Consider the following 72,089-nt stretch of genomic DNA (forward strand, 5'->3'; position numbering starts at 1 on the left):
CCGGCCCCTCCCCTCTCTTAAAAAGGAAATAAATTTCATTCATTCATTCAACTGCTTCACCATGCACGTAAATTCCTGTTTGCTATAACGACGTTTTAACAAGCAAAGTTCCTGTGTGCAGTTTACGGAAAGATATCCTAACGTTAGCCGTCATTTATTACATCTTTTTAACCCTTTTGAGCACGTCTTGCCCACGCCCTTCTTGAAACATTAAGCGATATAATGTTACAGGGAGCGCACTTTCAATAAGATCCTTTGTAAGAGGCTTTCTTATTGCGCGGGAAAGGTTCTCAAGGGAAAAGCTTTCCCCGAAGAACCGATAGGGTGTCGCAACGTCGCGCAAGAACGGTGGCACGGTGTGACGGGCGCCAGTAGCTAATCAACACAATATTGTGCTGCTCCCACGCACTGTAGGAATCGATGTAAACGAAGTTTTCTGTCTTGTTTGCTTTGATTGACGATAATTAGCGGTGATGTTGACTGCGATTGTTTGATTTCTTCAACCTTTAGGCCAAGTTGAGAGTGGTGAGTTGATGGTACACGTTGCCGTGCGTGCAACATCGATATTTGTGTTTGTAGTACATAGAACACACAGGGAGGCGTGTGTGCCTGAGGCGTTGTTGTGCGCCATTGTTAATAACCTATGAGAGGGTCGAGCACTATCATTGCCTCACATGGCACACTACATCATGGCAGAAGTGTTGGCAGAAATATTGGGCTGTGCATGCCGAAACCACAACCGGATTATGAGGCACGCTATAGTTGTGGACTTCGCAATAATTTTGACGCCCTGATGTTCATTAACGTGCACCTAAATCTAAGTGCCCCAGCGTTTTTGTATTTCTCTCCCGTCGAAATGCGGCTGCCGCGGTTTGTATCGAACCCGCGACGCCGAGCAATACTATTGCCGCAAAGCTAGCGCGGTGGACACAGAATTGTTGATTTGACGTGCGATCGCTTCCGTATAGTATCACCTAGACGCTACGAGATTTAATGCGGCATTGAGTCTGCAGGCCCTGGGTCACTTGTCCGCTTAACACATTCAGGTGATGTTTATTTTTCAGAAAGAGCAGAAACGTACACTACCTACCTTTGTTTTGCCCGCAACCGCGTTCATGTCTATAGTAGAAGCGTTTGCTTGCTTTCTCACGACACCATTTCACTGCGCCGCCCTTCCCCACTGTATGGGAACTGCGAGCGAAGAGTGGAAAGGTTGTTATTCAGTTATTTGACGACAGCTCTTGTTCTACCCATTCTCGGCCTCTTCTCCATGCCCAATATCTTCCATTATATCTGTCCCTCCAGAAGACTTGCACACTGGCATAAGGGTAAGCGCTGCAGTTTCTGCAGTGCTTTTGCGGGAAGTCACGGATAAGTACAGCTGTCAACAGGCTAATCTGACGATGCCTGTGGAGCTCCAGTGGGCATTGTGCACATGCGACGCGACGCAAATGTCCAAACGAGTCACCTTTCTCGCGTCGCCTTTCCTTTCTGCCACCCTGCTTCTATGTATGTACACGCTCTGAACCACCCCCCGACGCGGCGTGCAAGACAACAGCAGCAGCAGTAAAAACGTCGCAGGAGCAGGCAAAGAAAGCTTCGCTTTAAAAAACCAGGCATGACATCTGTAAGCATAGTTTGAAAACAAAATATCAGAGCCATTCTACTCTGTGAAGGTGGATGACCAGCGAAGCTGTGTATGGGCCCCGTAATGCTGAACGGGGCCCGACACCTGTTGCTAACGAATACCGACACGTAGAAAAGACACGGACCTCACTGCACTTCGAGGGCACGCACTGCTTCACCGTAGCCAAGGCGATCACGCGTTGATCGACGTCCGGCCGTGCAGTAATGCTTTTGAAGTCGCTCGAAAACTACAAGCGGTCACACGCAACACAGGCCACCCAAACTTGGTTCCCTACAAACTCCCTCTTAAGTCTGCCCATTGCTCCGGTGAAACGTTCCAAGTTTGCGGGATCGGCGCCACATGGACTGTTCGCAGTTCTTTCCCCTTCGCCGTCCCGGCGGGCAGCACGCTTTCGGAACCGCCACCACGGGAGAGCAGAAGAAAGCAAAGGAGATACGCAAGCGCTTGGAACGCCGACAATTAGAGGGTGGTGCGAACGCAAACATGCCGGACGCAGATCAAAGCGTGGTATCTGTTCTTATCAGCTCAATATCTCATAAAGGTTGTATTTGGACCTAAGGGAATAAACTAATTTTTGCAAGTTGGCGGAGTGCTTAAAGCCTGCTTCACCTCCGCCGCTGGTCTGCCCGTTATTGCACTATCTTCGGGATCCGCGCACGTTTGGGTAGAAATGCTGAATCTACATGGGTCGATAGACGCAGGCAGTTTTTCCCAAACCTAGTCATATACAGCGTCGCTGTTAATGCACGAAACAATGTATCTTTCATCTTTTATCAATGTGAATCTTGAAACAACTTGCTGAGGAAGCAATTGACACAAAGACGGACCAGCTTTCTCTACTCGACGAAACAAATTGATCCTTGATGTTCGCTCCCACGAAGAGCATCAGATAAACGTGGCAAAGATGCGGTGAAACTTTTGAATGTGCTTACATCTGCCATACAGTGCCTGCAGAATGTACATAATTTTAGCCACGGGAAAAAAGTGACAAATACTGTCGCGTTTGAAAATCGACAATTCTAGGTCACCCCAGGCTTCGGCCATTGTGTGGTTCATGCATTTATTTTTTTTCCAGCCAGAGTAACTCGTTCTCCCGATACGCATCTGAATGTACCCGCAGATAAGTGCTGGGTGTCTAGGCCACGGTAAGACGCATGCTTATCTGATTCCGAATGCAGCTAGCTTTTTTGACACACTCGGTGCGTACGGCCCTTGCTATTTTCTCGTCTTCTTTCTTTGTGGCAGCTCGCGTTTCGAGGCGCTGTATTAGACTGAACAATCGGCAGCATCGGCGCACTTTCCGCAACAATTTCCTTGTAGCGGTTCACGCTACGTATAAACTGCACTACGTTGTATCCGCCCTCGCGATTGCCCAAATTACGTTTTACCATTTCCTCGACGGAGTACCAATGCCATCGTCATTCTAACACGCACCACATGACATACCCATAGGTACTTGGGCTTCCATCAGACGTAGTCGCTGATCACGTCACAGTCCTGGCTATTCTCACACACGCTAGGCCACTACCTACGCAGTACCCAACAATCGCCAAGGCGCCAGCTCGCGTCAAGCGGCCGGCGTAGAATTCATGTCACTGCCGCCAAATACGATCGTCTTCAACATGATCGTCGTCGTGCCGCTACTGTGACACACACGTGAGCTCCCGACCCACACATAGCGCTACTGAGGAGGATGGAAAATCGCGTGAGTTGGTGCAGCTTCTCGGCAGCAACAGTGCGAGTGGAGGCGGACAAAGTAAAAAAAAATTATGGAACTCCACACGAAGCTGACTGTCAAATAAAGTTTACTTAAAGAAAGCATGTAATATATAAAGCATAGCAATCACACGATCATTCACCGAGCCCCACGGCAAAATCAAAGAGAATTATCCAAAACACAATATTCATGCTAAACATCCGTAACTTACCAAGGTACCAGCGTGTGAAAAAGGGAAACGTGAGAGGAACAATGGGAAAACCAAAACTACAAGGCGGTACCGTTAGGCACCAGGCGGAGCGGCTGCCTCATTCGATATCTAATACGGTAACTTTGCTTTCTTGCAGCGATATGGTGAAATAATGGAGGTTTACCTTATAAAAAAGAAGGGATCATACTCTCTTGGTAACCCATTCAAATCGCTACGAAACTTTACAAAATGTTTCACGTGCTCGAGTGCAGTTTCCTCCCTGATACAGCTTACCCGATTTCTTTTCTTTTCCCTTGTTCTGAAAAATTTACGGGAATATGATGGCTTGTCTGCTTCTTGCTTTCGTCCTTGTTGGGTCTTGCTCTGACAACCATTAAGGCTACTCAATTTCCACAAACACTTTCGTCCCCCTGGTGTCGCTTTGTGGAATTACAAGCAATGATGGATTGTCAGCTATATCGAAAATGATTCGTATATAATTGACATCAATAGTGCGTGCGATCGGCACAGTTTTTTTTTTTGTCTCTTAAGATATGCCATATGATACCCTTAGAAGGTTTACTCGCTGCTTTGGGGAACTGAACGCGCTAGCTATTTTATACTTGCAAAGAATGGAAGCGATTTTAAAAAAATGAAGTTTATCGAAATATTGAATTGTGTGGGCTGGTTACATCCTTTGTAGAATATTACTCTACAAGCGTTGAAGATCTCTACAAGCATATCTTACGGATTGCACAAGTATTAGCAATTTTCGTAATGAATTCAACTTGCTTCAAAGTATAAATTATGGTGGAGTGAGGACCACTGACCCACTCAAAAGGTCTGGCCATGTTGAGGATAAGCACAGAGCATACAATGCGCGCCAACGATCGCGTTTGCAAAGAATTACATCGCTACGCACCACAGAAAGATCTGAAATTACAATCCGCACGCCGTGTTTCCTTCTCCTCGTGGCCGCTGCGCTCGAAGCCGGACGGTAACGTACTCGCGTTCTTGCGCCTCCGTACTCGACTCCGCAGTGCGACGTCGCTCGTGGTTACACGTGACTTCGATACTTATTCAAGGCACCATATGTTATTTGTGTGATCTATTGCTTGAATTAACGAGTTAAAGTTTAGAGAAATAATAAAACGCACAAACAGAATGTCTGCGTGCTTTTTGTTTTACTTCGTACCGAAGCAAGATAGATGTACTTCCGCTTCACCTGCTTGTTCCCACGGTCATGCGGTCACGTGCGCAGGTACCGATAGAGAGAGAGAGAGATAGAGAAATAAACTTTCTGGTTAGACCAGGCTTCTTACCGAAACTATGCCATTTTCTACCATGTTGCAGCACGTGATCATGCTCTGCGGTTCGCTTCCTTTGTGCCTCAGTATTCGTGTAGCACTTAATTATACCACTACTCATGTGTCCTTGTGTGCAGCGTGCAAAATTATTTGCTGCGCGAACCAGACAACAGCTCGCGCGCGATGCTGTCAACGGAAGTGCTTATATAGCACCAAAAAAAAAAAAATAATAAAAGCGAGGAGAAAAAAAATGAAGGCGGGGCCTGTGACCTATGCGTCACGCAATCCTCGAGCGCCGGTATTGGAGAACGCAGGCAAGAAATTTCGCTTGCGCAGGCTAGATGGGGCGAGTAGAGAGAGCGTCTTGCTTGGCAGTGGAGCCCGTCTGCTGAAATCATTGGTTCGCGGCACTGAAATATTTTTATCTCGGCTATTAATGCGCTGATCTGAAAAAAAATTTTGCCACTCACTAGAGGACATGTAACAACTTGCAGCGTATGACGAAAATTTGCTATGGGGCCTGGTGAGGGGCCCTTTAACGTGATACGTGGGCAAAGTTTCAAGACTGTCACTTCATTACAACTTTTGTAACATATTTCTTAAGCAAGTACTAAAAAGTGTCAAACGGCCGTTATTAGATTGTTTCCCAGGTTTCTTCAGTAACCATGTGGGACACAATGCTCTTATCCACATTTAGTGGAAATAGGTGCCATTTCTGGCGTTACTGAACTAGTTTAATTCCTCAAAGTAAAATGCGCCAGAAAAATCATAAACTGTGACACACACAATCTACAGCCGTGATAGCGTCGCATTCCAATTTGAATATATTAGAAAGCACAACTCTGTTACGGGTAAATTCAAACACAAAGCCCTTTTTCAGTGTTTCTACCATTCATACAGTGGCGCACACCACTCCGCATCTTGCAACATCATCATCCAGATGGCGCTCGCCTCTGCGGGCCAAGCAATAAGCCGCATTTCTACTACCAGAAATATCGCTCTCGGGCATAGCGTTCGCCGCCAGCGTTTCGCGGTGAACATTGCGGTTACATAAGCGGCAGTTGCCGGGAAGCGTGAGAAGCAGTCAGGGATATTTGAGTGCTATTGCTTTGCACTCTTAAAGGCAAAGCTTAGGCGTCCTCCAAATTTGTTTTTTTTTTTCCGACGTGCAACGACGTTCGGTTCTGCCAGCATAAAACCTTGCTAAAATCGCTCGTAACAAAACATGTTATACTATTATTGCTCATATCTTTCCCACCGGACCACCTGTGCGCCTTAATTTGTATTGTTATATGGAACAAAAGCGGCATTCCTCGATCATGCATTTGTAGCGTGCACAGATGGTGTTGTACCACGCATGATTCAATAGGAGCTAAATTTACTGTCGCTCGGCGTTCACTGAGAGTGATTGTGGAGAGGAAGAGGTGCTAGTTTCCCCAACCCTTCTGGGAGCAGGCGTTCAGAGAGGCCTTGCTCGGCAGTACGTTTGTCCATCCGAGTGGCTATGGCCTCTTTTGAGGGAGCTCACTCAGCCAGAGTAGGTAAAATCCATCTAACTCATGCCTGTGCTCATCAGGAGCTATAAGGCCTAGAAGCGCGCAATGTTTGGCCAAAATTTCATGCTTGCCGAGCTATGGTACTGCCGCATTCGGCACATAGGATCGATAAATGACGTGAGGAAACTCGGGCAGGAAGATAGAGAGATGCCGATAGAGAGATGCCCTAGTGCCCACACAACCTCTGCAAAACGAACAGGCCCACTGCAGTAGGGAATGACCACTATGGTAAAATAAGACCTTAAGGCCCCCACTACGACTGCAACGTAAGTTAAGCATGCGAGCTTTCTGAAGCATGAATAAATTTAACTTGAGCGTTTGGTTATATAATTGGTGTAATATAGTGCCTTTACACCCTCTCAGCACGCCCAAAGCGTTTCACGCACCCCACTAAGGATTAGTCCCTGATACAGTATAGCAGTTTTTTTTTTTTCCTTTCGCCTTGTTCTGAAACATTTGCAGGAACATGACGGCTTGTCTGCTACTGCACCTTCTTCAGAACATCTCCTGCGTCCATCTATGCCTGCTGCGTGCTCTGCAACTGACGGGTGCTTCCGTGACTGATGTGTCCCCGCAGGCTTTCGCCATGATACTACTTACCCTGCACATTGGTTTAGCCACCTTAGCAACGTTTATCACGAAGACGGTCAGTCGACGGGGGCTCCTTGCTCTGTCGTCCGTGCTGGTCGCCGGCGGTTTGTCTATATTGCGACCGCTTGATCACGTCGGGTTCAGGTGAGCTCCTGCCAACAATGCGGCTTTCGCCGCGCTTAACTCCTTGTATTATAGCATGTTGCAACAATTTTGCGACGTACGTATGCTCAGATCGCCTGAAACGAGACGCTTTCCCCTTAATTGACGAATGTTGCCCACGGGCAACATACCAGACAATAAAAGTTTCTTGCTGAGTTGTGGCATTGATTTTGTGAGCTTCTGGATAAATACCTTTGGCCGATACTTACTGACAGGCAGCAAGCACGTTTCCTTGGTTTATAGCAGGAACACAGGAAGAAGCAGAGGAAGTTTGGCACACCGGTCGCTTTTCGTTTGGAAGCACGGTCATAGGAGACAGACCGACCCAAGATCACAGTCTACAGTGGTGTTACACACGTGCCGTAAAGCAAATGAAAATGGCAACTGCGGTTCATATATGGCGAGAGCTGTCAGTCGAGGATTCCAAAAGGAGACATAGGCAGCTAAGACTGAAGCGCACTTCCAGTTTTTTTACCTGGAATTTCCCCGCTGCTGCTGAAAAAGCTTCCGCAAAATATGTTATTTTCTTTTCGTTCATTATGCTCATTCTCGATGTACTTTGCACATTTAGATAGAAAACAAGCATTTTTTTTTCGTGCATCCGTGTGTTCCGTCATTACAAGCCTAACGGGACAAAGAACCAAGTTTTGTGATATCCATTTCTTTCTTTGTCTGTGTGCTACGCAAAGCTCACCGGTCAGAGTGTCCAATGCGGTAGTGGTAACGCGCAAAGCATCAAGGAACATTTTTAGGACTTTTTTTTTAATCTGTAGACGCTATTGTGTCTATGAAGTCACATGCGGGAAACATTGATGGGTGAGCGCGGTAGCGACTGTGCGCTCCAACTGGTGGGAAGCAGACCGCAAGTTCGGCCCGTGGCGTGAATATTCACTCGTTTGTTTACGAAGTCGATGCCCGTTCGCTATGCGCTTCGCGAACATTTGAATTATTTTTGCAATCAAAGTGCTTTCGTACTTTCGAGTCCAACCACTTTGATTGTATACAAATCGAGCTAAGTTGTTTCTCGCCCAAATGTTCGTAAGCAAAACGACGCTTCTACGCGTGGTGCGCAATTCAACGTGTTCCTGCGGTAGTGCATAGGAGTACTATTATTCTAGAACACAAAAGCCGTGGGGACGGTCGCACTTTTGATCTCGGAAGTATGCCATCTCGTGAATAGCTAAGTGAGCTGCAGGGACAAATTTTTGCTCCCAGACGTCATCAGAAACGTAATTTTTTTAAAGATAGCGTGCGAAATAATGTAATGCACACCGCTGTGCATTGAGACGCCATGGTTCTGCCGTTCCAGTCAATGATGATGATCATGGTGATGATTTTTAATGAAATCCCCTCCGACACGGGGTGGCGGCAAATTATCACCTGGACTGCTTGACCTAATCAGTAATATGTATATGTGTGTCAGTCTAGCATTTTCCATATCTCTCTTTGATATTTACTTTCTTTTCAACAATAAAATCTCTATCTCTACATTGTACAGTTACCTGTGCTTGTATCGACTCCGGTTCTATTAATATGTCCCGCGCTATTTTTCCACCAATATTCTGAGCGGCTCGGCCTTATCTCCACTGCTGAGCAGTTAATGAATGCTTCCATCCGTGTGGAATCCCAGCGCTTTTGAAGAGTGGGCGTTCCCTACGGGTCCTGCTGGGTGAATACAGTAGTAAACAAAAATCGCCTGAACGGCATTGATGACTAAACGGAACAACTGCCCCTATACTGGTTGGTATTGTATTTAGGTAATGCAAAGAAACTCTGGTTAATCAGAACCAAAATATTCGCTACTCTAATTAAGCAGAATAATAGAAGCAAGCACTGAAGTATTTTTTTCAGCAGAAGCCAAATTATGATTTTCTTTCTTAGACTCCTGTCAGGTTACGCAGAAAGTAATACACAAGAAGCAGTGGCAAAGACTCAAGCTAGCCAAAATGTGATATATATTTAATCCAAAGCATGCGTTGTTCGGACAGCTTAGCCGCAGCACCACTCGTCCCATAGACGGCTTAAATGAGCACGAATGAAATTTCAGGCACTTCTCACTTCGAATAATTTGGATGGCCACGAACCTCATGCTCATGCGGCCACCGACTTGAGCGGTAGGATCGAGGTGTTTTCCTTTCATACGTCAACAGTGCCTCCTCTCAATGACGACTGGCGAAGTCTAGCCAATCCTGCAGTCGTCCACCGTATTCAAACCACAAGAAAAATCAGCTGCTGCATTCGCTTTACTATTAGCCTGTCTAACAGTATTAAGAGGGTGCCTGACATATAATGCTGCTTCTCTCCACGGCTCTCTTAGTAAGCGGAGCTCCTCTTAATATGTTCCTATGGGTGGGCGGCGCAACCCGCACGAAGGACGAGAGGAAGTACACAATACGAGCGCAGACTGCGCAGATCAGTTTCTTTATCCTGCAGAGTGATAGAAGTCTGGCTGACACATGCGCCTGAGCTCACATGCATGAAGTAAGCCTCTACGATCTCGCGGTTAACTTGATTCATATTTTTATACAGTATTTCCGTTTGTTCAAACATAGGATAAATAAACTGCAGGATAAAGAAACTGATTTTTTGAATGGCAAGATCGGATAAGACCCTTGTAAACGTCAGTTTACATGTGTTTACACTTTCTGTATATTATAGTCCATTGCTTGAAATAATAAACCAGTTGTTAGTCTGAGCTCGTATTGTGTACTTCTTCTCGTCCTTCGTACGGGTTGCGCCGCCCACTCATAGGAACATGTTCAATCACCAACTCGCCCAGCTTGCCGTGTTAATCCTCTTAATAGGAACGCATTTCTCCGGTCGCCCCCCCCCCCCCCCCCCCTCCCTCTTGACGTTCTATTTCGCGTGACGTTCTATTGTATCCTGGCATTTCATTACTAGAAGCAGATGTGTTACCGGACTCTCGCTGCAGCATACACATGCCTCATCCTGTTACGAATATTTACAAGGCTAAGTTTGAAAGACCAAGTTTTTCTTCGCGAGTTACCACCACTGTTCCGTATCGGGTGTGTCTCTAGCCTCTTATCGAGCGCGGATGCCGAAGGTAGCGCATTCCATAAAATGTGGCCCGATACGTGCCAGTGACTATGTCCTTGGTACCACTGGTGATTGTAATCTTCCAAATTTATGCTCTTATATAATATATAAACATAAAATAACTGTAAGACGGCAGGGTTACAACAAAGGACCCCTAGCCTGATGCTCTAATGATTAGACCATGGCCGCTTGCCTCAGCAGGCAGAATGGAAAATACTTAAACGTCCCCGCGCTCCCATTTAAGCCAGCGTGTTGAGGCCCTTGGCACGTTTTATAGCAATATCAATTATTTGAACATTCCATGCGATCTTTCTCCATCGTCGGTAATTTCACACAAAAAATACTGATTTCTTATGTTTTAATACATTTCCTGATGAGCATTGCCCCCATTAACTGCACGCCTTTTCTTTGCGTGAGTATATGAACACCAGGAGACGAAATAGCGTGTTCGTCTTCCAACCACACAGACTTGCACAGAAGCACCTGTTTTCTAAGATATCAGGATAGACAGCTTTGCTTGCTGGAATTATTTATAACAAAGTTATGCAGACAGACGCTGCCAGCTTGTGCCATTTTCATCCCACACGTAGTACACATGGTGGTGCCTGTCGGCGCGGGGTTTCCGCAGCGAAGCATCACATCCCTATCATCGCGCAAACATGTCCCGCGTGTTAATTGTTAGAACGCCAGCTGAAGAGATCTTGTGAATGGCTAATCGCGCAAAGCAAGGAGGACCCGCGTTTTTCCTGCGTCGTCCAGACGCAGGAACAACGTGCTACAGCTTGTCCGGCGCACGCTGCTGCTCAACGCCGGGGGCACCCAGACGTGGTGCGGTGGGCACACGAGTCCGACCCTAAGCGACAGTGCCGAAAACCATGCGGTTCGAAGGCGCCTTGCGGACGAACATAGTACCCGCCGTGAGCCTGCCGCTGTGCAGGAACGCGAGGAGGACGGAAGGCGACAACAGCGACAAGACCTTTTAGTTCTAGCCGATGTTGCTCGTAGTCATCGAGTTCTTTCTGCCCATGTCTACCTGCACACGTCCCGCAACGTTTGTTTACTCAGCCAGCTTATGTTTACTGCAATTCATATTGCAACTAAAGCTACGAACCTTATCTCGTGTAATATTCTGACATGTTGCTGTCCCATTCATTGTTTCACTCTTATGGCGAAATTGTTATTTTTTAAGAGGAATAAATCGATAAATTTGTTCTATGGCCGGATTCGAACAGAGGACCTCTAGCACAGACTACTGTGACATTGTAGCGCAGAAATGTATTGTAACCGATACACCGCCGAAGCTCTTCCCTCATAAGGTCGTGTCTCATGCTCGGTGATCCACGCCACGGCCACCTCACTCGACGAGCCCTGTGAAAACTCGCTCTCAAAACACCGGCGTGAACAAATAGCGGAGGAAGCAGTTAGCGAACTGACCTTATTGCAGCCTCCCGCTTCAAGGCAAACTAAGCGGCGAAACAGCCTTCACGAAGTCATCAGTACTTGGCGCGCGTAGATTCTGTACACATCGCAGATCGTGTGCAAGATAAGCCCCGAAGCCCCGCACGCTCGCACTCAGCCGTGAGGTACGCAGCCAAAATAAAACACCAATGTGTGCTATAGGTAGCATAATATGTATATCTGTAGCGTCCTTAAACTCGCCTTAGAACATGAGCTTAAAGCATCATTCAGCGTATGGCGAGTGTGTCCTTGAGAATGATCTCGGTAAACGAAGATTGTCATAAGCGCGGACTTTGCAGAGTTTTTATCTCCCTGTCTGACTACAGCACAAAGACTAACACTTAGTAATAGCTCGCAGCAAGCTATAAGCAACATCACTGCGTCGTATAGGGAGATAATAGGTGCAGCATAGACAGGTAACGCGTACGTAAGTAATAGCTGGGCAAGAAAACCGAAATAAATGTAGTGAAGTTCTTACGGACAAGGAAATTAGCGCGGTGCGCTGTTGGTTTCGCAAACGACCACGATTGCGGTATACTCTGCACCGGGCTACCAACTCGCACTGCACCAAGTGTTTCTCGAAGTTGTCCCTACTGAAAGTCGTGGCACGTTGTTCAACCGCATTCTTATTAAAGTCTTATTAAGGTTATACGTAACGTACGCAACGCACATATGCAACATGTGTTTGTTTCTCTGGCGCAGAATTTTGTTGCGGCTTTCGCTCGGCCCTTTTTCACAGATCCATGCACGCTTCCCATGATATCGTGCATAAACAGTGTAAATGCCCTGTTGATTACAAATGTTTATATGCTTTCTGGAAAGACGGTGCCATGAACGGTTTGTATACATATTACCAGGGTATAGTCGGCAGCTTGAGCATTCGATGGCGCTCTGCATTTCACTTAAGTGATTCTTGCCGTTTTATTTCGGCTGTCTGAAGAGTGAAAGAAAAGAGAGAATGTATTTGTAGTAATAACGCATTGGAGCAATGCTACTTGGACCATTTTCCACATAAGCACAAACGACGTAACTAACAGGGATATATAAACTGGTGCATGTATTTCTTTTTATATTAGTTGAGTGTGTATGTGTTGGTGTCCTTATTTCAGTCGTGCTTTATTATTTTATAATGTAGAAATGACTTGGCTCAGTATTCTCAAACAATCCTTCGTTCGAAGCTTTTCTTCCATCCCATCGAGTTGAGTGCAGTGCCGCTCTTCTACAGAAATGTACACCACGCATCTGAACAACTTCTGTGCGGTGTCAGCGAAGTGCAGTGACTATTTAGGTGGAATCGCGGCGCTGCAATCGCATTCTAGCACCGAGGAGGAGTTTTTAATGGACGACCGTTCTAGAATACGGGGTTGGGATCGGCTTAGGCAGCTTCAATATGCCTGCAATTTATCTACGCCCTCACGGTGGCACTTTCTACACCACTGCCCACTTTACCCGCGCAGCGACTGGGCTTTGGACAAGGAGGACATCATAGCCAGCTGGAACGGCCTGCTTTCGGTGGGCCTGTTAGTGACGGCCTACTCACTCGGCATGTGTCACGTGCCCGTGCTCCTCACTGGCGAGCTCATCCCTTTGCGGCTGCGCTACCTCACCTCGTCGATTGTGTGGGCGTCGCGTTGGTCGCTTACTTTCGTGCTGCTTCACTTCGACGAAGACGTGATCAGCGCTTTTCACAACACCGGAGCGCTACTGATGCTAAGCGTGACGGTAGCAGTGGTGGCCGCCACAGCCATCGCTCTCGTCCCCGAAACCGAAGGCCGAACGCTATCGGAAATTGAACGCAGCTGACTGATGCCAGCTGTCTCATCGTTTTGCCGTTATCCTGTTAGATCAAAAACAAAATCACATTTCTGTTTGTCGTTGCAGCGTTCGTAGGTAATGCTTGAGCGATGAGTATTGTTCCTTATGGTAAGATCAATAAGCCTTCGCTGTAAAGTTATTGTATACACATTGATATCAGTAGTTTTCTGCTTATTTCTTTCATTACCATGTCTGTGTGTTTTTCTTTTATCATCGCTTAATTGCTCTTTTAACAATTACATCAAGAAGACCTGATTTATAAACCACGAAAAGTTCTTGTTTTCTTTTCTTCTTGAGCTTCACGTCTGGAAGCAGTATACCTTCATTTATTTTCCCACGGCGTGTCTTAACCACGAGGGAATCAAACATTGAAACACAGTATCTTGTGTAAGAAGGAACATATCGTATTAGTTGGCGTCACGTACAACCTAAAGCATACATTATAACATTAACGTCACTGAAGTATTCCCTAAAAACATATATGCTCACCAATACAGACCGCATTTATTGGCATAAAATTTCCGCATAGCATTTACCGCGGAAGTTACAATGTCATTCGATATAAGCTCGCTTCCTGAAACTGCGCCAATACAGTAGTAAGTTGCGCATCTATATTGTCGCCCTTGTCAAAAGCATGTTAATAAATTATCAAGGTGAATTTTATTTGAACCGCCCTAAGGAGAAACAATGCTTGTGCAGTCTAAGGTAATCAATTGACTAATTGGATCCAGAATTCCACAAGCCATCATATTGCGCCCCCTAAGTATTTTTTCAATGTTTAATTGGTCATCGTAAAATGTAGATCCAATGTTTAGCCTTCTGAGTATTGCATAAACACGTGGAAACGCCATGTGAGTGCCTCATATGCAAAAGCTTATAAAAGAAAGAGTCCGTTGAAAATTAGCTTTAACTACAAAATATAGTTTTTATGCATCATTAGAATTTGATCAACGTGAAGCGACGTTTTAGTCAATTGATATGTAATAACTCCTATACAACAAACGAAGATGCGTACGATTGTGTTTACTTTCATCCTATGCACCGTGCAACTTCATACTTCGTTTAACTACCACAGAGTTCACAGCATTGATCTCGTGCAATGTTTGTGTTTACGCATTACACAACTCACCGGCTGCGCCAAAATGCAAACACGAAACCAGGCTGATGCACTGTGTTCGATGTCTACGCAGCGATGTTATGAGGACGACGGCGATCTATGATGCTTGTAGAAGGAACAACGGTGTGCACATAGCAGTGCGAGAAACTTTTGTGCGCTCCCTTGATAGGTCATACCGAGTGTGTCAAATATCTAACGCTGCATCCATTGATTGTGTACCGCTTGAGTAATAGGGCACATGCCCAAGACACATTGTCGAAGATTGGTCATAAATGGGCGCACACGTAATGGCACCAATCGAATGACGAAATGAGAGAAAATCTAATAGGTCATAGAATCCCGTGATTATCAGGCGCTGTTCCATGAAGAGGTCAACGTGATTTAGGAATACGCATTAGCCCATCTTATATTGTTACGCGATAACGGTGTTGAGCGTTAAGAAGCGCTGGTGAAGATGCATTGCACGAACTGGCAGTAAGCTTTGCTGCTCTACCCCATTGTATGCATTGTGCAAATGCTCTCGTTGCTTTCCTTAACATACGCGTACTGCCCGTGTCAATATGTTCAGGTGCTACTACGAACTTATTTCTTTATTACGCAAATATCATGAGCAGAGGTACGCACAGTGGACCTGTGTTTTACCGACGAGAAAACTGGTGTTAATGAACAGCGCTTACTGGTACTTGCATTCGGCGTACATATGCTTTCGTGCATAAATGTACACACATGAAGACACACATCCGCCCAAATACCAGCTGACGGAACAGCATACCGAAGCCATGCCAAACCCAGGTGGTTAGGCAAAAAAGTTTTGCTTTATAGATAGACTAAAGGCAAATACTAACTCGACGTGAGCTATTTAAGTACCATTCCAGAAACTTAGCAACGTTTATTTTGTGCCAAGAGAAGAGTTAGTACGACAAAATTGCATCTGAAGGGTCCGAATAGCTCTATCGCAATTCAAATATCCCGCTACCCGATAGGGGAGTGGTGACGTTGCATACACCATCACTGCGCTTTGCGGCCGTCGGTGAGTAAAACGACGCCTGACAGAGGGCTGTACGGTGTTTTAGACGAAACGCAAACACCAGCACGTGGAGAAACCGAGACATGACAGAGCGATGGATGATCGTCGCTCCAGTTACCGTTGGTCAAGGGCCGCATGGACCGTTCCGGCATCCCGCGACATCACATGGAAGTGGAATTCTCTCCCACTTGCAGTTTGTCCGAGTTTTGTGAGCCATCAAAACCAGTGCAGCACTACGCGATAACGAAACTACTGAAACGCGAATGCACAGGTGGCGCAGATTCCAGCGAAATCGAAACATCCCTCCCGCCTGCGTCAAAGGCAATGTCAGTCAGTTTCTTTTGTCTCAAAATGAAATGGAACTGGACAAGTAGCTCCCCTCTCCTCTTTTCATCTTAGTTCGCAGTTACGACAGCTTGTAAAAGAGAGGTGTGATAAACGCAGGCTTCACGTGCTGCAGTGTAAGCACGTTAGTCTAAGCGACGAGCTTGTTTCTGGTGGGCGGCTGTGGAATTGATTTATATGCCAGCACTGTTACTCGTTTTAGAAGAACCTAAATGTAGGGAACTGATGCACCACGCGTTATCATGGTGCGGGGCTCTCTCTAACGCTCTATTGCAAAGGACGTTTACCTGATTTGTCCAACGTACAAAGTTGCAAATTTGTATCGAAACCTTGAGCTAGCTAACTAATAAAAATTAGCAGACGTGAAGGACTTACCATTTAGTCCATTTAGGCAGCACGCTAAATGTGTATCTAAAACATGACATTCAATTAGCGCATGCACGCTGTGGAAGTTCCTCGAATGGCTATTGCTCCGGTGTTCGTATATCGAGCAGCTGTGCTGGAAGTACTGATGAATAGTGCATGAATGTTATGCTGCACGAATTTTAGCGCGACTTGTTTCTTAAACTGCGATACAAGGGATACCTATAATTTCTTCCTTCGTCCCGCATGCATCCCTTACACATTCCGTGTGCGACAGTTTCTTACTTACATGTATACTAGACAGTCTAATACGAGTGAAATCATCTGGTGCGTAGGGAAAGCAGTTGCAGGCTTCCTACCTCGCGTCCAATAGCAAAGCCGCCAAATGGGCGACTCGCCTGCTCAAAGTAGAAATTAACATTTCACTTTCACAATTCGTTGAGGAAAGCACCACCAGATTTATTGACTCGGAGGAACCAGATTGACAGCTTTCAGAAAATGGCGGATTGCTCCGTTTGCTACAGAAGCATCCAGGGGAAGCATGTCGCCCCGAAGACACATCTGGAATGAAAAGACGAGATGTGATAGGGAATATGAAGGACAAGATAAAGTAGTCGATATAACTTAGCCCGAGGATGCGGTGTCGAATCCAGGACGTGGCGGCCGCATTTCGATGGGGGGCTAAATGAAAGAACGCCCGTGTGCCGTGCATTGGGCGCAGGTTACAGGACTTTAAGGGGTCAAAATCATTTTGGAGGCCCCCACTAAGGCATGCCTCATAACCATACCGTGCGTTTGGCCCGTATATCTTCTCAAATTTTTTAATCATAAATAAAAGAGAGAAGTACGTCGTAATGACGCATAATGAACTCGATCATGAGCAGCCAACAAGCAACGACACCAAGGAAAACATACGGGAAATTACTTGTAATTAATATTTGAATTCAAAACATTATAAGTATAATGACAATTAAAGTGGATGAAAAACAACTTGCCGCAGGTGGGGAACGATCCCATGTCTTCGCATTCCGCGTGCGATGTTCTAACCAAACGAGCTGCCGCGGCGCGGTTTCCCCATACAGTTTCTTGGGTATTTGTGTATTACTACTAGAACTAACCTTGGGAGAGTTAGCCAGTACCACCACACACAAATCTTGGAGGCGGATGTGGAAGACCCTTTTTGCCGCAGGCGGCAGGAGTGCGTGATATTTCTAGGTGAAGACAACTGGTCAGTAAATCCAAATATATATATATATATATGTATATATATATATATATATATATATATATATATATATATATATATATATATATATATATATATATATATATATATATATACATATATATATATATATATATATAGCACTGCAGATGCATCTTGATCACCTGGGGTTGTTTAACGAGCGCTTTTAAAGTTGAGTACCAGTTCGTTTTCACATGTTAGCTCCCTTCAGAATGCGGCTGCCACTCGGCCAATGAAGCCGCCCCCTCGAGCTCCGCAGCATAATGCCACATCCACTGGGACCACCAGATTGCTTGGCCGGGCGCTTTCACTTAGCCTTTATCTAGGGCCAAGATTGGCTAGCATCTGCTCTTACGAACTGTTTCAGTGACTAGAGGAGTTTATTCTTTTCATTGTAATAAAATTAGTCCTCTTAGTTAAACAGAACGCGTGGACCATAGGCCACTCGATTAAATGTCCAGAAGCGCTCTGGAATACCTAAGCCCGCCAGAGCAGCCATAATTAGTCCCACACTGCGGAGTTTCTCCAAGGAACATTTATCATACTTTATTCCCTCAGTAGTCAACTGCTATGCACATTGCAAGGGCTAATTATATCAGCGGTGACTTTAAATCCATTCTTTGATATCGCGCCGCTGGAGCTATAGAGGTCCAAGAGTGATAGAAGTGATGGCGACTTGGAAATTTATGTTTCTGGTTACTTTATCAGGTGGACACATCATCAAGCTGACTACTCAAGGCCCTTGCGCTGTGCTGGAGCCACGTACATTGCTGTTACAAATGCAGCCACGTATGAACGCGCACTATCACTAAGCGCTGCATATGCTCCGGCGTTTTATGAGCATAGAGAACGAATAAACGTTTTGCGCAAGGAAAGCGAAAAGATAGCACCTAAAACATTGAAAGTCCAATAATAACATCAATTAATCGCCTCCGTGTACTACGTGATCTGTATTGAGGTTACAACAGTGTTTATGTTTTAACGGGCTGTTTTCACGGATTGCTGGTTTAACGGGTTCTGACGGGCTCCTCCCACCTGGGAAGATCCCTTCAGGCGTTACTTTTTGTCCTGTCTTCCTAAGCGTAAACATACGCTTAAACAAAATCAATTCAATTTAAAGAAAGCTTTATCTCTTACGCCAGCTTATCCTTACAGAAGAAACCATCTGGAAAATGACGGCCTTCAGCACTAGCAATATAATTATGGTACCACATTTATCAAGGTATTCATGTGCTACAAACATTAGATAAAACACGCTTTAATTATCTATTCAACATGTTCATGCGCCGCTAAGGCAAAAATGTGTCTTTGCTTACATTCATATGCTGAATTAGTTGCATGAACTCCTCCTTCTCGAAAGAAAATATTTCCTGGAAGGTAAAGAAAGGTACAGACAGGTGCAGACAGTGTATATGTTTTATCACTATTGACCATCTATGAAAAGCAATATTGTTCATTGTTACGGTAGATGATGACACGATTAATCAGTTGTGCATGTTTGATGTGACCTGACACGTCTGGGGCATTGTGATAATTCATTGCGTATCACAGCTAGTAAGAGATAGCGTACGCTAGGGTATGACATGTATGTTTTCATTTTAACCTTTTTCTGTTATTCTTGCAAATACCGCATAAACTACCTAACCTTTATTTCAGGTAGGTATTTAATCTGAATTGACGACACTTGAATTCAAGCACTCGTTCATCAAATCAGGGAATCAATCATTTGTGTTCTTGCACATATCATTCTTATGTTTTCCCTTTCCCTTTAATTGTGGAAGGATTTCAATAGTGGAGCTGGTACCAGTGAATGAGCCCGACGACAAGGAAACGCTCCTCTCTATTGGTTGGTTGTATCTAGATAGAGAGTCATCGGCAGGCATGCCGTCCTCTGGCACCTTGACAGTGCAGCAGGTTTAGCACTGCATGACGTGGTTCCAGCGAAATCAACTTTGTGCGCATGGCCAACACTAGCAGTTGGCTAGCTGCTGATTTGAAGCACTTCTTATTATTCTTCTGGCTCCCCCTGGAGATCTGGACACATGGTGAGCGCCTAAGCTCACATATGTCATGATCAAATGCATTCTGTTTGCTGGCAATATTTCCCACGTGGCCGTCTTAGGTGGACTGGTACTCGTTTGAGATATTTTAGCGTTTTCGGCCACCATATAGTGGTACCGTTCTGTTAGGCACTTCGTTCCGTTATGTGATATTTTCTATTGTCAGTCTACGCTACCTCTTTACAGGCATTAATGTCACTAAGCTGGCTTACCATAACGCAGTGTTTTAACTTATATGTGATGAAGTACAGAGAATACGCCAGTGAACGTATTGTGACAGGATTTGTAGCTCGATAACAAATTGCAGAGATGGGCTCACTGTCATGGCTTTCTCGGTACACATGGTTCGTTCTTAAGAATCTGTTTTTCACTGCAGCACGAGTGAGGCTTGGTTGCGAATGTTATCTATTGTCGGTAGTGCTGCGTGTATATCGGGGATCAGAATCAGGGGGGACACCTACTACCCTCACGAGAAGAAAGAAGCCGAAAATGGCTGTGCTTAAACTGGTTAACGACATGGGACTAGAAGTCCCTCGGGAACAGCATATTCCAGTACCTTGTTCACAGTGTAGAGAAAAAAATTTCATATAAAGCGTACACTACACAAAACTAAATATAGCACTAAAGCGAAAGCTAGAAAAACCCTCAGCGAGGATGTTCTAAATTTGTACTTACTGGCTTTACTGTATAGAGTGTCACCGTGCCCTTTACTAAACAATCCCGCACAGCTCTTCTGAAGTCCAAGGTACTCTGCAACAAACAATGTCCGATTCGTAAAATCATTAACGGTCATTTAGAATCAGTTCAGAATTGAGACGCTAGGCCCAGAAAGAAAGAAAGCTGCTTTCACATTAGCCAGCAATAACATAAAAAACTAAAGCTGTGAAAATTTTATGAGGCTTCTTTTTACTTATTTATTGTCATAAAACGGTACAGCACTCAGAAGACTCATTCCAACGCACATGTCCACGCTGAAAGCGGACTCCAGCAACTCAATAACTCTTGCAGAGTACGGGGCGCTGCAATGTAATCCATGTAAGTCAGTTGTAATCCCGAAGTACCATTTAAGAGCGAAAATTCCACGAAAGGTCTCATTCGATTTCAGATCCAGAGATAAGTTTTTTGTTTAAACATTGAAGAAAATATGTCTGAATAGTACACACCATTCAGGAGAACTTCGACGTTTAGCGGTGCGAGTATTCCTAAGTACGAATTCTATGGATGATATATGAGCGAAAGTGTTTCTTACTTTTTGTGTGTGGATGTAACTCAAAATATTCATGACCCTAAAAAACGTATGACTATTCTATAGAGGCCATATTGCTCCAGGCGATTTGAAAGTTCCAAAGCCGACGCCAAACGATGCACTTCGTGCATGGCTCTTCATGGCGTACTCAAAAAGGCAAAGTCATTCCACGGAGAATTCTCATATTGGCGAAGATGAATTTCAAATGGCCGATTTATCATCACTAAGTATTGATCAATTGACCTGTATTTATATTTCCTTTGAATAAACAATGGTATTATTTGTAATGTTGATCTCCCTACTGAATGACTCTCAAACTGGGCCAATAAGCATTTCATTATTGCTACAGGTTCTTTCTATATATGTAATTGTGTATGCTCCAAGGGCCACCTCTATTTACATTATAGTCGGTGCTTGCGTGAACTATGTTTTGTACCGGCCAGCCAGCAAGACAGTGGCTGAAGCAGCGGGGAAAACCGTAGGACGTGGCAAAAACAGCTTTGTTTTAGCGTTGTGGCAGAAACTATGGCAGATGATCGTTTATGTGAAAGATAACTATTGGGCCTTCAGAAACCTTATGGGCACGTCAACAGGCACATCAAGTGCCCATTTCATTGCCAATCCCAATACCATATAATAAATGTATATGTTATTGTGATCAGAACGCCGCAGTGAAAACCACGTAGTAACCATAACTATCCTAGTACCCTGGCTGCAGCTAAGTTTCAATAGCTATGCACGAAACGGAAGCGCTCGACGCGGAAGTGTCTGTTACGGATGAGGGCTATAAATCTTATCTAGCTAAGGCTATATACACCTTCTAATGTAGATGCAGTAAGGGTGAAATCAGATGAATTCGGGCTGGTGCTCGCAAACAAATATGCAGCTTTAGAAGAGGAAGATGAATATAACATAGACGTAATGAATGAAATCGTAACTAGGCTGGTTTCAGAAGCAGCCATTGAAGTAGGCAGTAAGGCACCAATGCAACCAGTTGGCAAAGTCTCCTAAGTAACACTTGACCTAAAAAGAAACCACAAAGTATGAAAGTGTCCAATTCAAGAAGTCAGACAGAATTCCTTCAACTGTCCAAATTGATCAAGAAGAAGAAAGTAAAGAATATTCGAAATTAAAACGTAGGAAATATTGTCGAACAAGTACAATATGGCCGCAACACGAACTCAATGAGAAGAAAACTTGGCATAGAACAAGGCAGGATGTATGCACTGAAAGCAAGCAGGCGAATGTAATCGGCAATTTCGATGATATAGTAAAAGCAAGAGAAAAATCCTACATTGACCTGTACGGTACCCAGAGTAGCCACGCTACTGTCATTCGACGTAGTGGTGAACAAGATACAGAGGCTACTTCTATTATTAGCGATAAAGTTAGAAGGACCTTGCAAGACATAGCACTGAGAAAACAGACAGGAGAAAATCGAATAGCTGTCAATTCAATCGAATATGGAGGAGATATCATGCTTCAAAAGCTTGCGGCCCTTCATAGGCAATCCCTCACAACCCAAGTGTACCAAGTAGCTAGAAGGATGCGAACATTATACTAATCCATGCCAAGGCAGACGTTAAAAAAATGAAGAATTTAGGACATTTTAGGTTGCTTTCAGTATTGCATAAAATGTTTACCAAGATAATTCTCAATACAATCAGGGCAACACTTGACTTCACTCCAAGAAAGCACAGTGCTCTTCCACTCTATGAAGAAGGATGACCACCGAAGCTGTGTATGTGGGCGCCGTAATAGTGAACTGCACCTCCGCCGCGGGTCGGCCCGGCATTGCACTTTCTTCGGTATCGGCACACGTATGGGGAGTTTTTTGCTTACCGCGCCAACGGCACGAAAATTTCCTTGGACGGTAGAGGTATACAGCTTCGTTGTAAAAAAAAAAAAGTCTTCCTTCAAGAATGTATATTCTAGAATGAATCACACCCATGTCATCAACCAGGTAATCGAGAAATCTGCTGAGTGCAGTCAACTTCACTACATTACTTTTATTGATTACGAAAAGGTATTTGATTGAGTAGAGATACCAACAGTCATAGAGGGATACCGTAATCAAAGACTACATGAGTCATACGTGAATATCTTGGGAAATATATAGAAAGACTCCATAGCTGCCTTGGTTCTCCACAGGATAAGCAGAAAGTTGCCTATCAAGAAAGGGGTCAGGCATGGACACACAATCACTCCAATGCTATTCACTGCAGACTTGTAAGAAGTATTCAAGATATTAGAATGAGAATGATCAGGTGTGAGGATCAACGTCAAATATCTCAGCAACCTTAGGTTTTCAGATGACATTGTCCTGTTCAGCAGTACTGGGGACAAATTCGCTAAAAATATTGCGGACCTTAACAGACTAAATGTAAGAGTGGGTTCGAAGAAGGACATGCAGAAAACAAAGATATTCTTCAAAAGCTCGGCAAGGGAACAAGACTTCAGGATCGCCAGTCAGCCTCTAGACTCCGTAAAGGTATTTCGTCTATCCTGGTCAATTAGTCACAGGGCACCCTGACCATGAGAAGAAAATTTACAGAAAAATAAAAAATGGGTTGGGGTGCATATAGCAGAAATTACCAATTTCTGAGTGGGAGTTTGCCACTGTCATTAAACAGAAAAGTGCGCAATCACTGCATTACACCGATGCTTATACATGGGGTAGAAACTTGCAGGTTAGAAAGAAACTCGAAAAAAAGTTACGAACTGCTCAAAGAACGATGGAACGAAAATGACAGGCGTAACGCTATGAGATAGGAAGAGAGCGGTGTGGATCCCAAAGCAAACAAGGATAGCCCGAGCTAACATTAAAGGAAAAAACTCAGTGCCCTACACTCTGTGTGAAGAAGCATGACCAGCGAAGCTGTGCATGTGGGCCCCTTAATGGCCAACTGCAACTATGCCGCGGGTCGGCCCGGCATTGAACTATCTTCAGGATCCGCCCACGTATGTGGAGTGCTTAACGCTTCCTTCAGCTCCACCGCTGATCGGCCCGCCATTGAACTATCTTCGGGATCCGTCCACGTATGGGGAGTGCATAACGCCTGCTTCAGCTCCACCGTGGGTCGGCCCGGCATTGCACTATCTTCGGGATCAGTCCACGTATGGGGAGGGCTTAACGCCTGCTTCACCTGCGCCACGAGTCGGCCCGGCATTTCACCAGCTTCGGGGACCGGCCCACGTACGGGTAGTGCTGAACGCCTGCTTCACCTCCGCCGCGGGTCGGCCCGGCATTTCACTATCCCGGCGATCGGCTCACGTATGGGACATTTTTTCTTACCACGCCAAGACATGAAATTTCCTCGGACAGAGGACGTATACAGCTTCGCCGTAAAAATGGAGCTGCCATTATACACGGTCATACAAGTACAATGTCACGGGGCATGAAGGCAAGCGAGACCAAGCGTCCCTGATAGCGTTCGGAGCGACTACTACAGCCCACCAACAGTTTCGCTGGTGTTCCACCGCTTGACGAACTGTACCACTGCAATCCAGACCGAGCGTCCATACACAGCATTCAGAGGGACTACTACAGCGCACCCAAAGTTTGGCTGGTGTTCCATCGCTCGACGAACCGTACGACTGGAGACTGCAGGCGAGCTCTCGCAGACTCTGGTTGGAAAGCTGGTTGACGAGAGCCGAAGACGTGTCGATTAGAGGTCTCCTTGCGTTGGCGTTCGACCGGATCCCTCCAACAGCGGTTGTCCTCCTGTACGTTGACCTCCAAAGCAAGCCAACACATCTTCTTCGCACCTTTCCTTAGCTGCGTCTGTCTGCCGAAGTAGTCTCTTCACCTTCTGTAGGCTGAACGAGCCATGCGAGCTGTTCTTTGCCAATTCGCTGAGCGCTCTTTTCTAGCACTTGTTTATTCATCGGTGTTGGTCTTCCCTATTTTTCTTCACTGCACGTGCGACACCGGCCATCTCGCGCTTCCACGCTCGAGCACGTTCACAACCGCGCGCAAAGCTCGCTCCCGCTGGTACGTCGTCACACTAGGTCCCCTTTATGGTGCCGACTGGACAGTTGGGCTAGCTATTTCATCACATTTGCCCACAAGAATGGATTTATGGAGAACACAACACGTTAATGCAATGATGTTTTCCCTGGACGTCTGAAATGCCTTTTTCAAAAGTACGATTTATTTGTTTCTTTAGAACATTGATTCACGTGCAGTTCAGTATACACTCTAAACAAAGGAAAACTGTCCTAGAACAATAACATCATGTTTAAAAAAGGTAACACAAAATGTAATGTGAGCTATGTTCCCAAGTGTTTATCGCACCTAAGAGCTCAGGTGAATAGTTGGTCAGTGAGGGACTTCTTCAATTTTCTCGGGGACCTCACAACTTTGGCTGAGATTGTCTTCCCCCACGTTCGTTGCTCCAGGGATATAACGAAGAGAGAAATCGTATTCTCGTAGAAGCAAGCTCCCACGAAGTATGCATGCATTGAAGCGCTTAGCTAGGCTGGTGGTCTGTTTCTAACGTGAAATATCGACCGTGAAAAAAGACCTAAAATGTCTTGATTCCTCATACCGCTACTAAGCATTCCCGCTCTGAGGCAAGGTATCCTACTTCCCTTGCCAACAGTTTTCCACTGTCGTACGTTGTTGGATGTAACATTGTGTCATGTTCTCAGAGAAGCACAACACTTAAACGTTGCTCTAACGGGTCCGTTCTCAGGACAAATTCGCGTGTAATATCGAGAGCACTGAGCACCGGTACTTTAGAACACGCTCATTTCATTTTCTCAAAAGTAGTTCGGTGTTTACCTCTTCAAATTACTTTGTTTGGTGCTCGTTTTTTATTATCATTAACGGGTAGGTCATCAGGGCGTAATCTGGCATGAATTCTCGATAATATGCTGCAAGATCTAGTAGCACTGTACACGCTTCTTTGTCCTTGGTGGGCGAGCATTCTTGATTTTATTCTACAGTGTGGTTCACAGGCTTAAATGTGCCTTTGTCTATTTTGTTACTACGAAATTGAATGGAACAAAATTCAGGCTGTGTTTTCAAAGGCTTGATTGTCAAATTGGCGTCTTGAACTCAGCAAAACAGCACTTGAAGTGCGTTCAGGTGCTCTTCCCATGAGTCGGTCGCCACTGCTATGTCAGCAATGTAATTAAAAATGTTCGGTAAACCATTTACTGCATTGCTTGTGCGTCTCGTGAAGACTACTGGTCCTGTTTTCAGCCCGAAGAGGCTGTACCTGAATAGGTATAGACGTGATGGTGTGGAGAATGCCGTACTGGGCGTACTCTTCCGACATGGGGATTTGCCAATACCCTTTTACAAAACCTATTTTTGAAAAGTATGTCTTTTGGGACGCATTCATAAACATGGCGTCTATTATGGGTATTGATTCAGAGTCGTCTCGTAGTATTTTGATCACTAGAAAAGCGACACAAAGTCGCATTGTGTTGCCTGGCTTTTTAACTACAACTTTTGGTGACGAATATTGTGACACGGACTTTTCGATAGTTCCTTGCGGAAGTATTTAATGCATCTCATTACCCACAGCCTTATGAACTCCATAGGGTATAGGGTATGGTTTCACCTGAATAGGTGCTTCAGTCGCCCTGTGTAAATGACATTCTTGAAAACTTATTTCGGCCTGGCTGGACGGAAAATATGCCTACGAAAATGCCTCAGCGCTTCTGCTTGCCCAAGTGGTATATCCTGGTAGACTTGTACATCACTGCGCTTTTATGCCGAAGCTATAGGCACAAATGGAATACCCTCGCTTTCCGGTTCCTTCCCTTACGCTGCCTTTCCTGAACACGCTGTTGAAATTCGCCCCTGAAGGATGCTGTCTAGATTTTCGTAACGTTTTTAACAGGTTTATATGAAACAAGCGTTTCTTCGTACCCACGTCAACTAAGTGCTCCACTTCATTTTTCCATTCCTTGATTGTGAAAGGTCCTTTCTATTCAATTACATGCTTGAATTTTTTCAGTAGGTAACAGGGTGAAAACCTTGCCGCCGGCATTGTGCTCTCGAGGACGGCTCTTTGCATCGTAGCGGACCTTCTAGCTATTTTTAGTTTGACTCAGCTCTTAATGCGCTGTTTCGCAGGTCTCCTGAATGTGATTTCGCAAGCCCACAACATATTCATAAGCAGTTCTTGTTTCCATCTCAAGCGTGTCTTTTGTCCAGGGTTCTTTCAACACTGGCATAGGACCTCTGACTTAGCTACTATATAACAACTCGAACGGAGAGAATCCGAAGTTCGCTTGTAGAGCCTCCCGATATGCAAAAAGTAGGGCAATCAGATATCTGTCCCGGTGCTTTGGCTGCTCTTGACACATCCGACAGAGCATTTGTTTCAGCGTCCAATTGAATCTCTCAACGAAGCCATTGTACATAGGATGATATGGGGTTGTAGTAATCTGATGCATAGAGAGTAGGCGGCTGATCTCTGCCATTAAGTCAGCGGTAAATGTCCGGACCCGGTCACTTACTCCCGAAGCTAGACAACCCTTGAAAACATTTGTAGCAACCCTTCATCTATCACTTTGTTTTCTATTGTTAGCGAAGCCACATCATCAGCATACCGTGTAACAAAATCTACCACTGTGAGAATAATACAGCGAAGCTCTTAAGGGCTAGTTTCCCCTCTAGTGTTTCCGCGTGTAGAAAAAAAAAATCCTGAAGATAGTGCAATGGCGGGCCGATCGGTGGCAGAGATGAAGCAGCCGTTAAGAACTCTCCATACATGGGCCGATTCCGAAGACAGTGCAGTACCGGGCCGATCAGCGGCGGAGGTGAAGCGAGCGTTGAGCACTCCCCATACGTGGGTGGATTTCGAAGGTATTGCAATGACGGGCCAATGTGCGCCGGAGGTGAAGCAGCCGTTAAGCACTCTCCATACATGGGCCGATTCCGAAGATAGTGCAATACCGGGCCGATCCGCGGCGGAGGTGAAGCAGGCGTTAAGCACTCCCTACACGTGGGCCGATTCTGAAGGTAGTGCATTAGGGGCCCGCATACACAGCTTCGCTGGTCAGCCTTCTTCACAGAGTGGACGGGAACTGAGTTTTTATTTGTTCCTGCTCTCAGAATAAGGCATCAACGGCCCCATAATATCCATTTCAACCCTCCTAAGTAGCGTGATAATAACAGGTATGTTGTTCAGAGGTGCCCATGGGACAAGGTAGTTTAGAATGTTTCTCTGGCATATATCGCACGACCTGACTAATATCTCTGTCTTCACTGATGCCTGGTCATTAGAACTCGGCGGGTACTTTGTCTGTAGTCCTTTTAATTCTATGGCGACCCGCGAGGCGACCTTCATGTCCTAGCTTGAGCGCTGTCAATATATAGGTTCTCGGTACTACGAGCTGCTTCACTTGTTTTCCTGATGGAAATTGTGTTTTCTGTAAAGCGTATCTTTTCTGACAATAAATTCGAGTGATCTCGAGCATGGGATGCAAATCGTTTTCCCCATGTGTCAAAGCACTTTCGAAGCGTACAACCCTGCCTCTGGTGTTCGGTCTGGTTGGCTCATATTTGCTAAAGGGACAGCAAGGAGATCACTGATCCTACCTGGCTGTTTTGCATAGTGCACTTGATAGGACTGATCAGCCATACAGGTTTCTCTTGACTCGCGGGCTTCATCTTCAGACTAGAGATGTTATTCTGCATCCTCTTTTTTCCTGACAGACAGTTTTTCATGTCGACATTTGGGACATCTCTCAAATAATGGCTGCGCGCCAATCCAATCGTCTACTGGAGATACTCCGCTGGTAGCAAGGACGAGATTGTAATGAGTTATTCATACGTTTGGCTAAGACCTTTCCGTCGAAGAACTGTGTCTCAACCTCAGTTTTAAAGGCTCTGGAAAGTAATGCAAGGCTGTGTCCAGCTGGAAGGTAGGGCATCTCTTACCAGTAAAACTTTCACTTGATACAAGATCCTTGCAGACAATCACCGTGTTACAGCCGGTAGCTCGAAGAACACTAATGATTCCATTTGTCCCTCCTTTGCCGGTAAGTAACCGATAGATGGGCCATGTCTCTCGGGTGCTTTATTCACGACCTAATTTTTTTCACCGTTTCTAGCATGCCAAACGCTTTTTCTCCATCTTGAGGGTTTATCACGCATGAGGCGTGAGCGGCCCCGCTCCTGCTCAGCGGAGAGTTGCCAGCGCGGTTTCCTTTCCATAAGGAAAACGACCAGACCATTGTCGAAGCGGTTGATGTACTGCTCTACTATAATCTTCTCTCTTAAAACCTCCAATAACTTCTCCATTCTGGGTGTTTCAATCCCTCTGCCGAAATATCCCGACAGCTTTGCTGCAAATTGGCAGCGCGTTTCTCCATCTTCGGGCACAACGCCTCTGAACCCCTCATGATAGCCTTCGCCATTGAAATGAAACTCTTGCATAAAGCTCAACTTCAGCTTGTCGTAATCAAAGTACTCATCTGGGGATGTTTTATCTATAACAGTTACGAGATTCCCCGAAAGGCAAAGACTAAAAGCAGAAGCGCACTTTTCTTTAGACCACTCTGGGACGGTATTGAGGCGCTCGAATCTCTGAATGTAAGCGTCTAAGTCATCTCTTTCTTTTCATTGACGAGATATGCTTGTGAGGGCTGATTAGCTCTTTGGCTGGCACTGCCACCTCTTCCTCGGCCAGGACACTTGCATTCGACAAATGACGTGGCGCGCAAAGCTATTCAAGGCGCAACAGTTTGTGCATAACCTCGCGCTCTAGCTCAAGACTATTGGCTTCAGGTGGCTGCATGTGCCTGCGCTCTCTCGTCACGCACTTTCCTTGCTCCCTCCTATACCCATACCCGAAGCTCCGCGCTTTTCAAGCAGAGCGTTGCATACGCCGCAATTCATTTATTCATATCCATTTTCCGTGCAGCTCTCAGCTACGATCCCTGACTGCGCGGCCCCAACCTTCTTAATAAACCAGAGAGAAAGACTCCGTCGCAGACCCCATTGTTACAAAGAGGTTCCTGGAGCAGGCTTCATTCTGTGACTCAGAGACGCCTCTCCGACGGCAGCAAGGAAAGAGCGGCAACAATCACCGCTCAAGAACATATATTTAAACGTACAAAATAAAAGTGCAGGGGCACAGGGCACGGGGGAAAGCGAGCCCAAACGTCCCTTACACGGACGTTTGGGGCGTTGAACCCAAACATGGGTTCCCTTACATGGGGCGTTCAAACCAGAAATTCGACGTCTGGTGCGGCGTGGAAACTAGTTCGGCGGCGGTTAATTGGCCTCCAGTTGCATGAGCATTGTGATTTACTATTAATTTACAATAAATTTGAAATATATAAGAACGTGATGGGTTCCTGTGAAATGTTTATGTAACTTACTCTTCCTATTCATTTCATTACCAGATGCATTATTTGGTGGCACGAAAACGAGGTAATGGAGGTACATATTTATTATTAGCCGAATTTCTTTGCTTAGCTTGTCATTTGAAAGCGAAATTTTAATCTAGTGATATAGAGATGCGCTTAGTCTTGGAATATACAGTGTGTGTGAAAACTTTTATTGTGATGAGGTCCGGAGGCTCGACTTCTCAAGCCAAGGCAGGCCGCTCCCACGTTGGCACTGTCAGGCCAAGCCTTTCAGCGACATCATGGGCCCTCTGGACTGCCCTTAGTTGGTCCTGAAACAATGGGCTTTGAATCCTTTTCTCCCACTGTGTCCATTCTTCAACGAGGTTGGGGAGAGCCGCGGGACACCCCGCCAGCATATGTCGGATTCCAATGATGCCATTACAATCATTGCAGTCCATCTTAATCTCCCTCTCTGAATATATCTTATTAATGGTGTACGGTGTGGGATATGTACCCGTTTGCAATAAGCGCTGTGAGACTGCCTGAGCCCTGTTCAGTTTTGGATGTGGCAATGGGAATTGTCTGCGTCCTAAATAGTAATGTTTGGTAACGTCATTGTATGTTATTAAATGATCTCTAAATTCCCTGGCTTGATGGTGAACGGCTCGGTTGTGCCATGCTTTCTTTGCCATGCTTTCCATGCTTTGCTTTCCATGCTTTCCATGCTTTCCATGCCATGCTTTGCCATGCCATGCTTTCTTTGCCATGCTTTCTTTGCCATACTTTCTTTTGCCGTTTGTCGTGTAGATTTATAAAGGGTGTTTCACGTAATTTGTGCGAAAGATTTAAACAAAGTGGTAAGCCGCAGCTAAAGGAAACTAATGGCAGATGGTTTGCCGTTATGTCGCGCTCCTTAAAGTATTTTTTTTACATTCCACTTAATTACTTAAGTAGCTATGATGAATTATGAAGAATTTTAACATTCACTTTAGGGCCAAGTGCGCTTCGTTGTATTGTAGAATAGTTTCAGAAACGACCGATCCAATTTTTTGTAGCAACGTACATGCTGCGTGGTTTTTTCGACGTTTAAAGGAAGCCCGCGAAATATGAAAGAAAACCACATGACTGCGCTCGTGCGCTATCCTTTTAAGGTCCGCCTGCGTTTACCCGAATACCGGACAAGCTAAACCTCTCTAATGCAGGGGTCACGTGAGCGCTCTATTCGAATCACGCACTTCGCCGATACCTAAGATGACGTCACAATCGTCTTCGCCATTAGAGCCCGTCAATCGACGCGTGGCGCCTCTCACAGACGCTGCGGCTTGTTTTTGCTAAGTAGAGCGAGTAGCGGTGACTTCTGGCTTGTTAAACAATGATTTTCGTATTCAAGGGGTGAAAAACTCTAACAATTCTCTGAAAGCTCACGTTCTTCGAAAAGTGCTGCAGCTGCCCTTTAAATTAGTCACCAGCGTTTGTGCCGACCGACATGGGCAGGGCACGAACTCTTGGACGAGCGGCGTTCCCCGAGCGGAGCACTGGAGATATCCCACTATAGGGTTCTTCTTCGTTACAATAGTGACAGATCTTTTTTCGGGTGAGCTCTTTTTACCGTCTAACAAATGTTATCGCTCACCGCGGGATGCGCTAGCATGTATCGGAAGTTTTTAGACCGGCGGAGCAGATTTCGACGATCGCCGACTGTGTTAGCGGCTATCGTTGTGCCATAAGTGTAGCCTGTTTTTATGGGCACAGGTTTGTAAAGTTATTTTCGTCATTCACAGTACTGCTACTTTGTTCTTTGCCGTCCCTACTACGTGGCATCTGATGGATTTGTTGAGACCCTTTCCGGCGTCAACATCTGGAAACAAGTGGATTGTCGTGACCGGAGACTGCGTACTTTAACCGCTGCGCCGAAACGAAAGCTCTGCCTAAAGGTATTCCAGCGCAAGTATCCGAGTTTTTCGGCGAGAACATCCTGCTGCGACATGGTGTACCAGCAGTCATCATTACTAATAAGAGGAGCGGCTTTTACTGCTGAGCTGAGTCATGCCATCCTACAGTAGAGCAAGACAAGTAAAAGGCGAACCATTGCCTACCACCCGCAGACGAATGGCCGAACGGAACGACTGGAACAAGATGCTCGCCGACATGTTATAGCGATGTACGTTGACGTCGAACGCAAGACGTGAGATGCCATGCTTCCGTTCGTCATCTTTGCTTACTGTAACACGGCAGTGCAAGAAGCAACACAGATCACGCCGTTGAAGCTGGTTTACGGGAGGACCGCGACGACGACTCTCGACGCCATGCTGCCGCACGTCACCGACGTAGAAAATTTCGACGTCGCCACCTATCTCCAGCGCGCCGAAGAAGCCCGACAGCTCGCCCGCTTGCGGATCAAGAAACAGCAGAGGACTGACAGTCGACACTACAATTTTCTACGTCGCCATGTCGAGCACGAACTCAGCGACTGTGTTTGGGTTTGGACACCAATACGCCGACGAGAACTTAACGAGAACCTAGGACGCCGCTATTTCGTACCCTACAAAATCATCCGACGCATAACCACAGTCGACTGTGAGGTCGGGCCAGATGGCATTTCACTATCATAGCGGCGCTGCTAACGACCTCAAATAGTCCATGTTGTGCGACTTAAGCCGTTCTACCAGCGCGTACGAACTTTGGGACTTTGCATAGCTGAACTTTGGACTTTCTTCTTTTTGTACTGTGTTACTTTGGACTCTCTTGTTGCTTTGTTGCTATTGTTACTTTCGTTTAATAAGTGTCCTTTTGTGTCTCGCTCTCCTGTTTGTAGCATCGGGACGATGATTTTTGAGAGGAGGGCATTGACACGTGGGTCCGTATATCTATTTCAGGTGAGCGCTTTTTACCGTTCAACAAATGTCATCTCTCAGCGCGGGACGCGCCCGCATATATTAGAAGTTTCTCCTATGTTATCGATGATTCTTTTGTCAGTGAAGCTTGTGTAATCTGATTGCACGTGCGACGCGAACTGTGTAGAACAATCTGGAAGACACGCGGGCACCACCGATTACTCTAGAACCCTCGATGACTCGTGTCTGAAAGCCGATGCGCTTGACCGGCAGATTTCAACGATCGCAGACTGTGTTCGCCGCTATCGTGGTGCTTTAAGTGCAGCCTGTTTTTCTTTTTTCTTTTTTTGCACATGTTCGCCCAATAGAAGTTCCTCTCGTAATTCACACTATTGCTGCTGTACTCTTTGCCGTGACTACTAACTGACAATATTAATACATGCATATTGCGTGTTTCTTGTGGACGATGCACACGGGCGCTACGACGAAGATGACGAACGCTCTCTGGCTCTTGAGCTGTCGGCTGAACTAGCCAGCGCTGCAGTTACCCTTTGTCATGCCAAAATTGATAACGGGGAGACATGTGATTACCGGCAAGGGTTACGACGGAGTCCGGCACAGGGATGTCGCGTGCCAGGAGGACATCACGAATAGGTGCGACGCCATAGTCGCCACAAGGCATGGTTGCCGTTGATACCAATTCGACGAAGGTTAGGGCTTCTGGAGGTAAGCGAACAAATGCTGTAGTGCAGAGGGTATTCGGTTGTTCGGGGCGAACGTCCGAAAGAAGAGGAAGCTCGAGGCACAGCGTACCGGTGGAACAGTCGATGAGGGCAGAATGCATCGTCAGAAAGTCGAGCTCGAAGATTAGGTCATGAGGGCAACTGGTCAGCACGGTGAACAGTACTGGAACTTGGCGGCCATCAATTCCTATGCGAGCTAAAATAATGTAGCTAAAATAAAAACTGGTCCCAGTCAAAGGCCACCTCGAAAAAAATAATGCATGGCGGCGTATACAATATGCCTTGCCAGGACTGCCAGGTGTGCTACGTAGACGAGGCGGGAACTTCAAAAAAAAAAGGCTACAGCTGCGCCGCAGTGATGTAGACAAAGGACACACGGTTTCCAGCACCCTGGCAGAGCATCACGAAAGGACTGGACACAGCATTAACTGGAATTCAGCTTCTATCATCGAATGAGAGAAAAAAATATTATCCCGATCGCTCCCTGAATCATTCTGCATACAATTTACTACTAACACGATAAACTGGACACTGGGACCCTTACCTGAGTTGTACGCAAGAGCATTACATCTTCCGACGCATATATAATAAAGACCATCATGCATTCGTTCATTGTCTACAAGGCACCCTTATTGGGCGCCGAAACGTCAATCTGTGATATTGAATTCTTTCAGTTGGCGAGGGTACATTTATTTAGCCATGTTCTTTCCTCGCCAGACGAGTTTTCGTCAAACCCTAAGCTTTATATATATATGATTGTGAATTACATGTTATATTCGAACGAAGATTTCCGTCAAGCAGCCATTCCTACCGTTTCCTCAGTGTCTCTGGCAACAGTGACTTAATGACAAATAAACTCAATGAATCAATGAACAAAAGAAAATGCCTTCATGCCGAATATTTTCACGAGTATACAACTAGTCAACACTAGCATTTTACCGCCACCTTTACATTTTACCCACGGCGAATACATGGCGGCAATTCAAAACTTAAGTTATCATGACTAATTAAAATTACGTTTGCAGTTATTCGTTTCCGTACGGCTACCCTGCAATTTTTTGCCACTAACATGCTCAATTTTATGTCTAAGTAGATTTATAAAATTAAGATTACTTGAGTAAGAGCACCTTAGCTCATATATAAGCGCTATCAAGAAGAAAAAAACAATTGATTATATTCACCCTCTACACCGGCTACGTATGGTAAATTCATCTATCACTGTTCCTATATAAAATACAGGAATGTTACCTTTCGCTTTTTTGCTTCATGGTGAGAGTAGCACAAGTTTATTCCCAAGCAACTCTTTTCGGCGATCTGTAAGATCATCAACATCATCAACATCAGCCTATCTTATGTCACCTGCCAGGATCAAGGCCTCTATTTACTATCTCCAATTACCCCTGTCCTGCGCCAACCGATTCCAACTTTCCTAATTTCTTAATTTCATTGCCCCACCCAGTCTTCTGTGGTCCTCGACTGCGCTTCCCTTCTGTTGTTAACCATTCTGTAACCCTAATGGTCCAACGGTTATCTAACCTGCGCATTACATGACCTGCCCAGCTCCATTTTTTTTCTATTAATGTCAATTAGCATATCGGCTATACTCGTTTGCTCTCTGATCCAAACCGCTCTCTTTCCGTCACTTAAAGTTATACTATGCGCGGTCCTTCACTTGTTCTCAAGCTTCTTTGCCACTCTCCAAGTCTCTGCCCCATAGGTCAGCACTGGTAAAATGCACTGATTGTACACCTTCCCTTTCAATGATAATGGCAAGCTACCAATCAGGAGCTGACAATGTCTGCCAGATGCTCTCTAATCCATTTCTTTTTCTGTGAATTTTCTTCTCATGATTAGGGTTCCCTATGATTAATTGACTTAGGTAAACGTACTCGCGATTCTGAACTCTTCTTCCCTTGCCTGGCTATTGATCATTATTTTTTTCTTCTGCATATAAATCTTCAACCCCACTTTTACACTCTCTCCGTTAAGGTCCTTCTGTAAGATGTGAATAAATATATGAATCAATATATTAGGTATATACTTCTGCGCTAATTGTGGTAATACTAATGTTGCTCATAATAAAGGAATAAAACTAAATAAAGAATTGACTGTTCAATATCGCCTCTAAGCTAATACATACAATACAACTTACTAGCACATATCAGTTGAGTGGGGCACAAGGAATGTGTCGTTTGTCACGATTTTTCAGCAAATGGCAAAGCGTATATCTTTTTCGTCTACGGTGCCCTAAACTGGCACGATCGCGCAAATGCAAGAACATTGCACACTGTCACATGCGCAGTCTTCCTAATTTAGATAGTGGCGCGTGATGACCAGGACCGAGCAAACCACAGCAGACAAAAATATCACGTGCATACCTCACAGGTAAAAAAGAAAGTACGTCGGCAAATTTAGCGGCTTCTACTAACGTCACGCGATAACAAATTTGAGCGCTCGGCTAAAACATCACTGGCCACTCAGCATACATCAAACACGTGCACAATGAAAACTGGAGTCAAGGTTTCAAAGACAACCAGTCTTTGCGATAATTACCATTAACAAAGGTAAAAAACTACACTCTATGGCAAAGAACAAACAGAAAAAAAAGAGACTTTAAGACGTTTCTGCTGTCATAAGCAGCCATTTTCACGAGGAAGGAGCATAAATTTTGTAGCAGTTAAATGCCTCCTATCCGCCTTGAAAACAATTGTAGTCCATTAGTTGGTCCACTCGGAGAGGTGGACGTTACATGCGTAAGAAATCGAAATGCATGATCGACTAAATAACAAAATTTCCTAATTATGTTTTTAACTAATGATATTATGGTACATATGCCAATTTACAAATTCTATTTTATTTATTTATTTATTTATTTATTTATTTATTTATTTATTTATTTATTTATTTATTTGAGTACCCTAACGGGCCGTTAGGGCATTACATAGGGGGGGACGAAAAAGTTCAAGCATGAGTGAAATCTGTACAATGTAAATATAAAGGCATTAGGAACCATAAAAAACATCTAGCAGAAGCAAACAAAAAAAAAGAAAGAAAGAAAGAAAAGGGTAACGAAATTTATGCAATGTTTAGTAGCGTGAAACACGCATAAGAACCTAAAATGTGATGCAAACAATCAGTACCCATCAGAACACTAGTTTAACGATACAATCAAATAAACATTTAGGTAAACAGCCTACACAGATACATATCAGATGAAACGGAATGAATTTTACACAATGCCAAGCACTTGAAAACACTGTTTAAGTAAATATTCAAGAAAATGTGGGTAGAAAAGAATTGTCTGCATGACACCATTTACGAGACATGCGTCGTCAAAGCTGTGGTAAAAATGTACTGTAATCCCACTTACTTTCTTAGGAAAACGTCGTTTAGTTCACTGAAGCACAAAAGCAACTGAAACGCCATTACGTTTCTCCGCAAAGTTCGGGAATGATTTTATCACAACTTGTGCCATCCTGAGAATTCCTTCCAAGTGCATCCACCTTGCGAAATACTCGACTAGAATTTGTAAACTGAAATATATGCCATAACGTTATTAGTTGAAAACATAATTTGTGACTTTTATTAATTAGTCAAATATACACTTTAATTCCTTGTGCAAGTAATGACCGTCTGATCGAGTAGGCCAGCTCGTGGACCAGAACTGTGCTATCTGCCACAGGCAAATAAAAAAAAATTGAAGGATTGCTCACACAACCGGTATTCTTAGCTAATAAAATCTCTATGCCCTCAGTTAGTATAAAAATATCCTCTAAACGTATGTCAGGGTAAAACCCATTCTCTACTCAACCTATTATTAGTTTGTTAACCAACTTCGAGAGTTTAATATTATGACTTGCATTGTCATTCTGAATATCATCGACGTTACTGTAACCGACCTGTACGACCTCGTGTTCTCCTTAGCACCTTTGCTTTTGTAGGTAAACTTCATTTTACTTTCACGGCAGCCAAACCTAACTTTCTTGCTTTTAATCGCTTGCTTTATGACAAGAGTCAGCATTGCCTTGCTCTTTGGGCCCAGTTATTCAATTAGCCATATTGGAATGCCATCAGTCAATGCAGCCATGGTATTAGAGAAGTTTCCTGCTGCGTGTTTTCTAGTGAAAGTTTCACAAGCTAAATTTTGATTTCTCAGGCTGCTCTATTCCTGTATCTTCTTGAGTCTGGACAACGCTTTCTTTTTTGCCGAAGTTTTTCTTAATAAGATATCTGATATACCGCAACACGCTTGTCTCCTTCGAAGCTGTTACCATAACCATCCATCCCTTATAGTCATTTACGAATTTTCAGCTGGAGCTCAAAGTGATTTTACATGGTTCAAAATTCGTTTCTGTGCGCCACTGCCTTTATTGCAAATGTTAGGCACCCAACGTTCACTTGTACATTTAATTTTTTTTCTTGCACAAGTTCACTCGCCACCGTTTTCTGCAGTACGTGTTCCATCTAACGAGCACTTCTTCGTCATGGAATCCCAACTTCTTGGCTTCTGATCTATGATAGTTAGAGGCCTGTTTGTGCTCTTTTATATCTTCCTTTATTTCTTTGCGCGGTGCTTTCCTAAAAGCTGTTTAGCAGAAGTGCGCAGGCTTAGTAATGCAGGAAGGCCACGCCATCAGAGTTACGTGCAGCAAGGTCACCGGACGTAATAAGCCAATTGCAAAGAAGCAAAGGCAATGAGATTCGCGCAATGTGGAACTCGAGGCTGACATTTTACTTGCGGTACTTCGTATAACGAGTGTTATCGTAAATATTGTCACCAGCAGTAGCGGACACAATGCAAGAGAACATGCAGGCAAGGACAAGAAAAAAGAAGTGCGCGTGCTACTAACCCGCTCGTTACCCAGGACTCACCACCATGTTTTTTTTTTTTTTTCAGGAACCAGCTGCCCTCAACAAACGTCGTCAGTTTCCTTTCAAGACACGTGACAAAGTGATAGAGGTGCTGGGTAGTTCTCACCCATGCCGCAGACCCCTCCTAGAAGCGGAGCCTCTAGCGCAGTGCCAGTCAATACTCTGGTACACGGGGCCAGCCGAAGGATCCGGAGATGGCCTCCAGAAAAGAACCAAGCGGTTCAGACCACCTCAACCATTATGGAAAGCGCAATGACCAACCGCTACACACGCCAGAACCCACGGATTTCGAAGTCGTTCAATGGCGACGTGTTCGAAGACGTCGGAGACTAGATGGTTTCCTTCGAGCGTGCGGCCGAAGACAACGAATGGGACGACGCGACTAAGCTCGAAAATGCCTACTTTTGCCTGAAGAACGGCGCGCGTACATGGTTTCAAAACCGTGAGGAGCAACTGACTCCGTGGCATGACTTACCCCGTCAGCGACTAAACACCTCCACCAGTGCTGATCACTGCCAACGAGCAAAAGGAGCGATCTGGGCCCGCGTCTAGCCTACCTTAAGAAGTGTTACCGCATTCGTCCAAGATATGACGCGCCTCTTCCAACAAGCAGACCCAGGAATGACCGAGAATAAGATGTTGTGGCACCTGATGAAAGAACTGAAGGAGCAGCAGCTCTTCGCTGTTCTTGTGCGCAGACCTCCGAAGGCTTTCCCCGAATTTTTATATGAGGGTGTAAATATGGAGAAAACGCTTCAGCATCGAGCTTCTGCGAGCGGCAAGTGAACGCAACATCCACTACCACCCGCCGTGGTTGCTCAGTGGCTATGGTGTTCGGCTGCTGAGCATGTGGTCACGGGATCGAACCTCGGCCACGGCGGCCGCATTTCGATGGGGGCGAAATGGGAAAAACACCCGTTTACTTTGATTTAGGTGCACGTTAAAGAACCCCAGGCAGTCGAAATTTCTGGAGTCCTCTTATACGGCGTGCCTCATAATCATAACGTGGTTTTGGCACGTAAAACCCCATAATTTAATTTTAGCATCTACTAGCGACATTTTCACAGCCACCGGAAGCAACGATGATAACCATTGACAACTCATCCGCATGTGAATAAATGCCCCCACCCCCAGTTCCCTTTTAAGACACTTGACAATAGTGTATGTCGTGCAAAAGTGGCCCCGGTACAGAAATCTTGGTTGGCAAATTTTCTTGCAATAAATGAGTACTAGTTAGCACGTACCTTTACCATTTTCGGCATCGTCCAGGAGTAGTTCAAGAGCATGCTCTTGCCGCACTTTTGGATATACTTGCTGGCTAAAGCAGCAGCTTTGGACGCTGTCAGGATGCCTGATTGAAATGTTGCCAACAAAAGTTAGATCAGGAGCGGCACACGTGGTACCGGCAGTTAATTCAACACTTTGTTCTGAAGAAATGCAAATCGATGTGAAAATAAACAGCGCACGTGCGTGAACAATTCCTCGTAGTGTCCACCGTATTGATTAAAGTACGCAAAACTGGTGCAAATTACTTGCAACACAACCTCGTCGGGTCAATGGCTACGTTTTCACTTGTGTCAGTGTGAGAGAACCTACACAACTACCCTGTTTAGTGAGGTTACGTATGCAGGAGGCCGCCGCTGGAGCAAGTAAAATGTCAAATCTGATGAAATTGCGTGTTTTTCTTTTGGCCACAACGTGCTTGCCGTGGTCCGAGTTTTATCTGAGTTTATCTGAGGTTATTGGGGCTAATTGTTTGGAATTCGTTTGAGTGTTAAGCATGGGACTTTTGTTCATTCTTTGAATATCAGCCTGCAAGCATTTTGGCATTAATAGTACTACATCTGATGCACCCATTGCATGCTACATTCCGTTTCGCCAGTTTAGCACTTTACGTTTAGCAAATCTGCTCCAAAACCTGTTATTCTTCCAGTATGGGAGAATATATATATATATATATATATATATATATATATATATATATATATATATATATATTAATGCCATTAGCCTCAATTTTGTGACCATTGTATGTTGTCGACCACCACCCGAAGCGAAATGCGTCGGCGAAGCCCGGCTCTTAGCTGTACAATTATCGGCAACACTTGTGTGGCTGCGGAAGTATCGCACACAACTCCATGAACCTCTGATAGATCCCATTGAACATTTCGTATTCTGCAAACAAAGAATATCAGATTACCGCCGTTCTTTTCCTAATGCACGCTTACGAGGGCAGAGCCCCCGTAAGTATTCGTCTATTCGCCATCTTCTTATGACGCTGTTACCGAAAGTGATGCTTTGCTCAGCACACTTATTTTACAACCATTCGAGACAAAGAAGCGTCATAGAAAAAAAATTATTACGCCCAATCCCACCCTTACTTTCGCTCCCTCTTCACAGACGCAACATTCTCAAGTCTTCGCTTTTCGCCGACAGGCGAGCACCTGTTGTTCTTCGATGCAGACCCGACATAGTGACGACCAATGTTCCTACTTAAACATATCAAGCCGTAATCTCACGCCAAGCCTGAAGATAGTATACTCTCCACTCATATAAATAACACGATACCTGTTGCGATAAATCGTGTGAGCCAGATCTATCTAGAACGTTATTTAGACTTGGGCTGATTTGTGGCGTGAATTTTTTAAAAGTAATTCTTTAGCAAACACAACCTGTTTATTACGTCGTTCTTTAAAGCGAGATATTTCTTTTACAGTCGCCCAACACAATCGAATCGATGTTACTTATCCTCTTGTTAGAGTGCTTGAATCATTTCATAGTGTGCATTGAATTAATAAACGAAAGTTGTAGCAGGACATAGTCCTTTGCTTTATGGCACAAGTTGTAATTGCACAATTTAACTTAAAGCTGACAATGCGTACATATCGATTCAAACGAAAACGTTTCGACATAGCGGGCACAAAAACATTCTGTTTCTACTGTGTCTTTTTTTTTTCTACTGCACCTTCCCGAATTAATGCTTGCCGCTCTTCTATGTGCTTGTGTTTGCGTGCGTACGCGTACGTGCGCATGTGTCTGAGTGTGTATGCGACCGTGCGTGCGTGCTTGATCGCGTACGCGCTGGGGGCACTTTATATTTACTTATGGTAAACAGTGCATCGCGAGAAACAGTGCAATGCGGTCTTCAAGACAGTGACGTTTTGGCAATCAAATTGAGGGTGTTGTTTAAACCTAAACGGAGCGCTTACCTTGACTTTTCCCGCAGAATTCAAATCTGCTACATACCAATGGTATTAGCATAAAGTTGAATAAAATCGCGACCCGCCAGAATAGTACTGCATCCATTCCTTCGTTTAGTGTTGAGTTGTTCCTTCTTGCTGCGTGCGCGGGCCCAGGGTGTGCGCAGATGCGCAGAGCGCCAATTGACAAATGAAGTTCCCGAAAATGTTTTCAGCGGTTCTTTGTACACACGATGAGGCCGTATGTTCGTGCTTTGACTTTAATCTACAATCAGGGCACGAAGCGTGATTTATGCCACATATAGCCGTCAACACGGCCTTCGCTTCCTACGACTACCACACATGTGTTTGCTCAACTGCGGCAGCAAGCATCCTTGATGAAGCATAATTATACAGCCCTGCGGCGCAGTTGCGACGTGGGCCGGTTGAAACCTAGCGACCGTGATACGCGTTGCGTAGTCCGGGCAAAAAAGTCGAGCCTAGGTTCCTTAGAATCCCAGTAAGCTCGGCAGCCACTGCCCCATCTCGTCGTCGTTGGCTTGCCATGCAGCGTAACCTGAACCGTCGATTCGCAGCAAGAGTTCGAAAGTGTCAGATGCATTGAGCATGAGGTCCTTGAGTCATGATACGGGACGCAAAACACGAGTTCTGGTCCGTTGATCAAACCAGAGACAAGCTAGTCAAGATAATATGGTCGCAGCAATGTAGAGGCCTGAATTTATCATTGTTGAACGATGAAGCGAAAGTTCAGTCTGCAGGCAAGCGTTCGGCAAGCGGTGTGCCTTCGCCAGAACAAGAGCTCTTATCGTTCTAACCCTGATGAAGGCACGTTTCCTTGTCGACGCTGTTTCCCTGCTAACACTTCCTTTGTTCCTGCACAGCTCATTTAAACTGGGCTCATTTCACAGAAAGAGGAAATAAATTGCAGTTGTTCTGCAGCGTCCGACCTGGCTTTTCGTCTCTCATCTTCTCGTAATTGTCCTATTCGATAAAACCGCTGGAAATGCATGAAATTATTCTGCAAGGTGTCATTGCAATATATAAATGCCCCCGTTGTGTCTTGAGTTCTGCCTTCCACATCTTACATTCCTCGTTTTAATACTGAAAGAACTTTCAGCCCGCCGCACTTTCCACACCCATTAGCACCCAGCGTACTTTCGAAAGTACAGCATTGTTGTAGTTTGTAGATAATAAAAATAGAGCCACGCTCTTTTTGCTAGTACGCCATTCAGTAAGACAGGTCTTGCCGAGATGACCACATTGGATTGTTTTTTTTCAGCTACACGATATTTCACATCTATTCATCGCCAAACTTGAGGAAGGGCGAAACATCGCAGGTACTGCTTTGCGCGCACGTTACTTCTAGTCCTTCTGAGCATATGTTTCACGAAGATAACATTTGTGTGTAAGCTGTAGAGAAGCATGTCGTAAACGGTGAATACATTATGTGCCCTATTCAATGCTTCAATATAGTGCCACATGAAAATGCATGCACGTTTATTTTGTAATGTACGCTGGACCTGTGCTTATTTTACATAGGTTTGCTTGTTCTCAAAGCACATACGATACGAGACAGCAAAATAACTTTTGCTGTCTGCAAAAATCTCAACTTCAATGACAGTTGCAGCTATCAACGTCGTCGCAGCTTTGCCCTAAAGGCGAACGACCATTTTCGACAGCAAATTATTAGACAGCTATGTTAAATAGGGAGATTAGTTTTATCAGCCGTATAAACTTGTCAACATTCGCTTACTAACTAAAGTACGAACAATGGTATCACGCACACACCGGCAACCAGGGACATATCTCACTCGATGACCGCGGACAGTGGATCTCAAATCTCTGGCCTGCGGAAGAGCGGCAGCACCAGCAACCCAATTGCTGTGCTCTTGCTTGATTGCAAATTTAGGGGCGACAACACAGTGCACATGAAGCCATCAGCCCTTGGCGAGCTTGGACTCTGTACCCACCGCAGGTCGCCTTGACACAGAATGCGCGGCCGCACTCAGCGGCGCCATTCACAGCCGCCGCCGCTCTAGGGTGTAATGATGTTAGGATGCAGTGCGTCTAGGCTGTCACCATCCCTTGTGCCAAAGTCCTACAGGCGGTCTGTGAATCAGTTACCGCTGTGATGGGTCCATCCGGTGCCGGTATGGTTGAAACGTGTACGATGGCTATGGTGATAGCAGCCACTCCCACCGTGCAAGTGTCCACAGTGTTGAGCGTGGCCGAAGCACTCAGAACCGTGCACATGCCTAATGCTTTAGCCTTGTATGCCTGCAGTCATAATAAAATATGAATAATATTGCGGCACGACGAGAAAAAGAGGTTGAGGAAGAAGCGGACCACAATGGCCCTTGGGGTGAGCGGCAGCATCTCAACCGCTACCTTCTCGATCGATTATCTCTGCCAGCCTTCATATGTAAATAAGCATACAATTAACCGTAACACTTTCGATAGAGGTGCGGGGATTTATGCGTTGCACTGGGCAGTTTGCGCCGTGCTTTACCGAATGCAGAGGAAGGAGAGCGGAGCAAACGGGAAATGCACATGAAATGAGCATGAGCAGCCACAGAACACAAAAATAAGCGACAAGGACAAGCGCTGACTTCCAATTGGCGTTTATTAGAAAGAAGCATGTATATGTGACCTCTTTCAAGTGATCACAAGCACATATATTACACATATATTACTACAACACATTTTCTAGAAAAAGCACCAAAGCCTAAATCGGCTCCCCGCGTGCAGATTACTATAGGTAAGCAAATTGTTAATCCGTCAATGCTATGGAATACTTTGTGATACAGTTGCCTCTTTCACTAGCCGCTGAAGTAGACAATACAAGAATTATCATTGAGGCAGCGGCTACTGTAACAGGCAACTGTGTCAGCAAACCTTCAACGGCACTGACGAATCAAGAATTTGCTTACTTAGAGCAATCTGCACGTATGAAGCCGCATTAGGCTTCGGTGTTCATTCTTGAAGGCTAATAGTAGTCCTGATAACTTGCACAAATATACGTGGTTGTGACCACAACCCCCCAAGCTCCCAGCCGGCAACCGTGCGAGATCAACGAGGAGGCGCTGGCCCACATGCACGTGGACGCCACCCCGAAGAACATGCCAACCTAGTACAGCCAAGAACGGCGGCAGGCGCGGACGAAGGCCCTCACTTAACAACACGCCCAAGACCCGCACGCTCGGTACGTGGACGCAGCGGAATACAAGCGGGAAGGCTTCGCGGCAGTGCTGGTTGCGGCGGCTACCAGTCCCACGACCACGGCAGCGAGCCTGCGGTGCGCGCTCGCTGCCGGCGGACCAATGGCACATCGTGTGGGACTGTGCCAGATTCCAGGCCGAAGCTAACTCCAGGACATACCCGTCCGAACTTCAAAAGGCAGTACAGTCTGTAGACAAGGACTCTCAACTATGGGCCGCCCAGCAGGCCCGGGGTGCGCTCGAAAAGCACAAGCCTCACGACCCACCACAAACGGGCCGAACTGGGATAGTGCAGAGTAGGGCATATATCCACGGGTCGACGCTTGGCCAGCGGCACGACGCGTTAAATGGTCGGTTGCCGGCATTTAAAAAAACCTTTTCCTATCCTATCCTTCCGTTCACTTGGGGTGGAAATTTATGTCGTAGTAGAAAAAAAGACGATGTATTTTTCACAGAATTGCGCCATCCAGTACCTTCATTAACCATTCTCCGTGATTGATCTTATATGGCGCCCTTGTTGTTGTTTCCTATAAAGCACGTTGTGGTATCCTGTGTTGACATCTGGTCTCGGTTTTGGGTCGTTTACGTCAGGGCGCCACTCCGTGCCAAATGCTGTAATATGTCTACAGCGTTTCCACTCGCGGAAATAAAATCATTCTTGGTCTGGTCCCCGACCGAAGCAGTCCAGCTTTTTTTTTTTGCGACGCTGCGCGCCTCGGCCGTTTAGGCCTCATGCCGTAGATCCTCTGTCCGGCCGCCCCGTCGAAGCTACAACAAACTGGCGACGAGGATGGGATCAGTTTAGAGTAGTATCGCGTGAGACCAAGAAATGAATGCAGCGACTTCTTGTCAGTTGCTTGCGATGCATGAACAATTGGCTGAGTTTTGTTTGCCAGCGGTAAAATGCCGGATGCACTGAACCTATGTCCAAGAAAAGTGAGATCTGGGACACTGTATACACACTTTGCATTAAACTCCATGCCAGCAGCTGAGATTCTGGAAACCGCAGTTTGCAGATTTTCATCATGCTCAGCTTGTGTGCGGCCCCAAATCAAAACATCACTTAGGCAGCGCACGGTACCTGGACAGTCTTTTAAAACAGATAACATTATCTGCTGAACAGCGGAAGGCGCAGATGCCAATCCGAAGCACAAACGCTTGAAGCGAAAGAGACCGTCATTAGTGATAAAAGTAGTAAGCTCACGGCTTTTCTCTGACAATAAAACCCGATGATAAGCGGACTGCGAGTCTAACTTACTAAGGGCAGTAGCACCAGCGAGTCGATGCAACAGTTCGTCAGCCCTCGGTAGTGGAAAGGCGTCGATGATGATAGCATTGTTGGGGTCTCGAAGATCGACACAAAGTCGAATGGAATTGTTCTTCTTTCGAACGACGACGAGCGGAGAAATCCACTCGGACGCAGTGACCTGTTTGATGACATCAGCTGATTCCAGGCGTTGCAGCTTTGCTCACGGAGAAGCCGAGGTAGAGGACGCAGTTTCACCGAGACTGGTTGCACTGAAGCTCGGAGACAAACTTCGTGGACGAAGCGCTTTACAAGTCCCAATTTTCCTGAGAACGGCTGGGCGAACTCCGAGGGAGCGTTGTGCGGAAGAGACGGAAACTGAACGCTTGGGTCAGCTGGAACTCCTGACACTTGTTGGCATGTAGTGAAAACAAGCTGCATACGAACAGGGGACTGTCGATGCATTCGGTTCCTATAGAACGGCAAACTGAAGCGAAAGGTCCCGCTTTTCCGCACGCACGGCAGGAAACGTGCTTGGCTGGACAGCCTAGATCGGATGCGATGTGGTGAGGTGAACCAAATCGGTAGCAATGGCCCGCGATGTCTCGACTGGCTTTGCGGAGTTCGGGCCGGGCGCCATGTTGGCCGGCCTCCCCAGGTCGCGGCTTTCTGCCATGCCGCCGAGCGCTATCTTGAAGCCGCCGGGTCGAGGGATAAGGGTGGCGGGAACCGCCATCTTGCGCGCCCGGGCCAGGAAGGTGATGGCCGGCGACGCCATCTTGGCGTTGCGTCGAGAGGCGCTGAACAGACGAGCTGTTGAAGACTTGAAGTTCCCTGTCAACGTGCTCCACGCTTCGTCCGATTTCTTCGGCTTGCTTGAGCGTGAGGGACGACCCTTCGTAGAGTAGCCTTTCTCGTATTCTTGTTGATGCGAGGCCTTGGAAGATTTGGTCGCAAAGGGACTCGTCGTGCCAAGCGCCGAACGCAGAAGCACGCGCTAGCCTTTGTAGCACGGTGACGAAGTCCTGAAAGGTTTCCCCACATGTGGCTCTTACCCATTATGGGGGAATGGTCTTCTCTTTGTGTTCATTATAGGGTGATGACGCTACGATACAACACTTCGTTATATTGCGCCACCTTTGTAGAATAACCGCTTCTTCGTATTATAATTATTCTTTCCATTCCTGATATTTTGTCCTTTAGAGCCTCCTCTGTGACACATTGTCGTCGGGCTTTCTACGCCGCCACTGATAAATTTCCTTTTGGTGCATGACAACTTCACTCGAATTTCGGAGGACATTATGCTGTATTATTTTTGCTTTGATCTTCTCGAAATTTCTCAATAGTGTTTCTTTTTATAGTTGAGTTAATAGGTTTAATTTCCCGCCCAATTTTCGACCTCTCCCATAGTGGCTAGGAGCCATATAATTTAAGAGAAAAGCCGAAGAACCAGCCAATAATATTACCAGTAATATATAGCTTTATTGTCCTCATAATTTGAATTGCTGCTATTCCCCTCATTCTTTTCTAGTTGTTCTACCGTTAGCTTCATGACCAATCGCCCATTGTGAATATGTGCATTTGTATGTCATCATCATCATCATCGACAGGTCTCGCGCGTCTAAAGAAGTACCTGCACAAGAAGGAGATGAAGAGCTACAAGGCGCTGTTTCCTAATCTAGTTAACTTGGAAGGGCGAAAGAAATCCAATGCGTAAGTGATTTACTGAATCACTGATTGTCTTTAGAACGAGTTCTGCGAACATTGATGTTATTGCTTTCATATTCCAACACTCAGAGCACACTCATATGAACGGCAAATATTCAATGATCGGAGTATATTGTTTTGGACGTCTTCCAAGGGCAATGCAGGTCCTATATTTCAATTTTCTACAAAGATTCCTTGTACTTTCTCCTGTTAGCAGAAATTGATCCGTCCTCCAGTCCTTTGCCCCTGTAAATGCTCATGCATTTTACAAAATAGTAGATTGATGCCTGAGCACGGGATAGTTAGCAACATTGTAGAGCCTTGCATAAATGCAGCTTTGTGGATTACGCGCGAAAGCCCCAGACGACGAGTAATGAGCTGGCGCAAGAAGTACAGTAACGGCGGTATAGATGTGCTCTTTGCGCACTTCTGAGAGAAATCAATCTAGAACAGCGATTTTTGTCACGCCCCGTAAACGCGACGCATCTGAACGGACTTTATTTCTTTGATATTTGGCCCTAAAGAATATGTTGCCTTCAGCACTTCCTTTACTACACTAATTACTGAGTCTATCGAAATAATGGGATTCGTCGCACAGCGATATTTCCTTATCTACAAATTCGTCACACGAATTGCCCAATGTGCATTGCACTGCGCAAAGAGAAGACAACGGCCTACGAAATTCATGCTCGCAATTATTTCACGCACAGCAGCAATTATTTTGTTTTTCCTTAGAGTCCCATTACGAACGCATAGACGCTAAAGCAACCGTTTCTCCTTTCTTCTTCTTTTTTTTTGCCGCCTACTCCTAGGTCGACGAAGGCGAGCCGCAGCTCGCTGCCAGCGCGGCAGCCCACGGCGGTGTCGCCGCGGATGAGTCCGTCTCTGGAGGTGCCGTCGTCGTCGCCGCCGTTCAACGCCGCCATGGACGCGCTGCGAAGGTTGAAGCATGCGGCCAAGGGCGCCACGCCTGTCACCGACCAGGACAGCGTGCTGCCGTGCGGCCACCACGCCCGGGCCATGATGCTCGCGTGCTCCAGCGCCCTGGCCGCCGGCATGGCGCTCGGTTTTGCCTCGGCCGCCATGCCCGCCATCGAGAACCGTTACCGGCACGACTTGCCGCACGGGCCTCCCGACAACCGCTGGATTGCCGACAGCCTCTTCCTGGGGGCCACCGTGGGCGCTCTGCTCTCGGGTAAGTGAGCGAGTTGCGGCAGCAGCCGCTCTGCACGGTGTTGGGCAACCTTGCGAGAAAGTCGCAAAATTTAGCAAGTTTTTATCGTCCTAATGCTAAATTTCGCTCATTTCTGGGTCTCATCGACATATTTGGGGGCGTTAAACAGCGAGTAAACTGCGCTTGCAAAATTCCTTGAGGTAGCTTAGCGTAGCTAAATGCTTCGTCTTGATTAACTCTACAGGGGTACTGGCGGTCTTCCATTTGGTAATTCTAAACACGTACCCCAGAGCTTATTAGTGAGCCATCTAGGTGCATTAAGGCTGCTTCTTAGAAATCAATTATCGTGATTATCATCATTATCATGATCATTTAGTGACTTTTCGGCTCGATCTCGATTGTCTGGACCTCGATTTGATGGCTTAATCTAAAGAGAAGTTACCAGCATTGGCCCTGTAATTTGACCGCAAATGGAGCCTCTGTCCTGTTACAGTGGGGATGATAAAGTTCTGTGCCCAGATTCACAAAAAGTTCTTACGCTGCAATTGTTTGTAAGAAAAAAAAATTCTGCCCAGTCCTGATGCTACACATAATATTAGCCAAGGCGCCCAGCCAATGGCAAATTGTACTTAGAAACGAAAAGCTTCGTGACTTCGGCCCTTGGTTCGTGTGTCTTTTATTTATTTATTTATTTTCTTTCCTTTGTCGCCGCAGTTATCCTACACTTCAGAGCATTGTCAGAAAACTTCAAATCGGCATTCAAATAGGTCATTTTGTCCTTTGTGGTGTTGTATTCATAAGTTGATCGTTTGCGTAAGCCCATCTACTTATATGCGGGCGATCTTCTTACTTATATTTGACGTACACAGAGTGCATTCATTCGACGCCCCAACAGGAGACTAAAAATTTACGCTTGCAAGAGTTCGGTGGCACGTCTCATTTGGTTGGAAGTGCTTGATGTGGTTAATTGAAAGCGGAAGATGCATGTGAATAAAATTTGAGTGGAGTGGCAATACACTGACGGTGCCCCCAAACCAGTACGAATGGAATGTGGGAAGACGGTGTGACCGCATATCTGCATTATGAAGTCCACTCCGAACGAATGGTACCAGAGGAATTAACCTATAGAACATAATGTGGTATTCGCGGCTCCAGAAGGCAAACCTGCAAGTCTGTAGACAAACATAGCCCTTTTTCGCTACCATGCATGGGTGGTGCAATAAAAAAAACAAGAACAAGTTTTTGTGTCCAGCGAAATCAACTCCGTTGTTTTGATTAATTCTGAGTGCCAGTTAAGCAGTAAATTACGCGTATTTGTTATACCTTGTACTATATCTTCACGCATTTGCGAGAAATACGTTCAACGCGCCTGCTTTGACAGTACCACCTTGGTGTGAATCAGCGCAGCTTCGGTCCCATGCTTCTGCATCCTAGAACTTCTAGCGTCGAAGGAATAAAGACGCAATATAGTGCAACAATGTATAGTGGAGAAAAAGTAGTAAGAAAGTGAATATAAAGCACTTATGTTCACATTTCTGTTCCCACTTTTAGTACATGATGAAGATGCAGCACACATGAGATATAACGATGAGTGGCAACCGCCAGTAGAAGACAACAACGCATTATCGTAATTGGGAACCACGCACACTGGGAACCAATGTTATGCCAATCATTTGGGAGCTAGCTAGCTATCTAGCAGCGTTCGGGCTTCTGCAAAGGGTTACCAGGTTGACCGACCTGTGTGTACCATAGACCGACCAGCAAATATGGCTGTGGGGGGGGGGGGGGGGGGGGGGGCGGAGGATGCAGCAGCGATGCGTCTATATTAGACTGACGGGGACTGCAATAGCACTATGACTGATTTCTTGTACTCAGGCGAAGAAACGTTACATCCTGCTTTCCCATGACGTAGGTCGATCCGTGGAGGCAGTACGATTTCACATAGTGCCTCAAAACGCTTGCTTCTCTTCGAGAATGAGGCTGAACGTCGTCGCTTTTATAAGCAGATATATTCTGCTGCGACGTGACACAAGCGAAGAGCAGTGGAGAGGCTGTTAATAATCCCTTCGCCCAGTTGCTGAGTGTGAAGTTATAACGGCTGCTGCTGGGCATGTTAAAGTGGTTTGCTTTTTATGCGACAGGAAACACGGGCCAACTGTCTGAAAGTATGTGTTGGCGTTTGCATGAGAGAAGTCTGTGGCTTTAGCGACAGGCTTTGTTCTATAGGAGACGCTGGTTCGAAGCCAACAATTAGACACTTATATATTTAATTGAATTCTGCAGTTTTATCAGCCAAAACCATGATTTTATTGCTAGGCACGCTGCAGTGGGCAACTCCGGAATAATTTTGGCCACGAGGGGATATTTGACGTGCCCCCAGTACACAGGACACGGGGTATTTTGCAGCTGCCTTGAAACGACAGCTTTCATTGGAACGCTATGACGTAGTTTACGCATTTATTTGCGTTCATCATGATTCGTAGCCATTTTTATTTGCTTTGATATGTTTTATTGCTTGCATGGGATAATGTGTCGCTTTCACACATTTTTATTAAGTAAAATTCCTTGTTGCATGTGTGCGCAATGGAACAATCGAAGGTGTGCTGCTTTCTCCAGTTAGATCCCCGTATCACAGTTTGCCTACGTGCCGTCAAATTTCTTGGTGTTCAATATTGCGCACAATAATATTTGATATTATGGTAGCGTGGCTAGGTGATCTTGTTCTCTCCTTGCACTTGTGGGGCCACGCAGGCTTTCTGCTGTACCTGGTGGGTCACCGAAGGACCCTGCTGCTTTGTTCGTGTGGCCTAATCAGCTTCTGTGTTTGCTTGATGGTGTCCAACAAGGTCAGCATGATAATGGTCAGCCGGGTGGCTTGCGGCATTGTCGTGGGCGTTGTCACCAACTGTGTCTGCCTTTACGTCGCCGACGTCGCACCTCCGGCTAAGAGAACGATCTACGGAGGCCTCATTGAGGTGCGTTTCATTAAATGAAATGCAGACTGACACGTGTATGTATCACGGTTAGCAAAAATGCAAATCCCATGTTGCCACGTTGATATATAGTGGTCGCGCTGACTAACACTCCATTTAGTTCTAGTAGCTCAACACAAATACCCCAGAAAGTGGATGGGAAAACGGTGCCGCGGTAGCTCAATTGGTAAGAGCATCTCATGCAGAGTGCGACCACCTGACTTTGTGTCCCATTCGTTTATTCAAATGATAAGTACGCGTGATTGTAATTTCGCCTATGCTGTCCATAGTGGTTTTGTTGGCTTCTTAAATGACTAATTAAAATCTAGACGTAGATCTTTCTTCCTTCGGATATATATATATATATATATATATATATATATATATATATATATATATATATATATATATATATATATATATATATATATATATATATATAGCACGTGAATAACCCGCCATAATCAGTTTGTAGGACACGCCACGGCTCCTTACCTTGCACTGAGCAGTAACATGCACTCCTGCTACCATATGCCGAGCTTAAGAAAAAAATTAGCAGCTTCGCCCCTAAGGCGAAGTACTGACGTGATATTTGACACAATAGTATGCCTAATTAAGTCCTGAGAATAAGGCACAAAACTTAGAGGAAGGCTAAATACCACGCGTCCGCCTGTCCGCGTTTTCTGCACTGTTTGAGTGCCTTCCAAGGAGGACCAACTAGCTCAACATAAACCCTTTGGCGCAGCAGCAAGTGTCACGCTCTTTCGTGTGGTACCGGTTAGGGTAAACGTTCCCAGGGAGGCGTGAGTAATCTACTTTTCAGAAAGCAAGGTTTAGTGATTGATGGTTCTTTTCCGTGCCGTTTTATATTGTATAGTTGGCCCTCACTGGCGGTGGAGGAGCCGATATTCACTACTGTTTCTTTCTCCTCTTTCCTATCGAACCCTAGGTTCCTTGCCACTGACATCGCTTATATTCTTGGAGCTCAGCGCTGGTTTGTGAATAAGTAGCAGAGCGTGGCGTTAGCCGATCGTGTTACCGAGTATTCAACAGGCATGGCACTGTATTGTCCAGGCACGATATTCTACACTGCGTTACTGGCAGAGTGACTGAGAGATAAAATCTTCGTCTTGCATTCCGAGGGCCCGGAGTTGGCATCCTAGCGGAACACTGAGACATGTTTTGCACTTCTTTTAAAAATAAAATTCGACCAACGTATTCAGGACACTGCAGCTACCCTCAATTAGACGTCTTAGCATTTTCAAAAAAATGTAAAAGCGAAGATATTGTGGTCCCTACTGTCACCGTTATGATGTGCACCGGTGCGATCGTTAAAATGCCAAAAACCCTTTGCAAGAAAATTACAACGAAAGAAACATTTTCATTGTGCCACAAGGATTCCAATTTACGAGCGACAGATTGGCCGTCAAACATTCTACCTCTCCTAGTCACTCTGCCTTTGCTGCAGCAGTAAAGAATACTCATCCTGGAAAACGTGATAGTGCCAGCAGCTGCCACAAGTGGCTAACACCCGCCGATCATCTGGGCACTATAGAGCTGGCATCCGCGCCTTGGTGTTCTAGAATGTTGGTTTCCCAGTTACTTGCGGAAGGGGTCATAAATTAAGTTTACTTCTTCTTCATGTAATCGCAACTATTCAGCGCACCTGCTTCTCCTTTATTGGTCTTTTTCTAGCGCTCGGCATCTTTTCATGTTTACTGGGTGCCACTCTCATCACCTTCTTTTCTTCAAGAATAGCGCGAGGCAAATTAATGAGGAAGTCCAAATATAATTTCAGGAAAGCCCAACAAATCCAGCATTAAAAAGCTAGTAAAGCTTTGATTTGGACGAGTTCGTTCATAGCTATTCAAAAGGCACAGCATGACTGGGACGGAGGCAGAGAAACTCAAACCACATCAGAAGAGCTGACAAACAACTGATTTTATTTGCACCTAAGCCGGCCTAATTATGCACAAAGGCTTGCCATGTAACACCACAGTTAACAGAGATATCATTACACATGATCAACCAGAAACAAGATACCGCAAACGATTAAGAACATATTGCTAAATCCACAGAAACAGGAAGAACAAGATGTGTCCACCGAACTTAGTTCACTATCGCCGCGTGTCTCAATCGCGCTGCTCCTTTTGAATAGTTAAAAACTACAAGGCTGTTTTACTAGAGACCAGTGGTTAGGTCTGAATAGGTAAGAGAGAAGGAAGAAATGCTTTACTTCGCCATCGGGATGCGAGACTGAGGTCTGACACATTTTACTTTTCAATAGGAGCTTGCTTACTCGCCCCTGCGAAGGTGCACTTCGGCAATTACAATAGAACGTAGTGTTACGTTTACTGCGCATTGCATTTTATCAGCTATCACGTCACTTTTCATGTGACGGTCAAAACTGCAATTTTATTTTGAGCGTTTAGCAATGTCCGTTAGCCTGCACAGCTTCTGGTGCTCCAAAATGGCTGGGTATTACGGTGACCCTGACGGATGACCTTCGCGAATGTACTTGCGGGGAGGTAAAAATGCATATCTGAATGTGCAAGAAGCGCAAGAATGGGCTCCGGATTGGTTGTCGAGGTTAGAATAGAACCACTGAAAAAATAAAAATTTTTATGTGATTATAACCAGTTGGCACATATTACATGTGTATTCTCACGTACTTTTTCTCTGAACTTGTGCACTGTTAATGATCGAACTTGCAAACAAGGCAATAAAGAGAAAAAAAGCTATATCAGGGTAATTGTTTAAGCACCAGGCTTCTGTAATCGACGGCATAGGTTCGATTCCGCTATCAGTTGTATTTCCTTTTTTAAAAAAGCGAGGCGACACAGCAACCAACCTACCTACCTACCTACCTACCTACCTACCTACCTACCTACGTACCTACCTACCTACCTACCTACCTACCTACCTACCTACCTACCTAACTACCTACCTAACTACCTACCTGCCTGCCTACGTACCTACCTACCTACCTACCTACCTACCTACCTACCTACCTACCTACCTACCTACCTACCTACCTACCTACCTACCTACCTACTTACCTACCTACCTACCTGCCTGCCTGCCTGTCTGCCTGTCTGCCTGTCTGCCTGTCTGCCTACCTACCTACCTGCATGCATACATACTTGCCTATCGCAAAATTCCATGAGGTAAAGAACGCTCTGCATGAAAAACCAGGCAAATACACAAATAGGTAGTGTTGATTTGTATCGCTGAGGGCATTTCCGGTGCGTCGTGGCGTGCAGGTGGCCATGAGCGCAGGCGTGCTGGGTGCTTACACCTTAGCAGGTTTCGCCTGGCAGCAACAGGCGGCTGGTTGCGCGATGGCGTCGATGCCCGTACTGGCGCTGCACCACTACGTGGTCGAGAATCCGCGGTGGCTGATGTCCAAGGGTATCTCGCTGGACGCCGACACAGCCGTGATGCGTCTGTACGGTGTCGACCCTCCCCCCGACTTCCGTGACCGCAAGGCCGAAGGCGTCCAGGAGCAGCAGATGAGCGCCACTTCCAAGCGCGTGTGGCCCAAACATGCGAGGTATAGCGAGACTTCATTTAAACGGCTCATCGCTTTCACTACTAATGCTGCCTGATTGGTTTCATGGCGTTTTGCTACTGACCTCGGAGGACGCAGTTTCATTTTCCGGTCTCCATTACGGCGCAGTCGTTTGAAGCATCGATGTACGTTAAGTATTGCTAAGATGACAAAATTTTTCGCTGCAGTTCGACGTCTATCAATGACCATGTGTTGCTCTGGCACGTTAACGCGTCTAGGTTATAGTCATCGTCTTTTTTTTTATTGCTACGCTAGTTTTGACACTGCATGTGTTTGTTGCTATATCCACAGAATATGCGTATGGCGAACAGTTTAAGTAGTCGACTTTCCCGTGCCGTATTTCTTCATCCCTATTTTCACACTGGCCAATATAATGGTGTGTCCAAACGACAAACGGCAAGAAAAAGATAACATGCACTTGACAATTTACGTCTGTAACGTGAGAAAGTGCATCTGCTGACAGAATACTCATACTTAGGTTATTATTCGTGTTCCAAAAGCCCCCCATTGGCGGAACATATTTCTCCTAGTTCTATATCTCTTCTCTCTCTCTCCACATCCACAGTATGGTCTCCACGTGCTTACTGCTGCACCTCCTTCAGAACATCTCGGGCGCCCAACTTTGCCTGCTGCGTGCTATTCAGGTGATGGGCACCGCGATGGCAGAAATACCGCCGCAGCTACTGGCCGCAGTTTTGGTGGCCGTGCACCTCGCTTGTGCCAGCCTCGCCGCCGCTTTGACGAAGGCCGCTAGTCGCCGCACTCTGCTGGCAGCGTCTGCCTTCGCGGTTGCAGGCGTTGTCTTCATTTTCCGGCCCCTGGAGCACCTAGCCTTCACGTGAGCGCCGGACTCTCGCAATTGCCAACGTGTTTCTGTGTCTTTCCAGTTTCGCTTACAGTGCGTTTCAGATGTGATCTGGTTTTCTTGGACACGCGGTGGTGTTTTAATATCACCTGCACGCAGAGAGATGTTGGGTGCAGTGGCACCAGAATGGCTAATGCTAGATTGATGACGAAATCCCTTTTAAGCTTCTTGCAGTAGAGGTCAACGTTTATTTATTTATTTATTTATTTACTTATTTATTTGTTTATTTATTTATTTACAGCTTACCCTGTAGCCTCCAAGCATTCCAGTAGTGGAGTGGGACTACAAATATAACGGAAGATCTCTGCAGAAATAGACTTGCAGCAAAATATGACGAATATTCAAACAGAAGTTCAACACAGAAATACAAATTGACCATCTTACATGACCTCCGAGAAACAACAAGCATAAAACCAAAAATTGCAGGCATAATTTAACACGTGTAATTTTAGACAGTTAATAAAACACGACCGAAAACATCTGGGAAGGTATTCTGTGAGAGTCCACCTAGTAGAGATGTCAATTTCATGTGCTGTTGAACTTCTGATTGGCTGGGCTGGGCGGCGCGTCCGCACCAGCGAGGCGCTGCTGAAGTGTTGATTGGCTGCGTCGCCTCGTTCCTCCGGACGCGCCACCCAGCCCAGCCAATCAAAACTTCAATAGCAGACGAAAGGGACGTGTCCACTAGGTTGACTCTCACAGAATAGCTCCGCTGTTCACAGCTCAGTGACCAAAGCAAAGAAAGAGTGACTGTTGGGCGCTACTACATTCGATGGAACTGAATACTATACGTGGATAGTGTTGGGAACAGTACGAGAAATTTATATAATTTGTCCTGCACAACATTTCTAGAATTTTGTGCTCGTGGTATCTTCTGTCTGACACATGGTGTGGTGGTCTAAAATATTTGCCTATGTCAGTTCTAGTCGCGTTGTGGTAGATAGAGTATAATTGCTTTAGTTGACGCCTCTGTCGCCTTCTCTGCATAGGCTCTAATCCGAGTGCGCCATTTATTTTAGTTACACGCACTTTCTCGAAAAATAGCTTGTATATAAATCAAACTGCCCGATGTTTCAGCCGTTTCAATTTAAATATAATACAATCTTGATGGGGGTTCCGCACAACACTAGCATGCGCCCCAATTTCGCAACACAAGTGACTGGCAGTGTACTATGTGAAGTTTCGATGGAAGTCCATGCAGTGTCTTTTTGGCCACCTTGAAAGTCGTACTACCCTTTTAAACCATTTGTGTGTGTGATTGGTAGAAGCTAGGTTGGGGGGGGGGGCAAAAAGTGCAATGCCTAAATACTTGATTTTGAAATCCTGCTTTATAGTGGTATTATCAATCAGGTAGGCATTCTTACTTGCGTGTTCAGGCCTCTAAAAACGTGCAAATAATATTTGTTAGCATTTAATGTAAGCTGCCAGGACGTACACCAAATTTTATTACGATCCAGGACATTCTGAAGTGCTCTTTTGTTAAGGCTGCCACATATTGTCTTGTACACTACACAGTCACCCACAAGCAACCTGCTCTTGAATGGTCATCTATAAAATAAAAGAAATAGCAAAGGGCCGACGGTTACTGTAGAACTCCACATGGTATTTCGTGATAAGGGACGGAATTCAGTAAACGAACGTACGAACAAATTTTGGCGTGTGAAAAAAGCTTGTTCAATAGCAAAAGCTTAGTTACACTGGCCGATATATTACAAGGTGAAAGAAGCCTAATTGTGTTGTTGCTACAGTGTTGGAATCGCACCGCTGGCACGAGTTGTTGGGGTCTCGGTGCTGACGCCCGTTATTGCCAATGGGTCGCAAGCCCCAAGGGTAGCGTTGGCCTGGCGGCCTGGGGCACTGGAAGCATCCGAAGGTCCCGGCAAAGCAAGAGAAGACTGGTAACAGAACAACTTGTTTATTCTAACATAGCAAAAGAGCGGCCGGTCAGGTCGACCGAAGTGGAGAGACGGGAGAGCACGTAACTCAGCAGTACAAATCGGAGCCTCTCTCCTGGCGTCCGGGGGCAGCTGCTCTTATACTCTCGGCGTCGCGGTCCAAAAGAGAAGGTCACGGGAAGAAGGTCACGGGATGAAGGTCACGGGACGGCGGAGCATGAGCCCACGACGGCGCGCACGGTCGAGCCGAGAGACCTGCTGAACCGAGTGTAGTGACGCATCGCCAACCCTCACTTGGGGAGCTCCGCTCCCCGGCTGCCGCGCTTTGACAAGCGTGGGCACACACACACACACGCACACACGAAGACACGTGGCACTGAAACACGCCTGGACACGCTTGGCGGGGAAGCGTTGCGGCGGCGTCGCACGGGCAAAAATGTCCGCCGCTTTGAACGAAGCCCCGGCGTCCGTTGCATCCGCGCCGGCATTACCGCGCGTTGTAGGCGAAACGTAACAGACCGCCCCGCCGGGGGAAGGAGATCCCGATGGTCAGGGGACTGCATCCGCTGTCCGGAGGGATGTCGCTCGATGATGCTCATAACCGAAGTTGGGCGTCCTTGGGCGTTTCTTGAGCGCAGCGCACAGAGAAGGCCTCGTTCTCACGTTCAGGTGCACACAGGACACTGCAAAGTGACTTCGGGAGAGTTGAAATTTTTGTTCTCGTTTCCGGCAAGCGTTAGAACCACGCCAAAAGTCAACCGCTCAGTCAGCAAGCACGGCACAACCCTCACTAAGCCCTGCCAGGCTCTTTCCCCTTTTTTACTGCTGCCTAGTTCCTTACAGTAGTTTAGCAGCACTCAGAACGCGTCCACAAATCGGAAAATTGCACTAGAAAGCACATCATCACTTTGAAACACTACACAAAAGCAATAGGTTAAAAATCCTGCCTCAGGAAGAAAAACATCAGTAACAAGCAATTTTGAGGCTGATTCCCACGTTAGGGCTTCGACTTAAGCCATCGGCGTTACCGTTGAGACTCCCCTTTTTGTAACGCACCTCAAAGGAATATTGTTGCAAAGCGAGGCTCCAGCGCAGGAGGCGGCCATTTTTGGGAGAGATGGTCTGCAGCCATTGGAGAGGGCAGTGATCCGTTTCAATGATAAACCTCGAGCCGGCTAGGTAACATGACAATTTCTGAACGGCCCACACGATACACGCACACTCTTTCTCGGTGGCGCTATACGCCTGCTCACGACTGGTCAGCTTACGACTAGCATACAGGACGGGGTGTTCTACTTCTCCATTTTCCCGTTGGCACAGTACAACGCCCATGCCTCGCTCACTAGCATCACACTGAACAACGAACCCTTTTGTGTAGTCGGGCGATCGTAGCACAGGCTGGCTTGTTAGGGCGCTCTTTAGGGCGCTAAAAGCTCTTTCCTTCGTCTCATCCCAGACGACTGTTTGCGGCTCTGTCTTTCTTAGAGCATCCGTCAAGGGAGCCGCGATATCAGAGTACCTGGGGATGTACCTCTGATAGTAGCCGGCGACACCTAAGAACGACCGAATATCGGTCTTCGTGCGCGGTTGCGGGAAGTCTCGCACAGCGGCCACCTTTATTTCAGAGGGGCGGCGACGACCCCGACCAATCACGTGTCCGAGGTAGACAACCTCGGCCTGTGCTAACTGGCACTTGGGAGCCTTGACTGTCAAGCCCGCATCGCGCAGGCGGGTTAGCACTGCCCGCAAGTGCGCCATATGCTCAGGCCAGGATGCGGAGAATATCGCTACGTCGTCTAGATACGGTAAAGCGAATTCTTGCTGTCCCCGCAACACTTTATCCATGAGGCTTGAAAAGCAGTATGGCGCGTTCTTCAAACCAAAACTCAAAACTTTAGGACGGAATGTCCCCATTGGTGAAATGAACGCCGCATACCTACTAGCCTCTTCTGTAAGTGGAACCTGCCAATAACCCCTGACAAGATCTAGGGTGGAAATAAACTGAACGCTACTCACTCTCTCAAGGCGCTCCTCGATGTTAGGGATCGGATAAATTTGATCCTTAGTGATGGAATTAAGCCTGCGGTAGTCGACGCAAGGACGAGGTTCCTTGCCCGGTACCTCAACTAAAATCAAAGGGGAGGTATAATCACTCTCACCCGCTTCAATAACACCGAGCTGTAGCATTTTCTTTACCTCAGCCTCCATAATATCGCTCCGGCGGGGTGACACCCGGTACGCCTTGGATCGTACTGGCTCTGGGGAGGTAAGTTCTATGTCATGAGTAAGGACAGAAGTCCTACCAGGCCTCTCAGAGAACAGACCTTGAAACTCTTGTAAGAGCTGGTGTAGTTCGGTTTTCTGCTCAGGCGACAGCGATGCTTTACTTATTAAGTCACTAATGACTTGATCGGTGTCTTTCCTGTTTGTCACTGAGCCTAGTCCCGGAAGCTCGACCGGAAGCTCTTCTAACTTTCCCGCATCGGGAATTTCCTCTCCAGTATCTGGTGCCTTTAACGCTACAGGCTCAATTTTATCCCGTTCGGGCGTGCTCTGAATACCAGCTTGCTGCGCCTCTGACCCTTTCTCATCGTTCGACAACGTCGGTCCCGCAACTACCGCCTTTGCAGCGAGCTCCCGAACCTTCGATCTGGTTAAGGCCTGAACGCTAGCCTCACCAAACAAAAGCCCCTTCTCGCGCAGGAGGTGATCGGACCTGTTCGAAAATAGGTACGGGTACTGGGGGGGCAGCATAGATGACACTGCGGCCTCCGTCTCAAGTGCTCCGAAAGGTCCTTCAATAAGCACTTTTGCTACCGGCAGACACACGCTATGAGCTTCCACTGCTTGCTTGATCCATGCGCACTCGCCCGTGAACATATCGGGTTCTACGTAAGAGGGGTGAACTACATCCATCGTAGCTGCGGAATCGCGAAGCACTCGGCACTCTTTCCCGTTCACGAGGAGGTCTCGCATGTAAGGCTCGAGAAGCTTCATGTTCTCGTCAGTGCTGCCTAATGAAAAAAACACGACTTTTGGTTTTGTTTCTGGGCACTGCGCCGAAAAGTGACCCGGCTTCTGGCATGTATAACAAACGCGCGCTTGCCTCGCCTCGAACCGCTTTCTGCGTTCGGCTTCGGCTGCCGCCGTCTCCTTACGTTCGGTCGGACACTGCGCCGAAAAGTGACCCGGCTTCTGGCACGTATAACACACGCGCGCTTGCCTCGTCTCGAACCGTTTTCTCATGGGTGTGAACTTTGGCCTCTCAAACTTGGAGCCAAATTCACCCTTTTGACCGTCCTTAGCTCCACGAGCCCGACGCGTCACAAACTCCTCGGCTAGCTCAGCGGCTCGAGCCACCGTACTAACGTCTGGCCTATCCAAGACCCAGTACCGCACGTTCTCAGGTAACCGACTATAAAACTGTTCTAGCCCGAAACACTGCAGAACTTTCTCGTGGTCACCAAACGCTTTCTCTTCTTTGAGCCACTCCTGCATGTTTGACATAAGCCTGTACGCAAACTCTGTATATGACTCACTTTTGCCTTTCTCATTTTCCCGAAACTTCCGACGGAACGCCTCCGCTGACAGCCGGTACTTTTTTAGCAGACTCGATTTCACTTTGTCGAAATCCTCTGCCTCCTCTCTCTCCAAGCGAGCGACTACGTCGGCCGCCTCGCCGGGTAGCAAAGTGAGCAAGCGCTGTGGCCACGTTTCCCGAGAGAACCCCTGCTTCTCGCACGTTCGCTCAAAGTTAACCAGGAACAAACCAATGTCCTCTCCAAGCTTAAACGGCCGCATCAGGTCAGTCATTTTGAACAATACTCGTTCTCCTGCACCGTGTGCCTGACTTCCATTACGAGCGCGTTCCATCTCTAACTCGAGACGCTTCATTTCCAAAGCGTGTTGACGGTCGCGCTCTTCTTTTTCTTTCTCTTTTTGTTCTTTAAGTTCGCGCTCATCTTTCTCTTTCTGTTCTTTAAGTTCACGCTCCTGTCTTTTTGCCGTCTCCCTCTCCTCAATGGTCTCAAGGCATTCCGACAGCTCGTCATCCTCAGCTTCTAACTCAAGAATAGCCCTTAGCAGTTCTGGTTTTCTGAGTTTGTCTGAGACATCCAGACCCAACTCTCTCGCAAGCTCCAGCAATTTCGGTTTGCGCAACGACTTCAAATCCATGGCTGCTCTGAATGCTGCTTTCTCTACTGCCTACTATTGTCTTGCCGCAAACTAACCCGGTAGCAACGACAACCACAATTACCAGCTCTGTTTCTAACACTAACAAAAGCCTGGCAAAACTCAGAAGAAGAAAGTCCCGCACTCCCCAAACCTTGCAGCCAAGACTTCAGCGCAGTCGTTCCGCTGCAGGCAACCAGTCATCACACAGGGCTCGTTGCACTGCTCCCGGATGGTCGTTGTGCTGCTCAGCATACAGTCAACCGCATCTCTTCGCTGCTGGCCTCCGTTGTCGCGATCTCACCGCTGGCAACCAGATGTTGGAATCGCACCGCTGGCACGAGTTGTTGGGGTCTCGGTGCTGACGCCCGTTATTGCCAATGGGTCGCAAGCCCCAAGGGTAGCGTTGGCCTGGCGGCCTGGGGCACTGGAAGCATCCGAAGGTCCCGGCAAAGCAAGAGAAGACTGGTAACAGAACAACTTGTTTATTCTAACATAGCAAAAGAGCGGCCGGTCAGGTCGACCGAAGTGGAGAGACGGGAGAGCACGTAACTCAGCAGTACAAATCGGAGCCTCTCTCCTGGCGTCCGGGGGCAGCTGCTCTTATACTCTCGGCGTCGCGGTCCAAAAGAGAAGGTCACGGGAAGAAGGTCACGGGATGAAGGTCACGGGACGGCGGAGCATGAGCCCACGACGGCGCGCACGGTCGAGCCGAGAGACCTGCTGAACCGAGTGTAGTGACGCATCGCCAACCCTCACTTGGGGAGCTCCGCTCCCCGGCTGCCGCGCTTTGACAAGCGTGGGCACACACACACACACGCACACACGAAGACACGTGGCACTGAAACACGCCTGGACACGCTTGGCGGGGAAGCGTTGCGGCGGCGTCGCACGGGCAAAAATGTCCGCCGCTTTGAACGAAGCCCCGGCGTCCGTTGCATCCGCGCCGGCATTACCGCGCGTTGTAGGCGAAACGTAACAACAGCAATATCAAGCAAATTGGGCATTCATTTCTTAGAGTGCGGCTGTGTCCCCTTCCTAATATATATATATATATATATATATATATATCAGGAAAAGGAATACGGTTTATTGATTTATCGCCACAAAACATCGCATTCTACATTTGCTTACGCTGTGAACACGCAACTAGGGTTCTTCGATCCGCACCCCGGAAGGCACGTTATTTTTGTTTCATTTTCATTCTTCCGATATGTGTGTGTACCTTATACGCGTGAAAATGAATATGTGTATTGAAAGTTATAGCGCTGTGTCTGAATTCATTCGGAGTGATCACCTAATAGTGCTACCGCATTCTACTCATCAATCCGAAGCAACTAGCACGCCACCATGCTTTAGTAAGAGAAGTAGGCTGCGCAGCTTGGCGTGACGAGACTATGCGATACTTCAGCTCTTGCACTGGAATATCCCATTGTGCAATTCACACTGTTCTACGAGCACCATAACAGATGCGACTAGAAAATCAGTGAGATTAACGCCACCGCATTATTCGTATGTGTTGAAGATACTTTATTTCAGGTGAATAGTCAGCTGTGCTAGCTGCTCCACGTAGAGTTATTGTAAAGGAGAGCAAGCAAACAGATATAAAACGCCTTCAAACCAGAAGGTCCTGCACCAGAGGTATTGTGGTGTCTAAAGTTCTGTATCTTTTTGTTCGCGTTCCGTTTCACTCAGTTACTTCAAGTTATTGATAGAATCAGGGTCGGTAACCGACAAGTGCAAAGTATCGGCTTGGATGTACGATAATTTTTTCCTCCTTACACACCAAAGGCAATTTTACATTGCTGCAAGTGCCTTCCGCTAGTAGGCGTCTGGTTTACATTGATCTTATAAGAGACACGTATATGTGTAGTGTTTTTACACTGCACCCAATACGGCTATAATGCACCAGAAAGACCACAAATCTGTTCAAGTCGTTTCATGTTCATTAGAAACGGGAGTGCTTATGTATGTGGTTTCGTGAGCAGTAGCATAAAAAGCGTTCTAGACAGATGAGTTCGTGGGCAGTCATTTGTGTTCGTAGCTGGGCGATTAATACCCACAATGAACTTTCTCGTATGCTTTCCGAGATAGAATCTTTGTCCCGACTCTTGCCAAATCGCATATTCGTCTGACAACCTCATTCTATATTTAGCTTTAGTAAAATAAAAGTGGTTGAATCGGTCTTAGAAGAAACACCCGAGAGGCATGAGATCACCCGGTGTCCTCATATAGAATTCCCACGGCACAGCAACAATTACCCTTCTTGATACGCGGCGTGATTGATAAAACTCTCGCAAGGGCATCGCCTGTCGTTGTGGTGGAAGAAAATACCTTTTTTGAAGCTATGTACAGTCCGCGTTATTTCCTTACCCTTGAACCTCGCAATGCTCTTTGCAGTACATGTTCTTCGACGCGTTTGTCGAATCATATTGGGTCAATGGCGGCACTGATTTGACCTTCCCAGCGGTCTTGCAAGGGGGCGCTAGAAAGTGAGGTGTTAAGCCATAAATGCGCACTAAAGACGGTGTATGGTCAAAAAGCGTTTGGCGCACTTTGGCCAAGATGCCCTTTAGGCGGAAAACGTTATCGACCGCAAACTATGAAGATCGTGTTCTTATATACTTGCTCGGTCACCTATACACAGTCACATCCGCCTTGTAATTTATATCCGTCTCCTCGCGCAGCCACTGGTATATGCATGAAAAGTCCCACACGACGAGCTGGGGTGCCGTGCTCTCGGTCGGGCTGCTGGTGCTGGCATACTCGGTGGGCCTGTGCCACCTCCCGGCCTTGCTGACCGGCGAGCTCATGCCTTCGAAGATACGTCTGCTGGGCTCCTCTGTCGTCTGGTCGTCGCGCTGGCTCGTGACCTTTCTGCTGCTGCACTTCGACGTCGACGTGCTCGCCGTTTTGCAGCAGAGGGGACCGCTGCTAGCGCTAAGCCTCACCATAGTAGTCGTCGCCACAACCGCCGTACTCCTGATACCCGAAACCGAAGGCCAAACGCTAGCACAGATTGAACGTGGGCAGCTGACCCATGTACAAGCATAATTTTTTTCCTTATTCCTTATGAAGTACTGACAATTATTTATTTTTATTGTATTATGAGGCAATAACTTCCCCACTTTTCGTGACATTCTCGATAAAAAAGTGTGAATTTCAATTCCAACAGCCATTTATCTGAACAGAAAGCTTGCGTGTTTAGTCAACGAATTCTTCCCGGTTTATTTTCACGTTCTGTTACGCTATCACCGGCATACTTTATCGGGTGTTCCCGTTATATTAATATATCTTTGTTTAATTGAGGGTCACCCTATTGTGTCTTAAGCCGGTTAAGGCACCGCATAGAGTGAAGCGATCTGTTTATTCAATGCCACGACTTCCACATCATCCTCCACGTGATATTTTGCCGTGTTCGGCGCTTTGAAAGATTTGCACTGTGCATAGGGCTAGCATAAATAATTTATTTCTTGAAGAATATTGAAGCAGATTGTTTCTAAATCTCTCTCTTCCGTTTTTTTTTACTTCAGCCCACTAATTTACCATGGCGTTCATGCCTTTAATTAATTTATCGTAACAAAACTATATTATTTAGAAAAGAATTAAGTGAAAGAAAATGGGGAGAGGGTCCGTGTAGAGTCCTTCACTTTCTTTATATTCATTTTGTATAGAACAGCGATCGGCATTTGCAAATGGCTTTTTCTAGCGCCACTATATTTATTCTCATTGTACTCTGGAGAATCGCCGAGTGCATAAGTGTATTCACGGCTGATGAAGAAATGGCGAGCGATGCATTAAAATCAAATCGTCTTACGCGCGACTTGTGCAGTTTTTTTTTACCAAAGTACAGTATGTTTCAAGCGACGCAGCAGTATGGCAATAAGCCTCTACAAATCAGTCCATGGAGCAGATTGTTAACAGGCAAGGTGCTGCACCATACGTAGTACTGATACTGCATCCAATTTCTACCCACCCTAGCCTTTTCTTTGGCGCTGCGTACACTCCCCAGCTATTCAGCGCCTCGCACCTCTCAGCATGATGACACCACATCACGACACCACACAGAGTGATGATAACCGAAATGCTTTGTGACACCATGGTATCATGACACCACACAGAGTGATGATAAACCAAAAGCTTTGTTGGGTCTACCTAACAAGTGCGCTGACTGCCGGGGGGCTTAGCGAGCAGGCAAAAGGCAGGGAAGCAAGGAGCTTAGGCATCCACCAGCGCTTGTTGCTGTGGGCCTCCGGAGTCCGTCAACGCTGGGTGCTCGCTCGCGGGCGCCTTTAGAAGCCGCCACCGAGTCCAGCCGCTTCCACTCCGCTAGGTCCCTCGATGCAGTTCCGTCGGCACCTCCCACGGGTGTGGTAGGGCGCATTCGGGACCAACTCTCCACGAGCTTCGGGAGTGTACGATCTGGTCCGACGTTAGTATATCAACCTACCTCTCGGAGGCAGATGCAATGTAATTTCACAGTTTCCCTCAATACGAACAAAGTAGTTGATCTCAACCGTCATGCTCATCGGCCTAAACTGTTTGCTCTGCGTTGTTTTCTGTCCTTATCTTTGGGACGAAGGAAACGATGATGCACAATAAACTGCATTTGAATGTCAGCAGGCCTGTTTCTTCTGTTCGTCGTACGCTCATTATAATGTGAATTTTCTTTCAGGATAGGTATTTGTTTACAAACATTTATAACATATAAACTTCGAAACAGCTTCGCTCCAGTCTAAATTGAAATAGTGGATGCTCATAAAATTATACACTTTCAGCGTGCATGGCAGTCCCGTAAACCAAAGCGGACTAGGCGTTTCGCAGCATGAGTGAAGGCGCAAAACTTTAATGACCTGCACGGGGCAGCCACTTGCTGGCATAGCGCCAAAACAAAGACAACTAATGCTCCAGTACCCAAATCTATTTTACATTGGTGCTGGTGCAAATTTTCGGCAGCAACACGATTATGCCTCTGCCAAAAGTCTGGCAAGCAGGCCGATATTACAACACCATGACGGGACGAGCCTTGAGCCTATGCACCTGCGGAACTGCTCTCTTCGGAGCTTCCGGCTCCCCGCGACACCATGCAATAAATCAGCAGCAGAGCGAGGACAGCGGATCACTGCCACATCGATACAATTTATAACACCCAAGGAGCTTGGCACCATGTGCAACGCTCTCAGTTACCAGGTTAATAAGCCGCTCTCTAACGCTTTCGCATCGACAGTTATCAACACAGCAATGTCATACGTGTAGTGCGCCCAGATGCTCCTATGGTTAGATCATAGCTTGTCATTCCACATTGCCACCTGCAACGTCAACAGTGACTTGCCTTGGTGTTATCAAAGTGAAGCTTTTGTTGGCTCTTATTTACACTTTGCGTGGACGGCTGTCTGGCCGGGTAAACTAGGTCCATTCGGGAGGCAGCGTATTACAAGAGTGTTGATTGCGAAGCCAATCATGCATGATACCGCTACAGGATGTGCGTCTTCGCAAGAGTTTTAAGCTTGTTTGCGATCGGGCTGTTTATAGAAACCACGCAACGTCACAACATTCACATGCCTTATAACATAAACCATCAGAGCTAACCAATAAGTCCACAAAGTATATATATCTTGGCCAGTCTAGCGAAATACTGTCGCTTAACTTACGGTCGTCTTCCAGTGATGATGAGAGTGATACCAATGACCACAAACCATGAAACAAGCCAAGTAAGGGAAACTGAGTGGATAACACGCAAATGCAGTAATTATATAGAGGCTTAAAGCTCAATAAATGAAACGAAAAAGACAAAAAATCTAAAGTGCAACTGAACCATCAGACGCATACGATGACCTGCGGTTTCTTTTTCCCTTGCTGTCCGATTATTTTTTTTTGTTTTTTGTTTTTCAGGAGCGGCGGGAATGGGGGGGAGGATGACTTGGGATGGCTTCAACTTTCGGTATATCAATTCCTAAAAACGTAATTTGTTTTCTCATGAACGCTCAAACACGCATTGGGGGCTAAAACGTCCCATATTTTAGACAGCGGTAACAATGCAACCTGCTTCAGCGTGTCACCTATTTATCGCCTACGCCAATATGCACAGACTCCACGACTGTCACTCAGCGTCACACGCTCTACCGGACCTGCGCGAACTGGGAATCGCGTACCATGCACGACATTTCGGTGGTTATCACACACTACGTTATCGCTTCGTACTGGCGCCGTGGCATAACTGTCATCCGCAGTGGTGGCACTCACATGACAGCGAAGCAAGCGGCGGCGGTCTTTTCGGCGGACAGCCACCGATGACTCAGCCTGGATTCTGCGTCCGTGGAGCGTTTTCGGCGTAAAGATTCAAAACGCACTTTCTGATATTCAAGATATGTTTCAAGCTGTGCCACTGTAACACATTGACATCCATGTTCATGTGCAAACACAAACATAACATAAGAACCGTAGAAAGCATCGGCTGGTGTGCATGTCGCCGTACATAAGAACTAGCCGCTTCTCCCAAAGCGCTGCGATTCGATACCACCATTGGGCATGCAGTTTTTCAGTGGATATGTCAGAACAAGGCGCCACAGTAACAAAAAACCTATTCCGCAACCAACCAAGGAAAAAACAAAAGACCGGACGACCGACCCTATGTGTCAACATGTGTGTATACTGAGGCGGCCCCTGGGTGTAGTAGCCAGCGCCACATGCGGCCATGGCGGCAGAAGAGGGAGGTCCTGTTATGTGGAACCTCGACTGTGCGATTCAGCTAGAATGTGGTTTATTCCGCCAGCCAGGATTTTATTCTCCACTTGAAAAGATGGGGGTGCTAAATTTGCTTCTCATGTCCTTTTCGTCATACACAGGGTGTCCCAGCTAACATTAGCCAGGGTTTAAAAATATGCCAATGCCACGTAGCTGGACAGAACGAATGTAATATTGTCTGCCCTCGATTGAAGATACTCAAACTAGTTACTTTTTCATTCCGACTAATTAGATAATTAGTATTAGTAAAATTAATCAACTTCTGAATTATTATAGTTGCATGAAAACTCTCAATGGGGAAGTTTCTAGAGAAACCGAAAAAACTGCCGATACAGCTTTCTGTTCCTCAATACGGGTTACATGAAAGTGTTTTTTTTTTTTCCAAGCGTCATTAACGCACCGTGACAGGTGCCCACAACAGGGGACAGGAAAAGAATCGTGTCCGCGCGTTCATGATGACGATGGTATGTGCTGTACGGACCATAACCACAACGGGGCATCGGCTAAGAAGCGTGTCCGGCAGTTCATCGGGATGATTATTCTCATAATATGGCCCACACCCACAGCGGGAGATTGGCCAATAAAAGGCGGTACATATCTTACCACCAAATAGCCCTTTAAGAAAATCGCTGCGGCTTGATGATGATTACATTTTCCATACTGTGACACAAACGCATCACGTGCAATAGGCCAGGAAGCGGCCGGTGCCTTTCAAATAAATACCTTTCTAACAAGAAATGAAGAAATACAAGCCATTACAAGAGTCGTCACGTTGTATAGCACGAGTCGACGAGAGCACGTGCATGTGCCACCTACCTTTATGCCAGCGGCGCAGGAATGAAGTGGGAATGTTTGTAGCATTTCAATAATGCTATAACGACAACATAGATAGATTTATTTTCTATGTAAATATGCAGAACGCATCGAGAATAACCACAGTCAACAAATACAAAAAAAAATATTTTCAGGAAACTTTTTCACCAATACTGGGAAACACGAAAACTAGAGTGGGCTTCACTGCAAGCAAGCTATGCCTTTTTTTGGAATGCGTACAGACCGCTCTCGTCAAATGCGAACCATTGGTGTACTTTTCTTTGGCTCGAAACCACGTTTGCGACATGTTTGCAGTTCGAAATTTTGCACCGGTCCATCCCCTCTGCCTACGCTTTCTGCTCTGCTTCCCTCTGCTCTGCCCGTGTGTTCTTCTATCTTTCTTTCTTTCTTTCTTTCTTTCTTTCTTTCTTTCTTTCTTTTTTTGCCTGAATGCGTGGCTGATACTCATAGTGGGGCATAGGCCAAGGATTGTGTGAGTCAAGAAAATGAAAGCGAGTCGCGTGCCTTACTTTTTCGTCGTCATATACGTTTCTGTCCTAAACAACCAAAATTAACGACGCTTCCTGCCTCTCATTTAGTGTTGGCTGAATACATTATGCCAGAATATTGGTGCTCAATACCGAAACTCACCAAGAACATTTTTTTTTCTGGTATGTTGCCTGTAGAAAAATTTCGTCTTTCCGCATCACTTGCTCTTTATGAGACCTATCAGTTTCTCTACGGTGGTTATTATGAGTAATCTCTCATACGCTTGACCAATACTGCATGGTTAAATTAACCATACGTTTCTTGCCTCGAACGTCAACAAGAGCTAAGGGCAGCCGACAGATTACTTGATGAAAAGTGAGAAGGAAACAACGAAGAAGAAGCTGAAGAGGAAAGTCAACATTACTAAATGCCTTCAACAGAGTCGGGTAGCAGGTGAGTTATATCGTGGCGTTAATATCATTCGGCCGAATTGACTGGCCAGCCCCGTCCTAAGGGCCTATTAACGGTCTTTCCCTTTTGTGAAACACTGGCACATTCGGTAGTACGCTTGTACAGTCGCTGTACTGGGCTACCACTTTATGCAGTAATCCTTGTTCAGTTGTTACATTCTCGGAAAGCGGAGCTGCTAAATAGCTCCAAAAATATATATAAATAGCGGTTATTTTCATGTATACATAACCAAAGTGCTAAAATAATATATATTACCTGCAGCATTGCGAATGTACCTACTTCAGCTGCTCGTGTGCAGTTAAAAGCAAATGCAGAGGAGTTGCTTGTATATCGATATAAGCATAGTTCACTTATAAGTGATTGAGTTACATAGCAGCATTTTGCCTTTTTTTTTTATCTCGTGCAGCCGTGATGCACACTCATCCAGCGAGGCATTAAGGATTCAGTCACACTCACCGCCTGGCCCTTCTTCCGGTTCCCCCATCCAAGAAATTGTCGACAGGTACGCGAAGAATGTGCACCATTCCACTTGTTAATCCTTTAGGGCTGATGGTATACTTAGAAATAAGTAAGAGTTTTCCAGCATCTGCTGCATAGTATACTCTTTTTTTTTTCAGAAAAGCTCTATTTCATCCGCATTTGTTTAACCTCGTATATTCTTCGGATGCAGTGCTCAGCCCGTTTTCCCACAATTTAACGTCATTGGGTATTAAAGTTACACAACGACAGCGGGAGGAGTTGTGTTCCATTATAAAAGCACCTAACGCTCTGTGGTGCTTGATTACGGAATGCTTCGCAGAGGCTGCAATCGTTCACTAAACATGAATTTGATTAGCCCACACATTACCTATATATCGTCCATTAATTTCGCCATATATA

At 46.1% G+C, this 72,089-nt stretch overlaps 2 protein-coding genes and 1 pseudogene across 2 annotated transcripts; 2 read left to right on the forward strand and 1 right to left on the reverse strand.

The window, feature by feature from the left end:
• Positions 1 to 2,129: 2,129 nt before the first annotated feature.
• LOC126541063 (U2 spliceosomal RNA) lies at positions 2,130 to 2,311 on the forward strand (annotated as a pseudogene).
• Positions 2,312 to 6,884: 4,573 nt separating this feature from the next.
• Positions 6,885 to 13,489, forward strand: LOC140215858 (facilitated trehalose transporter Tret1-like). The gene is made up of 2 exons (XM_072286186.1): positions 6,885 to 7,153; positions 13,144 to 13,489. The coding sequence occupies exons 1-2, from the start codon at positions 6,885 to 6,887 to the stop codon at positions 13,487 to 13,489; spliced, it is 615 nt and encodes a 204-aa protein (XP_072142287.1).
• A 3,302-nt stretch (positions 13,490 to 16,791) lies between these two features.
• Positions 16,792 to 41,960, reverse strand: LOC126540871 (uncharacterized). Its single transcript, XM_050187699.2, has 6 exons — positions 41,882 to 41,960; positions 39,917 to 40,023; positions 35,049 to 35,114; positions 20,335 to 20,409; positions 18,916 to 18,969; positions 16,792 to 16,914 (listed from the first exon to the last, which is right to left on the reverse strand). The coding sequence occupies exons 1-6, from the start codon at positions 41,931 to 41,933 to the stop codon at positions 16,813 to 16,815; spliced, it is 456 nt and encodes a 151-aa protein (XP_050043656.2). The 5' UTR covers positions 41,934 to 41,960; the 3' UTR covers positions 16,792 to 16,812.
• Positions 41,961 to 72,089: the final 30,129 nt, after the last annotated feature.

The sequence above is a fragment of the Dermacentor andersoni genome, chromosome 2 (genome assembly GCF_023375885.2).
Source record: "Dermacentor andersoni chromosome 2, qqDerAnde1_hic_scaffold, whole genome shotgun sequence".
Taxonomy (NCBI): Eukaryota; Metazoa; Arthropoda; class Arachnida; order Ixodida; family Ixodidae; genus Dermacentor; species Dermacentor andersoni.

Excerpts from the sequence above, each read along its gene's own strand:
- LOC126540871 (XM_050187699.2), bottom strand. The coding sequence starts at position 41,933 with ATGCTAATACCATTGGTATGTAGCAGATTTGAATTCTGCGGGAAAAGT. Across the intron at positions 35,115-39,916 it reads CGATGCCGAAAATGGTAAAG|ATCGCCGAAAAGAGTTGCTT; the intron begins GTACGTGCTAAC and ends ATGATCTTACAG. Across the intron at positions 20,410-35,048 it reads ATGAAGCAAAAAAGCGAAAG|AGTACCTTGGACTTCAGAAG; the intron begins GTAACATTCCTG and ends TGTTTGTTGCAG.
- LOC140215858 (XM_072286186.1), top strand. The coding sequence starts at position 6,885 with ATGACGGCTTGTCTGCTACTGCACCTTCTTCAGAACATCTCCTGCGTC. Across the intron at positions 7,154-13,143 it reads CTTGATCACGTCGGGTTCAG|CGACTGGGCTTTGGACAAGG; the intron begins GTGAGCTCCTGC and ends TTACCCGCGCAG.